At 38.8% G+C, this 72,089-nt stretch overlaps 2 long non-coding RNA genes across 5 annotated transcripts; both read right to left on the reverse strand.

The window, feature by feature from the left end:
* Positions 1-8,413: 8,413 nt before the first annotated feature.
* Positions 8,414-22,897, reverse strand: LOC133490712 (uncharacterized). Of its 3 annotated transcripts, XR_009792269.1 has the most exons (7): positions 19,803-22,897; positions 18,277-18,338; positions 17,617-17,724; positions 12,993-13,066; positions 10,501-10,603; positions 10,110-10,139; positions 8,414-9,279 (listed from the first exon to the last, which is right to left on the reverse strand). It is a non-coding gene; the product is annotated as an uncharacterized LOC133490712 (long non-coding RNA). The 3 variants fall into 3 exon arrangements; XR_009792268.1 differs by lacking the exons at positions 18,277-18,338; positions 19,803-22,897 and having other exon boundaries at positions 17,617-18,267; XR_009792270.1 differs by lacking the exons at positions 12,993-13,066; positions 18,277-18,338; positions 19,803-22,897 and having other exon boundaries at positions 17,617-18,267.
* Positions 22,898-43,521: 20,624 nt separating this feature from the next.
* On the reverse strand, positions 43,522-59,711 carry LOC133490710 (uncharacterized). 2 transcript variants are annotated; one of them, XR_009792266.1, is made up of 4 exons: positions 59,175-59,711; positions 48,360-48,405; positions 48,048-48,242; positions 43,522-47,965 (listed from the first exon to the last, which is right to left on the reverse strand). It is a non-coding gene; the product is annotated as an uncharacterized LOC133490710 (long non-coding RNA). The 2 variants fall into 2 exon arrangements; XR_009792265.1 differs by having other exon boundaries at positions 43,523-48,242.
* Between the last annotated feature and the right edge of the window lie 12,378 nt (positions 59,712-72,089).

The following is a 72,089-nucleotide window of genomic DNA, read 5'->3' on the forward strand; positions in this document are numbered from 1 at the left end:
GGTCGTGAAATGGATGATACAAATAGAGATTAATCAAAATTGAGTCATTCATAGCTCCTCAAGTTCATAAATGAGAAATACACTGTTCAACAGCTTCCTCTCGTGTCAAACGTTATGCTTCTGAAAATCCTTTCTTGACTGTTCTCTCTTGCTATGGTTAGTATTGACCTCAGGCATCTAAATGAAAGAAGCTGGTTTCTGAGGTATTGGCAGAGTAAGGAAAATTGCATAAAAAAGGGAACACTGTGTCCAGAAGCTAGGGGTAAAAAAATAAATAAATACACTGAAGTGAGTGTTTCCAACAAGAGACCCGCTCTATAATGTAGCCTTAGAAATTACATTCAAAGTAAAATTGGTTGGTTTGTGGGTGCTCCAAGAGGGACAGAGATTAACTTGTTTTTCAGATGTAAAATCATCGTTCATTGATGCTCCCATAGTAAGCAGGAAAACTCGTATGCACAGTAAATAAGTCCCCTTGCTTCGACAAAATTGAATCCTTGAGGTAATATTCTGTCACGGCCTGGTCTAGTGAACGAAAGGCGAGGGGTGGAGGACCCAAGTGCCTGGAAGCAGGGACACAAGGGAAGGATAATACAAAAAAAAAAAAAAAAATCAAGAAATGACAACTCAGCAAAGTAACAAGAAATAACTAAAACTAACCAAGAACATTTTAAATAAACCTGAACTTGACAAGACGTGGCACAGATAGATAATGTCATGGGCAAGAACAGACATGACTTAAATAATGTAACATGGCAAAATGCAAGCCCTAAATACATGTAGATTAAAAAGACAACAAGGAACACTTAGACAAGGCACGAGTGGGTGGAAGGAGCTGATTGGTCAACACAACGGAGGAGGGGAAACGTGAACAGGTGGACAACAACTAAGAAAAGGAGCACATGGAACACAGGAAACAAACAAAACTAAGCCAAACCAACCAAAACGGAGAACATGACAATCTGTAATTTCACAAAAATAAAATAAAAAAATTAAAATCATGGTGAACAGGGCTCCTAAGAAAGATGAGACTTTTTTTTTTTTGCCTCACCATGACAACAGTGAATCACTTACAATGGACCTTTCCGACTGGCGATCTTCAGCTCCGCCCCCCTTAGCTACAGTTGCCATGCCTCATAATCTTCAAAAATGACGACTGAATGTGATAGTACTCTTAATATCCTCTATCCCGTATTCCATATAATATTGGGGTATGTTTTTTTTGCCAAATGCGTCGGACTTGTCCAAGAGAGTTCTACAAAGATGTCTCAACTGTTCCACGCAAGGATATGTACACGGAATTAAGATTATGGACGGAACAGGACGCAATGTGAATGTCAGTGACAGCGAAAAGTTGGCGATCGATGCAAAAAAGTTTGACGCCTCACAAACTTTATATTAAAATCCAACAGGATAAAATAGTGGAATCGCACTGCGCATGTAAAGCAGGGTGAGTACTTTTTACTAGGAAAGATCACGAGTATTATCATTGTAGTCTTTATAAGTGAGTGGGTGTATTCATTTGACTTGGCTTGTAATGGAACCCAGTGCTATGTCTTAAAAGTCCGATGTGATACAAATAGGCAAATTGACATTCCTCTTGCATGACATTGCGCATTTACGTATCACGAACCCGACTCGTCGGCATAAAACATGACATACTCTATTCAGCAGGTCAATGATAGAATAACAAAGTGAAAGTTGTTCTCCTGCAATGTATAAAGCACTGATAATAATGAAATCAAACTCAGAGAAGATACTTCTCCCTCACTTACCTTCGAACATACATTCTTGTGTTTGTTGATATTTTTCACACTTGAGTTATATGTGACATCTTCCGCAAACTTTAATCCATCGGAGACACTTCACCAACTGTGTTTTAGGCTTTGGAAAATTAATCAACTGCGCCCCGTGTAGGATATCTTTCGTCAGAATTCCATGTTCCTTGAGCGCATTTTAGGACCATTTTCTTCCCAACATTAACTTTTCAAAACGCACGCTACCGACAGTGTTGTTTGTGGGACTTGACTGCGTGAGGGGCGGGGCAAGCCAGACGTTAAGACAATGCGGCTATCTGATTGGCTGTTATTGTATGAGTGATTGACATATCGGAAAGATCCATTGGTGGGGCAGCCCACTGAGCTTTCAGATGACGTGTGGGGGATGCAATGTGTGGTGGGTGTGCCACTACATCCCGTTTTCATTCCTCAAAATTGTACATTTTACACAAATACAGAGCTGCTATTCAGTTTTGAAATTAAGGTACATGGAGTACATACAGTATACTATATTAAGTGAGAGAAAGAGAGACAGAAACTGAGCACAGAGGAAATTAAACGTACCCTGAAGGAGATTGCGTCGCACCTGTGAATTTTTAAATAAAATAAATAAACAAAAATAACTCTCAACTCCCAACTAATGATTAATGACAATGGTACACAAATATGCCTTGAGCCATGACAACTATGCTTACTGACAGTAGAAACTTATTGGTCTGTTAGTATAGTGGAACTTCGGAGTTTGAACATAATTAGTTCTTGTGTTCAATGTCTGATTCGTTCAATCTCGGAATATTTTTTTCCCATAGGAAATAATGGAAATTAGTTTAATTCATTTCCATAATTCAAATCATAAATTCCTATTTTGTGTCCTATTTATGTAAAAACATGTACACACAACAAAAACTGCTTCAATTTAAACCAAATTAAATATTTATCATTTACCTCTCGCGTTGGGGTGTGTAGGCATCAGTAAATGGATGTGGAAAGAGGGAAGGAGTAAGTGTTACGCCAAAGTCACTACCAATGATTTAACTACATAATTCTCCAGGAGTTTCTCCATTTCTTCTATTGTCTCTGGCCTTTTATTTGTAATCCTAGCTACTCCTTTGGCAACACTAGCGGCCTTTTCCTACACTTTCATTCTTTAGGATAGTCAAAACAGTTGACTTAGCCATACGATACTAGTTAGCAAGAGTTTTAACAAACACACCACATTTTCATACTTAACGATTATTCCCTTCCTTAAAGCCACTGTGGTTCGCACAACTTTCTTTTTCCTTTGCTGCTGGTAACACTGCTGCCTTTCGTTGGCCCATGGCAAAGATAGTACTGGATTATTATTATTTTTTTAAATCTTGAGAAGCACTCGCAAATGTGCGTGCTACACTATGACTGCCTGCTTGAGTTGAAGTGGGCAGTGGCTTGTCTCGGCACCGCCCTGTGTGTGTTCAGCACCACTTGGCTTGACTCAGCTACCCCTTCAACATAGGTTCAGCTAAAACAAGACGAAGAATGCATGAGTTTGAAAAAAACAAATGAAAAAAAACATTAGAACACTTCAAAGCTATTCCTGGGGGATAGGGCCAGAGGAAAAACACGATTAGCAAATTTCCGCGAACATATGACACCCCCAAATGTGATATAAATTTTTGGCAGTGAAAGTTATATTTGCCTGTTTTAATAGTTTAAACCATCAACAGAAACCATCTTTCCAAAACATTTTTATCGACAAACATTGTAGTACCCTTATATACTCTTAAAACTACAGTAAACCGCTTATAGCTACACACCTATTTAATCTCTCTCATCTTATTTGGTGTATTTGTAATGTTTTTATGACAACAACTTTTATTTTTGTTTTTGTTGAAAGTGCTTTGGAGAGCTGAAAAACTCTCAATGAGCTTTCTCCGGACCTTCTGGCATGCTCTGGTAAATGGCCGGCTGGACATGATAATGTCGCACTTAGTATCATCTCATAAGCAGCTCTCACTTCTGAGGCTGTTCAGAATCCTGAAGCCCACCTGGCCAACAAGATGCTGCAAAAATCACCAAGGTAAACGAATAAAGCAGTTAGCCAACTCAATGTAGGTCACCATACAGCTATGTCCTAAACTAAAACGAATAGCTAGGATGTAATTGCTAGCTAATTAACCTGTTGCTAGCCAACGGCTGGTGGGAATTTAGACAACAAGGAGACCTGAGAGCCAGGATAATATCTCTGTGCTAGTTTTCACGCAAACATCAACCAATAAGAATTTGCCAGACTGTGGCAATAAACTACATACTGGCATAATTATTTGCTTTAGATGGCAGCGTATGCGACTACGTCAACAATGACGGTGGAATACTGCTCAGTGGACTTTGAATTGTTGAAGCTAAAGTCCAGATCTAATATCTTTACACCAAGAGCCGCCATAACTGGACTGTAAGCAAATAGAGTCGTATTACTGTACCAGTGCTCCCTTTGCTTCATGACGTCATAAACGTAAACGCTGTGTTGTTCATAACTTATCATTTTAACTCCTGTTACCTTCCAACTGTTCTCCCAAAGCACATACATATTGTACATACTCTATTTACACAGTATTTTGCCACATCAAAGAAATACAAGGTTAGGTATTGTTTTATGCTGTTCAGGGGGCTCGATTATTCCCCCCAAAAATTTAAAATTGGCCAAGTCACAATCGCGGGACTCTCCTTTACTTAATTTTTTTTTAGCGGGAGAGCATTACTCTGTTAAATATAAAATGACCATTAGAAGCAGGAATATCTGTATTCAATATCCCAACTTTGCGAGCATATCATATTGTTGGTTTCTATTCTGTTGATTCCTGCTTACAATTGAGCCTTTTTGATGCTTTAAGTTTCATACATAAAAGGTATATGAAAAGTATGGTGGGAGTCAAGAAGTCAGGCCAATAGTTGATACTTTATCCACTGGGACCACATGGTTAAGCACTTGGGAAAACCTGCACGTCTCTTTGAAGGACACCAATGTAAATCAGTTACCGTTTGTTCTATGCTGCAGCATACACACATCAGTCATCTTTGCTCATACAATACTGTAGTTCGTGTTTCTTTCCCCTTTTATTGCTTTCTTTCCCGAACTTTTTATGTTTCTTTTTATGCCACTTTAAGGTGCTAATGAGTCCTTATCTCACTGAAAACAAATACAGGTGAGGGACATGCAGATAGCTGGAAACCCTTTGACTATATACAGTACAGTAGGCCATGTTGGAGTGTTCCTCTATTTTCAGCATTGCGTCACTTGATACAATACAACCGTGCTAAGCTTCTCCCAATTATAGAAATGCAACGAACGAGTCGGAATGTGAGTAGACAAGTCAAACGCAAGTCGGTTTGTTGCATTTGCTCACCGTCTGTCTATTTGTGAATGATTTACATTATGTTCTTGAAGAGGATTATTATTTTTTTTGTACTGACTTGTGCCATTTCTACTCAAGAGTCACAACTGGAGGTCAGACTGCAACTAGCATTTTAAATGCTCCTTTGGCAGGATATATTGGATTCTACGTGGGTGCTTTACAAAGAACCTGTACTATGTCCTTGTGTAACTTCGGCTGACAACATTGTCATGACTCTTAATTTAGCCAAGTGTGCAAAAAAGTTCCAAATTAAATTACATCATCGCCACACAATTTTAGATCATTTTGATGTTAATTGGTTGACAGAGACTCAGGAATCCATGGCCTTTTTTTGTTTATGAGGACTTGATGAAGTGGCCCCATTATCCCTTGTACTCTTTATGTATATTTTCATGCATCCACCCCCATCTTCCACATTAATCATATATGTTGGCGTGTTGTCTAGCTCAGTAATGGGATGATGGTGTGCAGACCCCCAAGCCCAATAAAGGGAGGGGAGTTTCCTTCTTGACTTAAATAACCAAATAACTATAGTATTTATAAAAACAATGGCTTCCTGGCCCTTCCGTCACCCCCCTTACCTTATCATTTTCGTGTTATGGGCCCTAAACTTGAACCTGACTTCACTTGAGTTTCTGGCGAACTGCCACCTCAGGTTCACCGCATAGCCTGCAGCTTGCCACAAGAGGAACAGACCCCCAAACCCAACTTTACGGTTATGAACTGCTGAGATAAGACCCCAACCCTGCGGACAGACGCATGCTGCTTGCATTTTTGAAGCCACAGCTTATTCCAGTTACCGTGGTTACAGATTTACAAGCTTCCCCTTTTTTCCCCAGCCTATTGCAGGGAGTAGAAGCTCGGTGATGAAAAGATGTTGAAGTGCAGTCAAAAAATTACTTCAGAAAGATGAGATTGCGTTAACAATAGATCCATTCAACCTTAGTTGCAGGAGGTTTCATCTAGTCTAAAATGAATATAGGCATTATATTTATAAAGTATTAAAAATACATTAAATGTAGCTGAGGTAAATAATTTCCCAAAAAAATACAGCTCCCATTTCTTGGGTCCATTCTATTTTTCTTTTATGAATGATGAATAGTGACGGTTTAGCCATTTTGTATTGTGCAGCCAAGATGGAGATATACGTGGACCGCTTTCCTAAACTTAAAATATAAAAGTGTCATTTGGCATTTGACGGTCATTGTCACATTTTTTTCCTTTGTCCCATGACTGGCCTATGATGCAAACTTGTTAGAAAAACTTTTTTTTTTCAATCACGGAAAAAGTACACTTAAACTAAGTAGGCGCTAATAATGCTCTTCTGTAGTTGAGGTTTTGTAAGATTTCATGTTTATGCTATGGTTTAAGACTATTTGACATTTTGTGCTCATTAACCTACATTTTATCATCCTAATTTATTTCTCAATGCATTAAATTTACCCAAAAGAGACAAACTGTAACTATGGCTCAAGCATAAAAACTTGATTTTCGGGCTAATTTTTCCTCTGTATTAGAAAACATTTTTGATATAGTGGCAAGATTTAGCCCACTCTTGGTGAATGTCTTTGATTCATATACGCTGATTTCTAAGTATAAATGCATGCTCATTTTATTTAGGTTTTTGTTATTTACTGGTGTTGTCATTTACATTTTCATTTTAGATCACGATTGACAGTTTAGCATATTCCATTCTATGACTAATCTTTTTAGCAAGATGGAGTTAAAGGAAAATCACTGATAAAAAGATATTACTTATCTAAAGCCATTAAATGCTAAACGGAGGAAGATAAAATTATTGTGCTACAATACAACAGCCTGATGAGGATTCACGAGAATTATAATGCAGAATCTTCATTGAGTTTGACTGATTCATTTTAATGGTCATTTAAGAGGCTGTAATTTGTTGTGCGAACTCTACCAAGAAGTATTTCATCAACCCAGTTTGTTCCAAATTGTGATTGAGTGCAGAAGCAGCTGCAGACCTGAGGCTCCACGCTGATGACACTTAATTTTATCATATTGGAACAGAGAAGAAAGCACATTTGTGCTTAATTTGACTTAAAGACGATATTCAAATCGTTGGTGGTGGATTATGTCACACTACAAGAAATGATGTTGATACCAACCCAGTAGTTCGGGCGGATTGGAGGAAAATGGCCGCAAATGACACAATTTCTTCACATTTGATTTTTTTTTAATTTATTTTTTTCAAGGTTGAGCTTCATTGAGCTGCAATACTAAAGCAGACCTTGGAGTGAACACGAGCATGAGCAGTATGCCACTGGTAGGAGAGGAGATGACGCTACACTGATGTAATATTTGTTTAAAGCCCTTGACCCTTGCAAGCAGAGTTTCATCAACAACTAGGTCTGACTCCAGTTTATGGTGGACTTACAGTTTATCATTGCCCGAATTCAGATTTCATTGTCACATGAAGACAGAATGTTACACATTATCATGTGACAAGATATATTTAGACTTTGACAGTCATAAGAGCTGTTGCTATCAGATGCGTGTTGAAGAATACTGTACAGTATTGTTTCTCCAAGTGCTCTTATATTTATTTATATGATTTAACAGCACTGCACTCTTATTAGTAGAAAACTCACCTCTTTAGTGGTTGAGTTGGGAACCAGTACATTGGGGCTACATTTAAACTCCACTTTAATTCTGGATTAGTACAACAAATCATGAAAAGCAGTTTTTCATTTGGAAAAAAAATTCACGCGTTTGTTTAATTTCCTGACTTATGGGTAAGAGATCCCTCCCAACACCCCAAAAGATAGGACTGGTTTTGAATCAGTTTGAAGTAATATGATTAATGCAACCATGGCTTGATTTAAGATGTCACACAGTGACTTGCCTTAATTAAAAGGCTTCCGCTGTAACGAGCCTCTGGCTGCTGGCTCTAATGTGAAAAGAAAAGTGAAGGGTTTGTAAAAGCTCGATGACGCAAGCGGCACACAATGAAAGAGCCAAGTGTGAGAGTGATGAAGGGCATGAATTCACATGTGCTTCTCTCACTCAGACACCACGCACACACATCATTCAAGGAGATAACAAAGTGATTTGTACATTAGGGACAGTACAGAAAATCTGGCCATTGCACTTACAGGAAGTGAAATGGAAACCTAATATGAAGTTGCACGCACAGCCAATACTTTTTAATAGGGCCGGGTTCAGAGCCTCTGCCCAATGGAGTGCCCAAAGTGAGATTTTATATGGAGCCTCCACCATTGTCCATTTACATATCAGAATCAGTTTTAATGGCCAAGTACACATAGTATGCTAAATAACATGTGACCCAGTTGACATGCGTAACAAATTACAAATATGAACAGAAACTCAGAAATACATAATAAGTAATCTTACCACAGAATAAAAATCCTGTAAAAGGATGAATGAAATTATTATGGTGATGAATTCGAAATACTTGCATGTGGAAATGCTACATTAAGCACATACCTCGGGTTAAATGTTTCCAATATATAAAAACAAATCACAGCTTTTGCAACTTATGAATGGGAACCATGACTTTGTCACAGGTCAAAAACATTTTTAAGTTTGTTAGGTTTAAAAAATATATACATAATCAAGGAACAACTTGCAGCGGAAGACATGGAGCCTAATTGAATCCGAGTGAAGTGGTGCACTTTCAGTGCATACTGTACATGGTTATTCATTATGCCAACGAATTACTTAAAAGAGTACCTGCAAAAAGTTTACATATTTCAAATTAGCTCAGAATCTAACCTAATAGAACGTCAAAAGCTGCCTGGAATGGATTATGTTCAATTTATAAGCGTTTACTTGAATTTCATTTTTTTTTTTAAGTGTATCGGAATGCTCCAGAAAGACAACCAAAAAATACATACAGTAAAACAGCACCATGAAAATGAGACCCAAAACAACTTTAATTTAAAAATTCCATCCCCACTTTGCCTGGTCCACACAAGCAGCAATTTTTGCAGCAGTATTAAGCTGTCACTTGTAAGTGTGGCGTCACAGACTCCAAAAAGTGGGACGGGGGAGCGAAATGGAGCCGACGGGAGACTGTCTGAGCAGACTGTGAGAGTGAGCTTAGTTAAGTAAGATCTCACTCTGCTGAACTGGAAGTGGAAAAGAATGATAATTAATTCAAAATAATTTAATCCTAGCTTTACAGCATGCTGCAAATGACACTTTTTGCACGTGTCCCTGGAATTTATGTAACTGTTGCTTGTCTCTGAAAACCGTCTGTTCTTTGTTCAGCTGGCAGACGAGCCGCTGCCTATCAGCTTACCCCACCCCTCTGCCTCTTACATAAATAAATAAAACATTAATGAGGCCCCCTATTTATCACTCCTCCTTTCTTTCTCCTAGTCTTCTCTCTCTCAGATACCAACTTTCTCTCTTCCGCTTGTTATCGTCTATGGTGTGCAAAAGGAAAGACGTCAATAGAGCCCGTCACAAGGCCATAACCAATGCAGGAGACAGAAAACCAAGCAACAATTTGGGGAGAGAACACACAAACACGCACACACACAAGTAGCAGAACACTTCAGAGCCTTTGCAAAATGAAACATTCAAGTAAAAATCTATATCCTAGTTATAAAATATATATATTACCATACGAAAACACGTTTCATGACTCTCTGAACGATTTACACATTACCGTTGCGGACCTAAATACACTTTTAGCACTTCTACTTCTCAGTAATTAGAGTACGATAAGTGAAATACACGGAGAATGAGCAAATGCATAATGCAATATGTAAATGGACCAAACACGATACAATATTTAGCCTGCACACTGATGTATGAATATGTATTACATATTTCTCTCCACGTACCCAAATCAGTCGTCGACATGGAGAGTCACAAAATACGTCGCACAACATTTCGAGATACTACAGTAATGTGCATAATACTAAGCTCATCAAGTATAAGAAAAACTTACAATGCTTTATCCAGAAAAGGTTATAATTATCTGAAAAAGAAAGAAGCATAAAAAATTAAAATACACATAGAAATAGATCTCTGTTCATCCATTTTGGTTGAAGATGGAACTCACCTACTGTATTTCCATTGTGCTTAAACCTAATTGGTGGGTCTATTATTAAAGAGTCATGTTTGCTAACTTGACAATCAGTGGTTTGGAATTGCAAGGACGTGAGCTCAGTGTTGCACAAATGGCTGTGTATTTTTTCATTTTATTTTTTTTTTAAATAATGTGAGGCTGACATTGTGCATACGCAGATGCAAATCTGGGGTAATGTTTTGCTAAGTGTGTAATCCTTTTAGTTTTAGTGTTTGTCACGTGAAAAAAAAATCAATATGACATTCCAAACCTCAGTAGTGCATGTGATTTCCACAACGGGGTAGCCAAAATATTTCAATAGTTGCAGTGGGTGTACTACTGTCGTCTGGATTGGCTTTAGCTCGCCTGTGACCCTGAAAAGGATAAGATGGGGGAAATGGATGGATGGATAGAGATCAACATCTGTCTGTGCTGCAACAATATCAATGATCTTTAATTCTGGCAATTTTTAATTTTTGAGATGGTTAAGAAAGACTGGCTGCATTGTGGCAGGTAATTTCAGGGAGTGGATGTACACTTACTGATGATATACTACCACCCTCTTGTGGAAATCTCTTATCATGTCAACATGTTATTTAAATGCAGGAAAATAAATATGCTTTGGAAATAAATACTGTATATCTATGAGTCAAAGACGAGACTAAATGAAGGATATACAACTCCTGGGCTCAAGAGAGTGCTGAACCCATGTTGAACGTGATTTGTATAAAGTTTTACATTGCAAAATCATACCTAGTGAACTTAGAGACAGAAAACATCTTATTTGATGACAATTTTTACTTTTGTGTTCTAAACATATAAAGCAAGATAATAAATTGTTTAAAGATTTAACATCTAAGTTTATGAATACTTGCTCTATTGGCAGATTTTTTTTCTTGCTTCCAGAAGGTAATTTTTACAGCATAAAGGAATCTATTACATCAGAACATTACATGGTTAACAGTTATTAAATAAGTATGATTGGTAGAGTTAAGTGCAATAGATTAAAAGTGACTCTTCACATCATCATCCCCTGTGCCCACACCTGTATTGAGTTCCTCAAACCTGCATTATGTTTTTATTTCTTCTGGGTTCTGAAGTGTGTAACTGTCATATTGTATTGTAACTTGAGTACAGCATTAGAGAACAATTTGAAATGTGTATATTTTTTTCCATTAATGAAAAAAAAACATACAGTAAAGTGCCTTTGTTAAAAATATACGGTATTGAAATCAAATATTAAGCACATGATGCATTTTTTAGATTATTGCAAGAAGAAATAACACAACCAAACAACAATGTTACCAAGGGAATATTTACACAATGTAAATTTACATCACTAATAAGTTTCAGCTTTAATTAGCTTCCACAGTCTTGTCCTGGCTCAAATGAATAACATGTATTCATATCGGGAATTACATAATAATTTGTTGATAATGGGATGTCACGTTGATTTTACCATAATGTAATGTAGTCTTACAAATAAATGCTAGTGAAATTGTTGTATATCAACTATTTCATTGATGACAAAGACCTTCGGTGTATGTTATTTTGTAACTAATTAAGAGGAAATACTGCATTATTCTGATGATCAAGGTGTGAAAAATGTTGTTTTGTGGCAAAAGTATAAAAAGCATCAAATTTACTTGGAAACCATGCAATAATGTTAGATTTCAGAGCAAAAGACAGTTTTCTAGTACGATCATGCATTGTTTTCCATGATAGTATTGCATCTGCATATGTGCATGCGTCTCTTTGTGCTTTCTGCATGTGCAGTAGGCAAAAAAAAAAAAAAAATCTTTATTTTATTTCAATGAGACAGTGCAGGGCCATTGAGGTGGTGGATTTTGATGACTGACCCAAGATTTGTGCCTTCAGGTTTTAACTCTGCTGAGCAACCTGCAGTTTATCACTGTTGTGTGAGATGAATAACACAGAAGGATGTTTGTGTCATGGTGATGCATCAAGAAAAAAAAAATCCAGCTCTTTTTATTTTTTGTGAAAGTGGGAAAACAGTATTTCAAAAACTCCAGCTAACATTTTAGGAGAAGATTTTACATTTCATAATGTCACTGGGGAATGTTTACAGGGAAATTGATTGAAATGCGATTTGAATTAATAAAAATCAGCAAAGCTGATCGATTATGCAACCATAACCTAATTCATCTGCAATGAACGAGCACAGAAAAAAGATGCCTTGTGGTCTAATGAAAAACTCGTCTCCATTATCCTTTCAATTAATAGCTTCATCTCCTCTGTCTGGCACAAATGCATGTCCATTCGCATAAAAACAGCACTGTGTGTTGAAGACAGAGAGTCGTGAGGTCAGACGTAGGATAATTGCCAAATTAAATCAGATTTAGGCCTCATTGTCCCTTAGCTTGTTCCTCTCCACAAATAGGATGAAAACGTGAGACACATGTATCACAAGACTGGAATATTTTAGTCCATTTCAATTGAATAGAGGCTAAAACAAACACACACGTGAGGACACACACACACACACACACACGTTTATGTCTGCAATAATAATGACCCTATTTCATTTGAAGTAACTACAGGTGGCACTGTTGTTCTGTCTTTGCTGAAAAAACAGCTGACAGTGAGAAAGTGATCAAATCCCAACAGACAGTAGGTGGGAGTGGAGGTACATTATACAAGCGGTTGGTTATTTATTTATTTAAATTTTAGCAGACTCTCCAAGGGCTGCAAACTCCATCTTTGAGACACATGGGGGAAAAGATGGCAAGAAGAAAATCATACCATAACCTGAGATGGCTCTCTTGCCACACATGTCGCCTCCAAGCGAGCGAACGGAACGAATTGGGGTGTCAGGACTGCAACAGGGATGAGGGTTGGAGGTCAGACAGAAGGGCAGAGTGTGAGAGGAGGATTAAAAGTGCTGGAACACATGAGGCAGGAGGGATCGCAGTCGAGGGCTACTATCAAGCAACTCGGGCTGCAAGCGTCAACAAGGGGTACATGGGGGAGTCTTGTTTGCTCTTATCTCGGCATTAGACCGCTTTGCCGCAGTAGGTGTACACAGTAATCTCATTTAACTGCATTATTAATGTCTTTTGATTGCAATGTGAATGTCACGCAATCATAATCTGACAACCTCTGCTCCCTTCGCTTGATTGTATAGTAAAAATCAAAGCAGTCATTGTGAAAATGCATAATCAAATATTAAACACCATATACTTTCTTGCTCATGCTACTTCCTCACCAATGCTTACACACTTTGACACTTTTCATAATGCGCTTTTATTTTTATGCACACGAAAGACAATTTGTGCAGTGCACAGACGGCAAAATCATAAGAGCTGTTACGATCCATGATAGTTTTTTTTTATCAAGTGTCTCACATAAACAACTGCCCCCCCGTCACCTATGCTTTTATGCCAAGAATCTGGTGTGTGAGCTATGTTTTGCGATTAACCGAATTTACCCTTTATCATGTAATCTTGCTGCTAATATGCATGGCACAAATAGGCTAATGTGATAACTAATATTAGACAATCCCCGAGAGTGAGAATCTAAAAAAGGTGAAAGTAATGAAGTGTATTGAATGTTCTTATTTCACAAGACCCCACATTAAAATCCTTTTAACTGAAACACCCCAAGACTGGAAATCTTACCTTGGATCACCAGTAAGATAAATAACAATGCAACAGGTGATGAGGTCAAAAATTGTAAATCGTAAAGTTGTACATTACTTCTAAATATGATTTCACCCCATTCCTATAGGAGGCAGTCATGCAATTACCTGTATTACTGTGAATCCACTTATATTTGAAAGGAAGTCCATCTTTTTTTAGATTTCTACTGCACTTCGTGACTCCTTGCTTAGTCCTACAAGATCTTTGTTTATCAAATATGGCAGCACAAATATAAGTATTGGATTGGGATCTCTGAAAATATTTGATGTTACTAATGTTACACATGCAGCGACATAGTATTAGTCAGGCTGGGACCATGCAACAATACAGGAAATCTCCCAAAGGCTGAGATGATGCATGCACTGTGCAGACGGTGCATTGTGACAGCTAAGATTTTTGGGAAATATTTCTGGATCTAAATCTGGATTTGGATCCATGCTAAAATATCATGGTTTCTTCCTTAGCACACTTTCCACCAATTCAGCAATCAGCGGTAATTAATGTCTTCCACTTATCTCGGGTCGGGTCCCAGGAGGAGTATCTTGAGCAGGGAAGCCCAGTCTTCCCTCTCCCCACCCATTTCCTCTAGCTGTCCCGAAGGAATCCCAAGCTGTTCTCAGGCCAGCCAGGAGACAGTCTCTCTAGGGTGTCCTGGGTCATCCCTGGGGGCTCATCCCTGTGTGTGACCTCATTAGGGAGGCATCTTGGAGTCGTTCTAAACAGATGCACAAGCCACATAATCTGGCTCCTCTCGATGGTGAGCCACTTCAAACATGTGCCTAAATGGCATAAGAACCTTTTCAACATTGCTGGATTTTACATTTAAGATTATTGGTTAATAGCAAGACCTCTTTGGAAATTTCTGTTTGAATGGATGATCCAATTGGAAAAAAATGTTCCGTTCAACTTTGGACTCTGTATTTGTGAGTATCAGTATGCACCAGGAATCTAAGGACCTTTGTGCTTAGATCTTTATACCCTTGTTAGTTTCACTCTCCATTGTTCAGTCCAGATCTTTGTTGACCTCATGAGCACAGTCACCACAAGAATGATGTCATTCCTTGGTAAGTGAACCTGATTTTGCCGCTTGTACCTCAGTAGGACAAGACACTCTCACAGAAAATAATTTCTTCTTTTTGGAGGTATTCACAAATTGCCTCAGAATTGCAATTGAATCCTCATGATGTATTTTAACGTTGTTTGGATTATTGTTTTTTTTTTTTTTCCAGCGGTGAATGCCATTTTAATAATTGCAATAATGCGCATCGATGAAGGGAGAAGCCTCCGTGTTTGTGTGTGCAGTATCTTTTGAGCGGGCCATTAATTTTCATTAAGTGCTGTCAGTAAGGACCATTAGCCAGGCTAGAGAATAATCACCTCCCCAGAGAGTTTGTGACACAGGTAAGGGTTAATAGAAACAGGCCACCTTAGTGACACAACACTCATCATGCTCGCATGCACGCACATGGACATTTAAACGCGCACACACACGCATACCTGTTTGCATTTGGCAATCGCTCATTTCATATTCCATCATTGACTGTAAACTCGAAAACCCTTAAGTGAAAGGCCAACCGATATGGTTATTTATCACTGTGTCCACATGTGAGGACAAAATTGAAATGACACTTTAGTTTGGGGAAGGCTTTTGCCTACCATACAAATTAAATCAAGAGAACGTCATTGATCAACTCCCACGAGTAATTTAATATTGTGTTTTTGTTGCACAGAGCTTTACAAAAGTGACAGAGGTCTGTTCAGACCACCCATTGAAGTGGAACAACTGAGGTGTGGAACAATTTTACGTTTAGCTTTGTATGACTAAATATTGCAAATGGTATTAGATAATCCTGGTGATAAAATACAAATGCATACAACATAATATTTTTTGAGTTAGCGTTATCTTTCCATGATTTCATCACCACATAAAGAGAAGATTTTGATAAAATAAATGCAACTTCATTTTTGAAAAAGTGTCTACTGTTCCAAAAGAATCAGTACCAGCTAGTTATTAATACAATACAAACAAAAGAAGACGATAAATGGTGTTGTGACTGAGATAATATGAGAATGTTTGCTACTTGTGGCTGTGATCGATTGGCCACTGTCACTCAAAGTGAGCTCCAGCACACCTTTGACCCTGCTGAAGATAAGGAGTATAGAAAATGGATAGATGGATAGATGGATGGATATTTAGATGCTCCTTTCACCACAAAAATGTGTATGTTGTGCAAATTTATCAGGGTGATGGATCTAGTAATTCATTCTGTATTTGCTCTCTGTTTGGTATTTGCCATTTGGCAGTTGTATCGAGCCATTATTATCCATCAATGTGTCAACCACTTTGTAAGGGGAGCAGCTGTCCATAGAAGGCCAGCCAATTGGTTTGATACAGGTGAAGAGAGACGTATGATTGCCTTAACAAACCTATCACTCTCTGGCTGCCAGATGGCTTTGGCCAAGGGACACAGGACCCAGAACAGCCCTTGACTCCTTTCACCCTCTGAGGGTTTCACCAGTTTTCTGGCTCGGTTTGGCCAGCTTTCCTTAAGTTCATGACAGACTTGGCTTTCCTTTTTCCTTTCTGGGAACTCTAATAAATACACTCAGAGGCCCCAGTGCAATGCTGTCCGACGCGAAGTCCAACAACGGGTCAACAGTCCAGCCATCTCTATCGGGACACTCAACTGACTGGAGTTGAGAAAATTACTCTACTATTTAAATGCTGTAGGTGATGATTGCAGCAGTGTCATTTTTCTTCCACCCATTTTTTTTTTATAACACTTGAAAGAAATTTGTCAAGGCTTTCACTGTCACACAAACAATGTGTCACACACAGTGCTGCAACAAATCCTAGGATGCACATTACAATTTAAACATCGCTGTTGCATTTTTAACATCACAATGGGATTTATCACAGGATTTTGTTCACAAATTTGTTACCAAGGAAAAGAAATGTCAGAGTTTCTGCCAGCAGATATCATATACAGGAGTAAAGGTAAAGGCAGAAGGACATCTAACGAAGCAAAACGAGAACTCAGATTGTAAAATGCTTAGTAAGTAGGCTCTGGCTTATGAGCACATATCCCCTAAATTTCTTCATGGTTTCAGGATTTATTAATCATGTAAAATGGACTCCTAGTTTGTGTGTACTGTAACCCTTGTTTAATCACTATGTGTACCAATTTAGTCTGATCTGCAAACAAATCTTTTTTTATCTGCCAATTTCCCCGAGCAAAGCAGCCCGTATGTTTTGCCAATTGAATCATTATGGTCTGGATGCTCAGTTGTCAATTAGCTGAATTGTATTTTGTATCTGGCCTGATTTCCGATCACGTGTTTAGATTGGGAAAACTCTAGTCTTTATCACTCTACAACGTGTTGAGGATAACATTGACTGGTCGTGAATTCTATTTTTAGCTTAAAGACATGGCAGAGTCACACGCAGCAACACAAATGCACTGAAAATTTTAATTAAATTCAGTGCATGCACTATCTGTTATCAATGAATATTGATTATTGCACACCATTCTTGCATCCTGTATTATATGTAGACATATATAGTTTACATTGATTTGACTTTCATTAGATTGGTGTTGACTAATCTGAAGTTGTTCAAGCCATGATTGCCTGATGTATTTTTTATATGGTTTTCTCTTCAAACAGCCCAAACTTGCAGTTAATACACCACAAATAATGAAATAGATTACTGTAATTATTGAACTGACGTGGCGAAGAGAATTGCTCAGATTTTTCCCTGGTCACGTGATACTGTTTGGATGGCCAACATCAATTGAATCGGTATTTTGTTTTCTTGGCAACTTGAGGTTCAGCTTCTCCTCACAGAAAAGACAAGATGGGGAGAACACAAAGACACAATCAGATATTGTAAGACTAACACACAAAGCATATTTCTCCAAAATAGCACTTAAAGTACCATGCGATCTCTACAGCTCAATCTACTGATGCAAAATGGCTACTGGGTGAGAGCCCATAAGAATTTTAATCATTTTAGCCACGCTGCATGAATCTATACCATACTCCCTTATTTTCTCTCCACTCCTGCGGTTTACTGATTTTTATAAAGACCTTGTGTTTGTTCGCCATGAGCTGTATTCAACACATTTTCAGTTACTATGGCTAAAACCCCGACATTTACTATTTTTTAACCAAACTAGGCCAAAAAATGTCTGAGGGCAGATTTCACATAAACTCTGTTTGAAATGTTTATTAAGCTGTCCTCGGAGCAAGTATGATACAATTACAATAAAAGGGAATATGCCACTCTTCTAAGGTAAACTTGTGTAATGTATATTCCAAGTTATATTCTTGGCAATGAAAGAGAGCAGTTCTCATTTAAAATCTAGGTCATTACGAGAGCTACGTACTCGTATGTCTTTAGAAGTTTGAATTCCACACCTGTTTCTCTGTCATTTCATCATTGTGGGTCCTGCAATAGAAAGCAAAGTCAGCGGAAAGTTAGAATTGAAGTTTTATTTTTTGCACATATGTTCCCTGTAGGTGGTGACTGACTGGTTCCGCTTTGGGTATTGGACCAGAACTGTGCAGTTGTTGTTTTTGTAGCAATTTCAGTTTTTTTTTTTTTTTTTTTGTGATTTGACTGCATGGCTTATCCCCCAGGCTACAAAACACAGAGCAGGTTTTTTGGTTACAAATTAAAATGCATTGTCATCATTTTGATGTTTAACGCTGCGTGAGTTTGATTGAATCACAACTCCATGACTACATAGGCATGCTTGTTTTACCCCCCGTGCCTCTGCATAGCTATAAATTCCCAACTTAAGGTTATCTGTCAACATTAAAGCAGGCAGACCATAGAATTGAAAGCCGCCTCTGTTGTTTGCATTGGTTTGTGTTTCAGAAAGATAATGACAATGTCTGTTGGTGTTTGTGGTGCTAGAGAGACTTAATGCATTTTTGATTACTGTATTTTACTTTTTTCCCATTTCTCACATCACCGTTTTCTTTTAAAATTATTTTCCCATTTCTTAGAAAATTGTATGCGTTAAGAAAGGACTTTATTATTTTTACACTTGGACTGCTGCTAAATTTAAATTCCAACAGTAAGCTTTACATTTTTGTACAGATTTTTTACAGACCTAAAGACAAGAATGCAATTGTTTGATAATGTAACTAATTTTGTTTTCTTAAATGTCTGGATGAAAATTACCATCAAAAGTAGGTATCTTTTTGATATTCGTCATTAATCCATAGCTAATGAGTTGCAAGAGAAAGTTTCACAATATTTACCTTTTTCTGTTAGTGTTATTACAATATTATTGAAAACATTTAATGTGTGATAATCAAACTAAATGAGTAAGTACAGTTATTTTAGGATCATTTGATAACAAATGCCAAACTGGTGATGTTAAAAACAGAAATAGGCAGTTCAGTTTGTGGTTTGCAAATACTGTTCACTGTGCGAGGAAGAAAGATCTGGATGGAAACGTCTTTGTTCAACCTTTGAACATCCTTTTCCCCTTTCTTTCATCACTTATGAATGTGTCATCCATGTTGAGAGCTTGATAAGGGCTGTAAACAGAAGTGCTCAAGCAATTATGCTCCTGCTTGTGTCAAGTACAGTATATGTAGCACTATTTTGTAAAGTAATGTTAAGTATTGTTGGATTCTAATTGCCTTCAGAGGTTCTGTTAATGTGCAGTGAACTGTCAAGTTGTCATAGTGGGACCTAATGTGACATTTTGTTCTTTATCTTTGAGAACAACACTAAAATTGAAACCTTCAAGTAGAATATTTCATTTTTAAAGTCCATTTTTTTTCTTTGTTGTGCTTCATCACTGCAAAGAACAATTACCTGTGAGGCCACAGTCTAAAATTAAATTGAAACGTGTTCATCAAAATAAATCCCATCCATCCATTTTCTAGTCCTTACATGGGTTCAGGTCACAGGGGCAGTAGCTTTAGCAGGGACATCCAGACTTCCCTTTTCCCAGCAACTTCATTCAGCACTTCTGGGGGGAAGCAGAGGCATTCCCAGGCCAGCCGAGAGAAATGGTCCTTCCAGCGTGTCCTGGGACGTCTTTCCGGTTGGACGTGCCCAGAATACTTACCAAGGGAGGCATCCGAATCAAAAAAATTCTTTGACATCCATCAATTTTCGGTACTGCTTCTCCTCATTAGGGTTCTACTGAAGCCAAGCGCATATATTTTTGAGTGAGAAATAGGTCGCACCCTGAACTGGTCGTGAGCCAATCGCAGGGCACACACACAAATAATCATTCACACTCCCATTCAAACCTACAGGAAATTGAGTCTTCAGTTTTTGGGATGTGGGAGGAAATCAAATCAGAGTACTTGGAAAAAATCCAGACAGGCATCGGAAGAACATGGAAACTTCACACAGGGGAGGCCAGATTTGACCACATCTTCCAATCTATGAGACAGATGTGAAAACCAATTGTCCACTGTGCCACCACCAGGTGACAACTCATTTTTATTATAACAGTTTGAAAAATGCCCGGTAGAAGAAACCACCTCTGCTGGCAATTTTTATGCAACGTAGTGGTTCTGAACTGTTGTCACCCTAGGACCTGCATTTTCCTATCGTGGCCCATGCCACTTTTTAAGTAAAAAAAAAAAAACAATACTTTTAAAACTAATTATGCCCAAATAACCCCAGCTAAGACAAATACCTAAATAATAAACTCCAACTCACCACATTGAAAGCTGGCAGCCCTAAAGGGGTGTGACAAAAGCTAGCTGGAGGCTGGTACCACCAATATTTGACTCTGTATGAAGCAAAAGACACTAAACACTCCTTTTTTAGTTGCCTTGGGAAAACAACAAATGTCAATCTGAATTCAATCACCCATAGTCCACGTCATAAGCACAAAACAACAAAGCACAAGGCAACGTCTCTGAGCTGTCCAGAGACATGGAAGCATTTTCTGTCTTAATTGTATTAATTCCAATTATTTGTAATTCAGACATGTCTATATTTTTCAGACATGCGTGGATGGTGTAATTGTTAAGGTCATACGTTCATTTCACCATGAGTTTGTTTTTCATCTCAGGATGTATTTATGAGAAAAGATTTTGCAAATGGCTGTTGACAGGGCAGGGGGCATTCATCAAGAAATCAAGCCCGATAAGCAGGGACCAGAGTTAGGGGTTGGAATGAATCCCATTGAAATAAATCAAATCCAAGCTCCGCCAGAAAACCCATTTATAATTCTAACATCACAACAATAATCCAAAGAGAGGAAGCAAACAGGGAAACAAGACAGGGGCAGAAGAGACACGACAGGACAATGGAGTGAATTGTAACTATCTTGAACTTGAGCCCTATGCAAAACCAGAGATTTGGAGTCATGTGAAAAAATAATACCTAGCCACACCACTTCTATGCAGTATATCAAAAATTGTGTCTTTTCGAGGGCCGATATCAGTTTGTCTTCACCTTTCTCACCACTGAAAAGTCAGCAAGAGCAATGGATAGTACTGATTAGACCCTAATCTTGATGTTCAAAATACGGTGGGAGAGGGGCAATGCCACTTTTCAGAGATTTCCATCCAGGGAGACTGAATCCCCCTGTCACCCATTTCAAAAACTGCGACTCGACCAATAGAGTTGTTGTCTTAACTTGTTCCAAACAACAAGTGTTTAGCTAGCTGACCCAAAACAGTAAAAGGGAATTAAAATAAAATGGACTTTAGCTACATTCCATAACAGAGCTTCCGTTTTCTTTGGGGTTCAAGGCAAGTTTCGATGAGGCCGTTTTTGCTTCAACTCTAGGCCTACTGATTGAAAAATTGGCCGTCTTGTAATAATCCACTTTTGAGTCTGCACGCTTACTTCTCAGCTGCTTTCACTTCAGAGCATATGACTACCTCGGGCACCTCCGTCATGACCGAGTCCTTGGCCAAACGTAGAGCCTTCATCACGGAGTGTCCTGTGTAATCCCAGATCAAAGGTCCCAGAGAAAGGGGAATGGATTCTCCGCTTTAACAAGCACACTTTCTCAGATGGAAGAAACTGAACCCCTTTTTCATTTTTTTCTTTATCGGCCTTCTCCAGGCTAGCCAGCTATGTGAACTCAAAAGATAGAGTCTGCAACGATAGTAGGGCCTCGCTCGTAGCAGAACATATAAGAAGATGAGTCTTGACATCTTTGTGGTTGTTAGATGTCAGTTTTCAGACCTTTGATTTCTGTGCCCCAGTGGAACAACTGGCGATAAAAGACTAATCTTTGTCAGTAATCCTAATGAATAAGATATTACACAGCACTCAATTGTAAATACTATATATACACACAAATGTCCATGGAGACACACACACACACACATATTGGGTAGGGTAAGTTATGAAAGTAATTAAGTAAAGTAAATCGAACTGAGGGCGATATAACATCGTTTTGGTCTTGCGGTGAATGAATTGCAGATACTCAGCGTTGTAAGCACAGCATGCAGTAATAGTTTTGTGCTTTGTACAATCGCCGTATTATTATTGACAATTTCAAATACTACAGTTACTACAAGGATTCAAAGGTACTAATAGTAGATTTTATTTTAACTTTTTTGCCAAAGAAGCTCCCTGCTTTGCAAACGCCACATTAAGTATGCCATTATAGACTGAATAATGTTCATTTTTAATTTCAATTTACAGTTTTCATATTATAATTGATTGTCAAATGCACTGTATTTCTAGATGTGTTCATTTACCAAACTCAAGGAGCCTCACTAAGCCATACTACTGCAAGAAGTATAATTGGAGACTGAAAATCTGGCTTTCCTTTGTTTCCTGCCCAGAACCTTTGAAAATGTGATGACTAGCAGCCAGATTTGAAGGAACTAGAGGTCGGATGTGAGTCAAAAACAAGCAAGAGAAAAACATCAGATGTGAGTCAGACGTATCTGAAAGGCATACAGACTCAATGACACATCAAGAATGTTTTTAAATTATTTGGATAACTCCCCAAATCAAATCAAAACCACGTGGATCCCATTATAAACAAACAAACCGGAACATTTTTCTACAGACGTTGTTAACTAATATTAATTTGAGCGCCATCCATTAAAAGACACACGTGTAATGGACTTTTTTTTTAAATTTTATTTCTTCTCTGTCAATTTCTAACAAGAATGAAAGTATTTATTTCAGAATTGGTCAAAAGATTCTGCTCCATTTATTTTTAAGTAGCATTTATGATTAATGTTGTCCTGCAGACTTGGATAAAACAGCTTGCAGGTGCGCTCAGCTTTAAAGCCAATTCGATGAGACGTCAGATTCACATCGCAGCCTTTTGAAGTTTCAAATATCTTACAACTCACCACGTGGGGAGTTAAAAATGACCCCATTCGAGACTGGAAGAGCTTACAGCAGTGAAAGAGTTATGTATATTCCTCAGATTTAACAGTTAAAAAATGGGGGGAGATTTCAGAAGACTTCTGCAGAAACCATATAAAAACACCAGTTCTTTTCCTGGAATCAGAATTGTTGGACATGAAAGCGAGATGAAAGAAGATCAGGCTGTGAATGAGTTTTAGTAAATATTCATCTGCTACGAGGGATTTAAGACTTTGCAACTTGACCTTTGACTCTAGCTACAAAAGTTGAAAGGTGATTGGTTGAACCCTGACTTCAGCTCCCACAGTCATTTTGTGTTAAATCCAAAATGAACCGAGTCCTTATTTGGACACTGGACAGCCATGTCTGGAATTTTGAAGATGATGGGTTGAGAACTGTGATCTGTAAAGTGCTGACAAAAGACCTCTGTGGATGAGACAGACAAAGGTCAAGTGTATTTAGTATCATAGCTTGATAGAGAATACATTAAAAATTTGCAGAGTAAGGCTAATCTCTATTTCCATTCCATCACATTTCCACCTTGTATGACCTAATACCGTAAATAAAGAGGGCACCAATCTTTGACATAAAATCCCCGGCGACATCCCACTAACTTAAATTATCACCTATGAAATTCTGTCTCTGACAGCCGCTGTCATATCTGGAGGACAAACTTCAACAGTCTGTCAAAGCACACTCTTGTAATAGCGCTGACGATTTTTGCCATTTAGTTATCAGTGTTGCAACTACTTGTGCTTGTTTTTATCCACGATTGTTTTCATGTAGCAACTAATCAGCTCCTATCTCGCCAGTGTATTCCTCCACCTGTGCATTTTCTGTTTGATTAACCTGGTTTTGTCATTCTTTGTGTGATTCTTTTCTTCTGACATGGACATTTTAAATGTATTTTCATTCACTGTTGTAGACATGGGTTTTTAAAGTTCCTTCGAGTCTTTTGCCATTCTAGATATGGATCCACCTGCCATTCCTCTCAGACCACCAAATCCTGACACTTCTGGATTATTTGTGTTGTCCTCACCAGGTTAACAAACAAGTAATTTCTTTTGTAATTATGATAAATTAACGTAAACCTAGAGAGTCTACATTTGCTGATAATTGCATTTCCAACATCCACCCCCCCCCAAAAAAAAAGTACACGTTGACTCATTCTGCTTTTGAAGTTCTCCCTTAATGTTTGGGTGTAGAAGTGGCATCAAGAGTGAGAAAAAGTATAAACATTTTCTGCTAAATTGAAAGATAAATCGCACTGTGCAAGCGGCTTTTACAGTGGGGACAAATGGGTGTCAAGGCTCTAGCTGGATGACCTTCAGTGGTTTGAGGCAGACAGCATCTTTTATCATACTCCCATGGCAGATGTAAAATTATAATGAGCTATGGGACAACAAGCACACAGACTGCGTTTCCGAAGATGTTCTGCCCGTATCACCTGTTAATGTTTTTCCATTTCACTGACTTTAGCTCAATGGTTTTCAAAATGGGGGCATGGCCAGGGGGCGCATGGCCACCATGAACTACCATGTTTTAGTCATATCATTTTCTTTTCAAGGGACCACAGTGAAACCCTCCATTTTATTATGCCTCTTTAGTCTGCACCATTAATGTCGGCACTAATGTGAATAGAGTCCTATCAAATGAAGCTTAGTACAGTATTTGCTTATTTATGGTGAATGGGAGATCTATTAGTATAAATTATTCATTGCTACCCTGGGGAATGTTTTTAATGAGTTTAGACAAACAATAACCCAAAAATATAATACAATTAAAGCTGGAGAAATTTCTTGTCTCATTAAATTAATTAAGATATCCTTATTTCAGTCATTAAAAAAATGTTTTACGTAACTTAAGTTGAATTGAATACAGATAAATAAACAGATGAATTTGTAATGGATGGAGTAGCTTCATTTACATGTATTTGTTCTTTACAGTATACAAATCTTTATCACAGTTGTGTTTCAGATTTATATGAAAATTTGAAAGACATTTTTTTTTTTTACCTGCATCGCAATCATTGTAATGATTAGTCAGTTTCGGCAACTCCAAAAACTGTAACGTCTTCGCATTGTGTGATCAGTTTTCTTAGCTGTGAGTAATAGTACTCTATTATTGTATATTGTAGCAAGTTGTGGCTCTGGCATTTTTGTGTCATGTAAACTGGTTTTAGGGATTTTACAATTTTCTAAATGAGAATCAATGAAGTTGTCTGAAAGTCAACGGATGAGCGAGTACCTGAATGTGATTTTTTTGGGGGGGTGGAGCCGTTGCAACTGAGGACGACCGGGAACGTGAGGGAGCAAGCTCGTGTTCTGAGGTGTGCCCAATGAGTAGACAACTGATAAATATATTAATCAAAAAAGTTCTAACACTAAAGTTTTGCAAGGTCAGTAACTTTCTTTGCATACAAGCAAGACACTAAACAATAACTTTTTTTTCATACTTCAATTATACATATAGATTTGAGGTCTAGTTGCATAACTTCCGATGTTCTAATAATTGGTCCATTGTTGTAGTCTGTCTTTGACGTCTGGCAATCTTCTAATGCATTGACTGTTAAAAACCTATAATTCTGATGAAAGATTGACTTGCAAGCAAGTGGGGCTGTTTGGTCCAATAGCCTTTTTGAAATCCAGCCAAGCAAAAACTCAGTCAATTATAAATGAACAAAGATGGAGAGCGGGAGGAAGAAGACTGAGGTTGACAGACATTTTCTTGCCCCTGGAAAAAAAACAATGATCTGTCATGGCTGATGGTTCTTTGGTGATGGGGAAGAAAGGCATGATGACATAGTGATAGAGAGGGGAATGATAGAAAGCACTCTGTGATCATCTGTCAGTAGGAATTTCACAGAATCTTTTTTGCACAGTTCCAACAATGAAAACTTCAACAATTTTCATTTAGCGCTGTAAATGAGATAGAATTATTCAGAGACTGGTAATTCCTTCAGCAGCATCATGTGGTTTACGTTTGGTATGCTGAACGGTGACCACCTGTACCTTGCATGTGACTGGTTGTGCTATAACTTGCCGCATTTGTCCTCCCAGCTACTTGAGGTAATGTGCAACTATAGTTTTACACAATCTGTTTTCGGGAGCAACCAAAGATGATTATATCCAGGCTTAAGGCTTTGTTTGTGTTATGGCCCCGTCACACCATGACGTTTTGGCCGGTGTCCTATAGCGTTTGAGGAAACGTTGATAGTCGCCCGTGGTCGCCGGGATAGCCCCAGAATAGCGTTGTTTCCACGCCAGTGAACATCAATGATCGTTGGGAATCGGCGGAGAACGCCGGTCCAGAAAAAAAAGTTTTGAACATGCACAAAAGTTCTCACCGAGACCAGCGTTCATCAACGTTTAATTTTAAACGCTGCAGTACTTTCAAGAACATCCGTGGAACGTTTTACTCAGGTTCACCGAGCGTTGCACGCGTTTGCCTGTCAGTCGTAACTCTAGCTTTACTTGGTTGTTACTTAATCATTTGCTTTGCAGTGAACGACTCACTGGCAACCTGTCAACGCCCACTGAACAATCCCCTTGCGCACACAGCGTGTAACCAAAGTGAAACGAACGTCGTTTGGTGTCCATTGAGCGTCATTCAAGCGTTTCCCGAACTTCCATGCTTATGGGTATATAAACCGATGCTTTGTAAAAGCAAGGTCCATTTAATATTAAGCTACAGTAGAGAGCACCTACTATGGAAGATCCAGAAAGCAGCAGTTCGTTTTCGCGGAAAAACTCCACCAGACTATCCTCAACAGCCCGGTCCAGGATCCTGCAATCCTTTCTCTGCTTCTTTTGTCTCTTTGTCGGACCTTCCTCACTGGGGTTTGCAAGGTGTTTAGGGTCCCCAGGGGGTGTCACATAGTGCGTGACTTCGCGGACGTGCTCTTCCTCCTGCTGTTGTTTTTCCTCCAAACACATTGCTCGTGATGAAAGAGGCTTAGCTTTCTTACTAGCAGCGCTAGTTGCTGAAGTCCGCGCCCTAACTTTTTTTTCTTCTTAGCGGCATGATGCTCAGTGTTCTAACTCACAACAACTGAAGTGACTATGAACTTTCCAACGTTTTAGTGCCGGTTGCACTGTAAGAATTCCAGGGCAGCAAAACGTTTTTATGTCATTATTCACCCATTGGTCACACGCTCAACACACTCGTCTTACGTTGACAAATTGCTCGTCGCGCCCCAATGACGCGTTTGCACACGCTAATGGTTTTTAGGGGTATCTTATTTGGTCGCAGTTACACGATTTTCGTGCGTTAGACACACTTTAAGTCATGCGTTAAACACACGTTAATCACATGCCACATGTGTCATCTGTGTTTGAGAACGCTGAAAAATAGAACCATTGAAATGTTTAGAGGACGTTGACCAGAACGTCATGGTGTGACGGAGCCTTTAACATATATGTATAAATACATGCTATCCATGGTTATTCTTGCAGGTTTGAGTTCAAACCAGTGAAGTTTTAGACTCGAGTCATACATTTGATGACTTTAGACTGCACAGAATGCTACAAGACTTGGAACTTGACTTGAACCAACCCGATTTTCTTGAAAATTCTTTTACCAAAGTATTAAGAGAGACATACTCTGCAGCTTTCTCTTAATAGCTCAACATGCCAATATTTTCTCAGTTTTCTTAATTACAAGAATTTCACAATGATGAAACAAAGCATCTGAAGTAAGAATAATTATATTGTGTTGTTTTTCCATATTTAAAAGATGTTTCGCAATGGCTTCGTATATGTTTCGCAATAGCTTCGACTGTTTCGCAATAGCTTTGTATAACCAGCAATGTCATAAAAGGATGTTTGGATAACCAGCAATGTCATAAAAAGATGTTTATGTTATATATGATGTTGAGCAAAGCCATTTGTTAAGAACAAAGATAGCGTGGCGTCAGGCGGGCTGAATTGGCCACTCACCCCTCCTTCCGCACACGCTTAGAGTATAAAAGGAGAACTTTGGATACTCTCGGTAGAGTCTGCTGCAGGTTGCGTACGGACGCCTAGCCGGTATTGAAGCTCGCTCTACCTTGGGTGTTGGCTCTCCATCCTATTGGCGCACGGTAAGAGCTGGATATTCTTCTAAGAGCTGGTTGAATATTACTTAGCTTCATACAGCGTGATTTGTGCTTGTGCTTGTGTTACCATTTCTGTGTGGGACCAATAAAGTGCCAATTGTTGGTAGCCAGAAGTGTGTCTTGTCTTCATTTCTGAGTGCCTATCTCCAACGATCCTATTAAAATTTGATACCGAACTCCTGAGCGAGGTATCAGAAATGTTTTAAAACAGCATCCATCCATCCATCTTCACTAGGATTGTGAGGGTGCTGTATCTCCCACAATGGCCATGCACTCCTGAGAGAATAAATCACTGAATTGGATGAGTGTTGTTTGCATACTGAATGTGAATTTTACTCTGTTTTAAAGTTATAATCTATGGGTATAACCTTTTGGTTGCCTGTCATTTCCTAATTGCATAGATAATAGCAGGTTAAAGAGGGGTCTTTTTTTTGGGTCCCTTCCTGCATAGAAATCATCTAGCATGTCCATTTTGCACCGTGACATTTATTGTACTGGGGCTTCATCCTATTCTTAATCACACACTGATTGATCACCACAGATGCTGCCTTAGTAAAAAGTAAGCAATTGCATCAGTGCGACTGCTCATCATTGATACTGATGGCTGGTTGGCTGAGAAATGGCTATTAAATGTCTTGTTGCATGTACAGTATCTCAGTTTATACTTCTTCTGCAAATAGGTGGCCTTTCAATGTTTTTATTTTTTTTTGTTAAATGTCACCTTGATGGTCTAATGAGGATATAAGTCAATTTTAATCTCTCTACAAGTGACATTAAAACAAGAGACTCTAAAGTCCATGATGTAAAATGTTGGCTTGACTTGTCCTCTTCTGACATGTGATCCTTTCCAATCACCAATCAGGACAAAGAAATGAATTTTGAACATAGGGCTCAAAGTCAAACCAGATTAGAATCTTATCTCTTGCTAGAAAAATTGATTATAAAGGAACAAATATCACTCGACTGTCAGTGATGGGAAGCAGAGATACTCTCGATACTATCCACATAAATTCTCACTGTCAATAATCTGAAAGTGAAAATAAAACATAAAAAGCAGGATAAACTGAGCCACTGGAAGGACACAGTTCTTCACAAATACCACCAACAACTTTCTTCTGTCTATGTGAATGTGGTCAGTGTTTTATTTAGCCATTTTCTCTTCCGCTTATGGTCAACTGGGTCACGCTGGACACAGCTATCATCGGGGGTACACAATCAATTGGTCGCCAGCCAATCGCAGGACACTTATAAATAAATAACAATTGGCACACACGTTCACACCTACAGGCAATTTAAAGTCTTCAATTAACTTTCATTAATTGTAGTTGTTATCGTTAACATTCATGTTGGGATGTGGAATGTGGGAGGAAATCGGTGTAACTGGAAAAAACCCACGGAAGCACAGGGAGAACATGCAAACTCCACACAGGCAAGGGTGAATTTCAAAACGGCTCCTCAGAACTGTAAGGCAGATGTCCTAAAGAGTCGTCCACTGTGCCCCTCACCATTTTATCTATAGTTGAAAGATTAAGCTGTCATAGTTTCTTATATAGTATTCTGTATTTCTTTGAATCCTTCCATGTATTACACTATAATCCAGCTCAAGAAATTACTGGTGATTCTGGAGGAGTGATTTATGAGACTTTAGATAGTATTTCGAGTGGACACTCCAGCTCATCTAGCTGCTCAGCGTGCTGATAAATTCAGGCAAAGGGCAAGTCAAGTTCTGCAAGATGATGGATGTTTTGAATTCAGTTGTCCTGTTTGGATTTGAATGTTGATGGACTGCTTTTGAGGAACTGGAATGATCTAAAACCAGGGGAGTTCTCAAAAGATCAGCAGGGAACCCTGAATGCATTAAGCCTTGTAACAAGCACACATGTCAGACCCTTTCAGAGTCTGTAATCATGGGATTTGCACTTGCGGGAGGCTCACATCATATTACTTTTGATTTTGGACTGTTAAAGTGCACGGCTATCTAAGAATCATCAATAGGGCAGGCTTGAACTTTGGAGTTGCAGAAGGACAGAGTTCAAGACCCACAACAGAAAAAAAAAACATTTAAAAATGGCAGCAGGTTGTTGGAGATAGTCTGCTTATTGGCCACTGTCGAGGTTCCTTTTAGCAAAACATCATCTCCACAACCCCAACCCAAGTGGTGCTGCAGTCTTTGTTCTCTTTTTGCATTTCTGCATCTGAACTGTGATCTGTTTGTGTGTGTGGTGTGCAACACAATGTATACATTGGAGTAGGAGTATAATTTCCCCTTGAGGGACATAAATGAATACTCGTATAATAATAGAAAAACTTTGATCAATTTGACACAAAGATTCCATGCAAATTCCTGCTCACGTAGCTCAAGTTGATCGTCCTATTATATGGAAACGCAAAAAAAAGAGAGAAATTTTCAGCTTGAATAGAGTAAATCGTCAAAAGTGACAACAGATAGGCCAATATAAGTGTCTTGTTGTGAATCTGCACAAAAACAAAAAAGTGCCGCTGTTGTATTCCACCACAAAAGATTGGCTGCAAAGCAAACCGTTTGCTACCTCATTATTGCTTTTCACAGCAGACGTTGCACCTCTGTCTCTGCACCATTTTCTCTGGGATAATAAGGCACACATGGCCACCTGAACTCAAAAGCAACTTTCACCTTTGGTGTCTCTTGGAGAGGACAATCATTTATCACCACCAGCATGCACAAGGCTCCACTGCTCATTCACACATTACATTAATTAGGATTTTATGAGAGGTCCTTGCTCTTACTGTCCCGCTTAAAGGTGCGCACCACAGGCATGGAAAGGAGGCAATGCAAATCATATTTATTATGACCACAGACGGGAGCCAAATCTTCAGTGCTTCAAGTGGCGCCATAAGAGTTATTTGGATTGCTACTGTTAAAGCAGAATGTAAATGTACTCCTAGTTGCAGTTAAATGCTAATTTGTAATATTTGTTACTCCATTATCCACAATGTGATTTCCCTACAATATTCACAACTTGACTTTGGCAATGTTTTCAAGTCCAAACTCAGTTTTTTTTTTTTTTAAGGAAATGGGTATACCCATTTTTTTTCTGTTCTGTTCTAATGTACGGGCCTCATCTGGAGCAAAATAAATAAATAAATAAATAAATGTACTGGCTTTTGGAATAAGCTAGGTTGGATCTTATTTGTAGTGATCTGTCTTCACCATGTCCACTGGCAAGTTTGCAAAACTATGCAAGTACTATCTTAGGGATGGCAGAGTGAAAGAAGACACTGGGATATAAGAGTCCTCTGACACATGATGGTTAATTTTGTTCTCATTAGTCATATCCAGAATCTGAGACACAGACGGAACAGAGTCATACACCAAGAGCTAATCAACTTTTCATTCACACTAAATGTCAAATCAAGGCAGTAAATCCAGGATCCTCATCCATTTATTAATCTTTTATAGCCAGATTTGTCTTAAGTTCAAACAAGTGAACCCTCATCATGTCAGACCCATATCATCCCTGTCGTTCAGTAAATGAGCCCCAGTCCGCTTAATTAAAAAAAAAGGAATGACTAATCCAACCTGCAGATATTAGATCTATCTTATTTGGAGTGGTCCAAAAGAATGGAGGAGAGGAAGGAATTTAAGTTAATGTTTTTGTTCAGCTCTTTCCCAAACAATGCAGAACAAACAAGTGCCTCTACAAGAATAGCATCTCTGAACACATCATTAATCAGAAGGCAGGAAAATAGAAGTCGCTGCACTTTTGCTGACATTATTTCAGAGAAATACTAGTGCCAGAAAAACGATGTATGTGGATAAGCTCACTTACTCTGGATGCATGAAATACACTTTGTGTTCTCCCCCAGTATACTGCTTACCCAGTGTTTCCAGAATTTGTTGCATGATAAATCGGACTGGATCATGTCAGTTGGGTTTATGATTAAATGCACAAGAAAAACGAAAGTGCTCAGAATTTAGAACTTAAATAACGACAACATTAGACTGAATGGAAAGATGATAATAGTGGAATATAGTACAAAGCACAAAGTGTAAGCTTTGTTTTTTTTTGTGTGTGTGGCCATCCGTTCGGCTGTTAAAGCAAGCAGAATAGAGACTCTGTATCCCCTTTATGGTGGAACAGTATTACCATATCAATGTGGACTTTCTGTGGTTTCTCTGTGATTTTGTAGTACTTTAAGTGAAGTTTATTGGGAGTAAGAACAGAATTTTCATCGAGATGTATAAATCATTCCATATTTACAACAAAGAAACAGTAAATATGGATGTTGCATTAGACTGTAGTGATACACCCTGTAAAGGAAGGACAGGACAAAAAAGGACAGGACAAGGATGGGAGAAGAAGCATACAAGACATGTATCGTGAACTCGACCATACAACCAAAATATGGTAGGACTGAATTCTAGACGTTCATAGAACAAGATTATAAGTGGGGATAAATAAGCACTTTGCGTTGACATGAGTTATTTATTGTAATAAGTGAGTAGTCCCATACCCAGTGAAAGTGGGTCTACTCTGGGGTGTGTGCCTATGGACATATACAAGCGAATTCATATCATTTTGTATGAAAAAGGACTGACAGAAATGTCCTATAATTCTTGTGACTGCAACAAGGAGACTAAGGACCCCCCCTCACCCCCAATCAATCAAGGACAGAACCGGGCCCAAGGTTCACCCAAGAGCAACTCTGTCGACAGGACACGTTCCACGCCAACCAGTGTGGTCCGCCCCCCAAGGGACCCCAGCAACTGGCCACACGGTGGTGGCTGCAGGGACCCAATGTCATGCCCCCAGGCATCCCCCCTCCACCACTGCCCCAAACGCTCCGCCACCCTCCATCCCCTGGCCCTAGGAGAACAGCGCCCCCCCCCCAACCTACATATAGTGGAATGTTTGTAAGGAAAATAGGAGGAACAGACCAGCTAGGAAATGAGTGTCAGAATTGGGAAAGCAGCAGTAGCATTTAAGATGCTAAAACCACTTTGGAATTCACAGACAGCATCCTTAAAAACAAAAATCTGCATTTTCAATACAAACATTAAATCAGTTCTTATGTATGCCTGCGAGACATGGCACACTACAAAAACATCTACCAAAATACTTCAACCATTCTTTAACTCATGCCTATGACATATCATACGCTTCAAATGGTTTGACAACATTAACAATGTCATAACTTTGGATGAAAAAACAACAAATGGAAGTGGAAATGGAAGCTCACTAAAATGGGGTTATCTTGCTCTAAATATGATCTTATTCGGTGTGTGACCTGCACAACAGTTGGGGCTGGCAATCATGAATGTTAAGCATTTCCAGTATTTATTTCCTATTTCATGGGGTGAACACTAGCAACGTCTGAGCCAGTATTACGTTGAATTGAACAAATGAAAAATGGCGATGGACAATGATGCAAAATAAGATGGTCATGTTGGCGAGTTATGGCAAAATGTATATAAATACATTTATATATAGAAATATAGGATATGGATATGATTTGTAATTTTAAATAGAATTCAGAGAAGCTAACCGATTTGCTGACAGGTCACCGAGCTTTTCTTCTTTTTTTCTGGGAGTCTGAATGCCCTGTGAAACATTGTTGCCTGTCACATTTAGTTGAGGTACTGTTCATCAAGTCATGATTAATCACATATGACTTCTGGCTTGGAGGACCATATTCTGTTTTGTCGGTGACATATAATCAAATGCTATGAAAAACCATACACAGGTTCAGAATTGTCTGATAATTTATGGGCGGCTATTGTTAGCTTCCCCCGAGTTTCAGCCTTATCGTGTGTTGCAAAATGATTAATTTTAGAACTAATTTCAACTTCAATGTTTGACCATAAAAAAATAATTATTTTTTATACCTTTCCTGTAGATGTAATGGGCTGGCGATCCAATGCTTTTGCTCATAAATGGCAATTAAACTGTACTCTCCACTTTTGTACTACCTTTTGTGATGACTCATCACCTATCAAATGTTATTTCAGATGACCGATATCATGATGACATGTTTTTGATTTTGCTGACTTGGCTAAACCGATGAGCTGCAATGTCCTTGTGAGTGGAGACGGGTAGTTGAATCCATTCAACTTATGCTCCATAGGTGCTTGATTGTGTAGTTTTGACATCCCATATGATTTTCCTCAGAGCTTTCCTTAGCATACAGCTGTGTCCTTTTGACTTTCTGGACACAAATGAAGTCCTAGGGAAATACTCAACAAAACATTTTGTTACCTGTTGTCTATGGCCCATGATACTATGACGTAGCCGAGTACGACTGTACTCACGAAGGACTCCGTTCCATTATTCGGAACTGCTGGAGGGACAAGGACTCGAAGAAGACAGGAGGAAGTTATCCCTTTGAAGTTGTCCTGGGTTTAATGCCTCACAATGATTGATTATTTCTGGTATTGCCCTTTAATGCTCATATATGCTCGAGTGGGGAGATGCCCTCCACATAAAAGCGAAGTCTGACCCATTGTGTTAAAGTAATCTGCAGTTTCTTAATAGCTCTGATCAGCAATTGCAAATGTTCTTTGCCACTGCTATCTGGGTTAAACACATGACAATCTCTTAACGTAAGTTGGTTGGAGCTTTCCAAAACCCTGTGACAGGAGTCAGTGTGTGCTAAATCCATATTTATAAGCAACAGCCAAGGCGACATTCTTTGCCCTTAGCCAGCTATGCAGAGCAGTAAATTGAATTCTGCCGCGCAGCTCTCTCTGACAGAATGCTGAATAAGTGAGAGGATTGGTACTTTAGAGAAATGCATGACTGGTGACCCGCATACACATTCGAATAACTATACAATATGGTGGATGGTAAACTCTCATGGCATTTGACATACAGAGCAACTGCACAAAGCCATGCACGTATTTTAAAAGTGTGCATGGCAGACAAACTGCTGACAGTTGTTGACAGCAGAGATTCATATAATTCATATAATTTAGGAAATGCTGATGAATTTATATATCAAACCTATGATTCAACTTATTTTATAACCCAGTCAAAACCTCTGCAATTGGATTTTCTTCAGGCAAGGAGACCAATAATTACTCCTTTGGGCCTATTTTATTTTGTGCCGTTGGCAGTCTTTTTTTTTTTTTTTAATATCTGAATTAAAGTCAGATACTACTACAATGTGAAATATTGTGAATAATTAATAATAGCCACATTATAACCTTTTCAAGTCTCATAATTATTTGGAGCTGAATAAAAATGAATGAGGCCGACTGGTTAGCACAGCTGCCTCACAGTTTAGAGGTTGTTGGTTCAAATCCGGGCTCTAGGATTCCCGTGTGGAGTTTGTGTGTGCTACTAGCGCCTGCATGGGTTTTCTTTGGGTACTGTGATTCCTTCCTACCTCCCTAAAAGTTCCATTGTAGGTTAATTTAGGGCTCTAACTGGTCAGGTGTGTGAGTCAATGATTATTTGTCATGTTGTGCTGGTTGTCAACCAGTTCAGGGTCTACGCCGCCCTCTCATCCAAAGTTAGCTCGGCTACTCACAACCAGAGTGTGATTAAGCGGAACAATGACTGGATGGATGGATAAAAGTGGATGAGGATATAAAACACATTTTGGCATGTGTGGGCATAAAATATCTTGTTTGCTATTGAGGTCAATTTCGCAGTGGCTCCAACATGGCATTGCTCTCATATACAGTATTAAATAAATGTATCTATATTCAGTGTGTGGGCGTTACAAACCCAAGTTTTCAACTGTAGTTCTGTAGCATTACACCACAGAGATTTAACATTGCAACACAAACTGACAGAAATGCCATCCATGGACGACTCTAAGCCAAAGAAAAGCCATCTGTCCCAATAACACTCACAGAACTCCATTGATTTGTCTGTGGCTGACTTATTGATGGATACGGCTTTCAGAAAAAAAGATGCATGCTGAAATGTCCACTGAAAACAAAGTTTTGAAAGACTGGAATTGTTCGGGCTGTCTGTATCATTATGAAGCAAAACACACAGTGTGTATGGTTATAGCAGCTGCGCCCATGACGTAAGCACATCCAAAGGACTGTCAGTGAAGAATATCACACGATTCATGATGGTCTCTCTTTTTTAGATGAGTAGATCATAAGAACATCTGATCTCCAGGCTGAAAACACTTTTTGAGGATATTTTCGTTATTTCCACTCATTTGCAAAGACCAGAGTTTTGAGCACCACAAAGATTAAAGAGCAAGACGTTAAGTCACAAATGTCAGGATGAAGCCACGACATCAAACGCGTATAACATTTACTTGGTCCTGGTTCTTCTGTTCTTGTTACTGCTTCCGGTTTGAGTGAAGCAGATTGTATGAAGTTATTTTAAGAAGTTATTTCAATTGGAACTTCACAATTCCTTTTCATTAATAGATTCTATGCTACTCTGTGAACTGTATTTCAGATTTTGGAGTCTTTTTTGATATCCTCTGAAAGGAAGCTGAAGGTATAGAACCTGGAAAAGAGGAGAGATTCCTATCAAATTATTACTCTTCCAAATTGTATTGTATATTTTTTGTATGGGCATGTCATTGTTTATGTCCAATAAAACCAAGTGGAGCAAAAAGCTTTTTGAGATCAGTGAGTCAATAACTGGTTGGTTGTTGATCAGCAGCCCTTAATATATAGTTTTGTTGTTGATGTGAAACTCTGAATTACTTCATTAATTCAGAAGGAAATCAGATAGGACAGCTCAAGTATCATTAAGTTGTATGTACAGTATGTGTATAGAAACTGAGGAAAATATCCAGATTATTTTTACTGGTACATTTACTGTTATGACTGTAAACCAGAATTTTTCCCCATTGCTAGTGTAAACAAAGACAAGTAAAAAAAGAGAAGTGCAAAGCTCTGTTTAAAGCAGAGCAGTTCTATACTCTTAACTACAACAACGCTCACTGATTTTTCTATACCGCTTATCATCGTTAGGGTCGCAGGCAGGCTATTACAGCCTATCCCATCTGACTTTGAGCAAAGGCTAGCGTACAATCTGTAGTAGTCGCCACCCAATCGCAGAGCTCCCATTGACAAACACCCATTCACGGAACAATGCATACATGTTTTTTGAACTTGGAATGAAGTTTGAGTTTGAGAGCACTCATTTAAAGGTCAAGTGTCGTCAAACGGATGATTTTTGGTATATTATTATTGAAAAACCCACAGCCAACATATCCCATGTGTTTTTTCACCACAAAACATGATTTTGACGTATACAGCTTTTTGTAACTCCCGCCATGAAAATCCTCTCAGGAATTTGTTGTTGAGAAGAAGCAGGAAGTGACGTGGCGCCCCGTCATGGACTCGTTTGTTTCCATTAGTTTTACCTCTGCGAAGGTAGCTCGTTGTTCCTTCGTGTTAGCCAAAATGCTGGCTCATTGCATTGCTGGACATTGCTTGAACACTTGGCAGAATGGAATTACCCTTCATAAGTTTGAAAGAGACCCTGTTCGTTGTGAAAAATGGATTGCACGGGTGCAACGGATGAGAGCTTTGTGGGTTCCAAATAACAGTATATAGAGCTACTAAAAAAAAAAAAAAAAAAATTGTTTGGGGCAGACCACGTAATCGGTCACTTTCATAACGTAGCAAAAGATCCGCGTATGAAATGTGTTAATGTGCGCATCGCCCAGCCAATAATGTCTCACTCAGCCTGGATTATAGCTCGGCTCCACCCCCTCCTTATATAGCATGGAGGGCCGAAACTCAGCCACACCGGCTGAGGCACCGCATTCGGCGGTCACATCTTCCGCGAAGGCTGCACGTCGGGCTTTGTGACGGGGGCGGCTCTGAAGAAGCCATCCGAGAATGCATTACTCAGTCGCGTGTGCTCATAAAGTGCTCCGGCTCGAATGTGACTAAAGCAGCACTGCTTGGCTCTGTCATAATCCACACCGGCCGGCCGCGATGAGCCGCGATGGCTCATCTCCGCCGCGGGAGTGGATCGGACGGGAGGCAGCATGGCCGTGATCGGATATCATCTGAATATGGCTCGAAACAATAGTGTAATAGTTCCCTGAGGGCTCGAAACAGTGTAATATTGCCCCGGTAACTTCACTCGGTTGTGTGGTGTTGTCCTTTTCGAAAAGAGCTTCGGTGTCAGAAGGGGCGTCAGAAAAATGCGAATATCTCTGTTGTTCAGCTTCCATAGTAGAAGGCACTGCGCGTTTTAAACGGCGGAAGTGATGATGACGTCAAGGACAGATGACGCGACTAATATGGCGACCACTTGGATGTCGAGGGACACTCAATTGCGCAACTTTGCGCATGGATGACGCGCTCTCCGCTCACTTTTTTTTTTCCCGTATAGACATTGAAGTTAATACTGTTATATGTATTTTTCATTACAATATCTACTTTAGAATATTTATAGGGATGTCACCCGCACTTTAAGCATGTGAAGAACTGGAAAACCTCTACACAGGGAAGCTGGTACCCAGATTTAAATGCTCACCCATAGTGGAATTATTACCGCTTTGGCAAGGTCAGTAAATACTGAATATTTTTGTCCGTGTAAAGACAGACCATTTCATGCAGCTCTTACATTGACCACTCTGTGACCGTGCACGTGTACCTAATGAAGTGTCTTGAGACCGAATAAAATATTTCATGTTGACACACTCAAAACGGAAAACGTTTATATAAGCTGCTTGCACTGTCAGTAATTATATGTTAAAATAAAAGCACTATTCTAGTTCACTGTGGTTTACAAGCAGGATGGATATAATGAAGCAATAAGCCAGAAGCATCTGTGCAAATTGGGAGAAGTTACAGTTTACACTGTTGCCTGAGTCATAACTGGCTCCAAGGGATGAGGGGCTAAATGAGCTACCTTGCCTGTGACTGTGGTAAATTTGAAACTATTTCTGTTGTGCTCGGAGGCCTTGAACTTTATGAGGCATGTTTTAATGCAGAAGCATCCAAATGGCTGCTCCATTAGCACACAGCCTCTCCTTAACTTTCTTCATTTTTTTTAAAAGGAATGAAAAATGTTAACTTGGGCTGCGTTGTCGTTTCACTTTGCAGATGGGAGCATAATCTCAGTAGACTAAAAACAGGGATGTTGGATGTTTAATTTCCTCACAGGAGCAGTTCATATTTATCTGTTCTTTTCATTCTTGTTTCAGTAATGTAGTTCAGTTCAAGGCTGAAATAATTGTTCCTGTTCCTGTTTCCGTTGGTTACATATAATAGGCAGCCCTGCTTGAACAATACAGCCAAAGTGAGACTCTGAAAATGTTCACTTCTTTACTCCACAATGACATTTAGAAGGTGATACCCATTAGTCCCTAGTCACATTGCGAGGACTGAAACAGATGATTTAGAGATTTTCTTTTTTCCTTGGTGGCAAATGCTATCACTAGATACGCAGCCAACATCTTTGCTTTTGTGTTCAAACATTTATGCTCTCGGTAAATTCAGTGTACGAGTTGTCCAGTGTCTGTGAAAATTATCGCAAACTTTCCCTTCTGTGATTTGCTTCAGTTAAAACCTGAAGCCATCCATTTTCTTTTGCTCTTGTCCTAGTTATTTTTTTAGGTGAGCTGGAGCCTATCTCAGATGACTTAATGCGAGAAGAACCCTCCACCCACTTTGCTGGAGTTATAAACAAGAAACCATTGAAACTCGATTCTAGCTTTGGCAATTTAAAGTCTTCTGTTAATCTAACATCCATGTTTTGGGAATGTTGGATAAAAGGAGCCATTTATTTGATGTACAGTGTCTAGTTTAAGTGGCCAAAGCATTCAATCAATTGATGGACAGCATCTATCATAGAAATGGACAGTAATTGGGAAATTAAATAGTAAATCCGCAGCATGCTTAGTTTATTGAAAATTCATGATTTGTTTGGTAGTTTTTACACTGTACACCAATCCTGCATGACGCAACTCACCTATGATATATTTTTATTTTTAATGTGAATTTGGGATGAGCATTTGATGGGTGTAGAGGGGCTGACTGGAAAACAAACCTGCAGCATCTTTACAAAAGGCAACCAGCAAGTATCTCTTAACACCAGTTGTTTCATTTTATAAAGCATAACGTAAGCTACAAACTTAATTTATTCTGATTGCGAATTATGAAACAAGGAGCATTACGTTTGCTGAACCCTTGCAGGCCACATTACCACGATAAAAGGGTTCCTTCGCAGACACATCTTTTAACAGGACAAACTTCTACTTATAAATACTGATGCACAAAGCCACACATTGGTTATGAGGTGTGAAAAAGTTTCCAGGACTGGTGTCAGTTATATTAAAACCCAAACTACAAGCCTTCAAATCCCGCTTCATGTTCTTGGTTCAATGCAGAAAATGAAGCAAAGGTTTTGGCAGGCTGGTTCACCATGAAAGCATGGCTGCTCACAATTTTCTGAGCATCTGACAGTTCCTGACTGAGAAACATTGTAGCTCCCTACTCACCCGTGCTGCCCAAATGGGATTACCCCCTCTTCCACCCCTCGACGTTTTCCAAGCTCAAGGGAGTCATCAAGGGGGCACATTTTGAAGAGATGAACAACATCAAGTGTGAATGAGCCAGAGAGGATCCTGGCAGAAGTGTATGAAGGCGTGGCAGAAAAGCCCAGGAACGTGTTAGTGACTCTATGGGGATTACTTAAAAGTGAAAATCCTGTAGTTTGTATTTGAAACATTTCTTTTGTGACACAAGCCCTGAAACTTTTCTGACACACCTCGTATGCAGAAACGATGAGAGACATGTCTTTTACAGCTTGGGAATGCAACTCTACTGTATATAATTGTGACTCCTATTCCTGGCAGTACAGCACAATCAATTAAAAGTAGGATTTACTAAGATACCGTATACAACTAGAGCAGGAAATATTGTGGGACCGTATAACAGGCTTGTAATAAAACCAGATTAAATGTTGATAACCGGCAGGCTGGGTCAGGTTCAGCACTTTGAAGTTCTTGGAGTGTATATTCAATAAATAATGTAACATTGTGTTTACGCAGCGTACTTCACTGTTTATAAAAAGTGTTCTACTCTCTTTGCTTTAATACGTGCATTTAAGTCTTCACCCACCGTTTTTTCATTATTTTTACAGGTTGCTGATGTTTTTTTCCCTCTCTCTCTCTTGTTAAACTGGCAGTCATTACATTCTGCAGTGGGGTTGTGAAACGTAAATCTCCCTCATCACTTCCTCACTTCATTCTTGGATTTGATCCGCAAAGCCTGAAAAGAATTCTCTTGGGCTAAGATAAACTTCTGACAGAAACATGCCATTTGGATTGACCTTTTGGTAAAAGATAGCCAGTGCATCAAGTAAAGAAAAGTCAGTGGTAGAAATGGTTGTTTGAAAATAGCACAGATTGAGTCCAGTATGAGTTCTTCCTTGTATACTGTAATTATCTTTAACACATGCAATATTCATGATATATTTGATAATATTTTCCTGCTAAGGTAATGGTTAGTGTTACTGCAACACAATATTTCACATGCTAGCTTCAAACTCTAGTACCGTAATTCCCGGCCTACAGTGCGGACCTGGTTACAAGCCTCACCGAGTATATTTGTAAAGGAAATACCATTTGGTACATACATACGCCGCAGCTGTGTAAAAGCTGCACGTGCCCACATTGAAACCCAGATTGAAACAGGAGATATTTACAAAGAAAGACTGTACACAGAATGTGTTTGACGCTAGTCCAGCGCTAGCACTAGCTAATGCTAACAGGACAAAATAAAAACGAACTAAAACTTACCAGTAAATATCACTGAGACACGCCAGTAACACCGCAGCAACATGCTAGCACAGCACTAATGCTAGCACAGTGCTAACAGGGCTGGTAAAACTCACTGCCTTGGCACATAAATTCCACCTCATTCTTACCTTTTCCACTCAAGTGCCCCCTTGCGGCCATTAGAAAAAAATGCACAAATTAGTTGCATCACCCCATAAACCGCAGGGTTGAAAGTGTGTCAAAAAAGTCACGGCTTGTAGTACGGAAATTGCGGTGTATGAAATTGAAAGAAAATGTGAACCCTGTGGAACTATCTGTATTTCTACATACATTAAATCATTAAAATGTCATAATACAGTCTGATCTTCAGCTGTAAATAACATAATTATAAGCTTTTTTCTTAAAATAAAACCACACAAACATTGTTTTTACCGAACACAACATCCATCCATGTAAATGAAAAAGGTCTGTGAACATGTCAGTTTTTTGTCTTTGTCTTATTGGTTTGGAGCCAAATTTTGGAAGCAGAGAGGAAAGGCAGGTGTGCAGGAATGTATTTACAAAAGCAGAAATCAAAGCACATGGAAAAATCAAAATACAAACTCAACAGAGACCCAAATGTCACTAATCAAAGTAACAATGAAACAGAGTAAAGTCAACACAACAAGAACCAAGACATGATTAGAGATGTGACTTGCTGCAATAACAAACGGCAAAAAAACAGAAAGGACTAAAAGAAATCACAGAAACTAAATGAAAGCCAACTGACGTGGCAATGAGGAACACCTGAACAAGACACAAGTGGCTGCAGGGAACTGATTGGTTGACACAAGGTAGAAGGGTGACAAGAACAGGTGCAAACGAACACCGAACACAAACAAGACATTAACGTGGGTCAAAGGTAAACGAATTACAACATGAAATTCAACTACACGTAGTGTAATTTAACCCTCAATAACACCGATTATAATGATATGTTGAGCCAACCTTTGGCACCAATAACCACAAGCAAATGTTTCCAACAATTGCAAGTCAGATTTGTGCAAAAGTCAATATATAGACAAATTTTCCACCGTTCTTCTTGACAAGACCATTTCAGTGAAGCAATATTCTTGGGGTGCTTGATGCATTTTACACACTCATGTTTCCTGACCAGTTTAGGCAGAAATCCAACACACTCCAAAGTGTTCACATAAATTTTCATTACAGTAAATTGCAAATATGAACGTGTTTTTTTTTAGCATAGACTTCTACATTGCATACGCCAGCCCAGAAGGGCAATCCATAAGATGGTTGGAGTGCGAGGAGGCAGCAGCATAGCAGGAGACAAACAGATGGGAGAGGAATTTAAAAGGGTTTATTTCAGGCGAGTTCAGTGGTTAGGGCTCATATATTGACTTAATTATGAGACATGGGGAAGATTGAAGCCCTTGGAAGAATCCATTTCAAATGGCTGGGATATTTTCATTTGGACAACAAAAATTCATGTGTTCTGAAAAAAAACTGACAGTGTGATTTGTGTACACACACACATATATATATATATATATATATATATATATAAAAAAAGGGAAATGGACAAAGCACCTGAAAATAAATATTCTTGCGAGATTCCCGCAGGCTGTTTTTACTCGTCGATATCCTTTTACAGTCTCTCATACTACACTACAGACTGGTCTTCAGTCATTCTCAGAGCTCAATTTTTATTGTTATTATTATTTTTAGTTGTAGTAGTATTTATCCATCCAATTTTCTGTCATGGTCATTGTCACCAGGGTCGTGCGTGAGCTGGAGCCTATCCCAGCTGACTTTAAGCATGAGAGGGATTGGTCGCCAGTCAATCGCCAAGCACAAACAAGCATTCAGTCATATTCATGCATATAAATGATGATAATATGTGGACACCCTCTTATCACAAATTTTTTTCCCCCCTGCCTCATTTGAGTTGTACAGCTTACGTTTAGCTAATGATGAACAAAGTTCGTCTGAAATTAATTTATCTTGGTGTTAGTTTTTTTTCCCCCACAAAAACCTGGCATTTGAACTTGAATGTATACGGTATGAGTTTTGTAGTTGTCGGACATTTTAAGATTTTGGGGTGGCCCACGGCTCTGTCTCCCACTAGAATAAATGCACCCCTGCATTGAACAGGGCTTAGCATTTTGGAACAAAAGGAGAGCATCTGTCAGTAATTTTCAAAGCAGTTTCTTGAAAGTCATTGTTTACAAATCAGACTTTGACACCAAGCAGAAAGTGGAAGAAATCTGTCATGGTCTGAGTTTTAGTTGGGTTGGGTTAGTTTTGTTTGTTTCCTGTGTTCCATGTTTCGTGTGCTCATTTTGTTAACTGTGTCCACTTGTTCACGTTTCCCCTCCTCCCTTGTGTTGACCAATTAGCTCCCTCCAGCCACTCATGTCTTGTCCAGGTATTCCTCGTTGTCTCGTTAATCAGTTTGGTGTTTTTCATTTCCTGTCAAGTTTCGGTTCGTGTCATATGTACTTTGTTACTTTGATTGTTTGGTTGTTAGACAGCTTAGTTTGCCGTTCTTTCTAATTAAATATTTTTTGAGCTCAGTTTGTTGACAACCACAGTTTTCACACTGCCCTCCACACTTTTCTTTTTAAATAGTGTTGCAGATCGTGTCAAATATCATTCATAGTAAATGCCTCGGGTCGTATTCAAAATAGAAGAGAGCCCTGAACGGCCTCTAGGCTGTACTTTGCATAAACCCTTAACCAGAATGGGGAGAACATGCAAACTCGACAAACGAAACAGACGTGTACCAATAAGCAACTCTATTGCCCATAATTATTTTTAGTACTGTACCGTATTTTCCGGACATCAGGCTGCTACTTTTTTCAGGGGCTCTGAGCCATGTGGCATATTTAACAATTTGTTTTTTTTTTTTTTTTTTTGGTTGCTAGCGGCTATTAGTTTATAAGTACAACAAAATTGTGTTCAAACCAAACTGTTAAAACCTCAATTTCATAAAATGCACACGGATTTCGGCATGTGCAAATGCCTCCAATATGTAGAAGATTTTACTTACTCAACCTGAATTGCCTGTAGAAGACGCAGAAGCAACCACTAGTGTGTGTAGAAGAATGACGCTAGTTATTGGTGCCCTCAAAGCAGGACAGCAGGCAATGCAGACACGCAAAATATATATTTTTATCCGTCCATCTATTTTCCACACCACTTATCCTCACAAGCAGCGGGAGTGCCGGAGCCTATCCCTGCTAACTTTAATTTAATTCATTTAAAATCTTTCATAAAAATTGGCCGCATGCAATTGTCTCCCGGTGGATTTTTAACACGGTGCAGCAGCATGTCAATCAATCACTGTGTTTGTAAATTTTTGGAATCAAAATAAAGTAATTGTTGCTGCGTGTTCTAAAAACAGTTGCAATGATTTTTACTTATTATAAGGAAAATTGCTTCCACACCACATTTATATGTTAGGAAATAAGAGATTCAGGCACACCAGCAGTAGTAATATCCAGCTAGTATTTATAATCCACACTCTCAGTGTATCACTTCTCTAATAGTGTGATAAAATTTAATATTCACTATGGGACCCATGTCCTTAATTTACCCGAGCCACCATAATGGTCTGTCGGATATCGAACACTACATAGGGATGAAAGTCCTTACATGCTCACTCATTAAAGCAGCTTTCACTGAAAAGTCGACAGTGCACCTTTTTAGTTTGCCAGTCAGCACACAACCCAAAGTACTTGTAATATACACAGAATAATAAATGTGGAAAAAAAATCGACAACTCGCTCTACATGTGGTGAAACGTAGTTCTCGCCGGGTTCTAGTTTTTATACCATGCAATACACATAAAAAGAAAATCAATGTGGTGTATTTTCATCTCTAAGGAACAACCAGTCTACTCTGTGTAATAGGAAACTGGTGTTTCTTTCAGTGTTGGATAATGACTGTTTCCTATCTCGTGCTGCAAATGGCCCTTAATAGCATTTTCATGAGTTAAAGTTGATCTCAAAATGTCAACAGAACATCAGGTGCTGGTCATTGCAAAAGAAAAGTGCTGTTGCTCTTGTTAAATTCCTAGACTACAGTAGTTCATTGGTCATGAACTACCAAATTGGTCAATGGTATTGTTTGTGCTTAGTTTCTTGCAAACTTTAATTGTAACTTAGTATGTTTCCTTATAACTGTGGAGAATGGTAAAAAAAACAGTGGTCAGGATAACATCAATCGTATCTACTGTTGAACAAAACTTGGCAAAGTGCACAATTTATAATTCAATAGTAACAATATTAATGGTCTCATAGTTTATTATTTGGACTCTGTATCTGATTATTATACAATTAGGGCAACCCAGACTTCCCTCTTCTCAGCCTCTTCATTCAGCTCTTCTGGATTGGTCCTTTGGTGTTCCCTGGTCAGCCAAGAGAAAGAGATTCTCCATTGCATTTTGGCCATCCCTGGGACCTCTTAACTTGATCAAAAACACAACACGTAATCAAATTCTCAAGCCGCCTCCTCTGACTCATCTCGATGCGGAGGTGCAGCAGATAATATTCCCTCTTCCCTCACCTGTTCATAGGACCCCAATTTGCTTGAGCACTTCGGATTAGCATATAATCTCATTTCCGACACAGAAAAGGCACCCCACCTTTTTCTGTCCGAGGACTGTGGTCACAGAATTAGAGGTGCTGATTATTATTCTATCTGCTTTGCACTTTGCAGCAAACCCCTCCAAGAGTTCAGGTTCACCAATAGATTAAACCAAGAGAACCACATCATCTTCAAAAATCTTTCTAGAAAGATGACTAATGGTCTGTACAAGATGCAATCAATGGTTTGTCAGAGTTGAGAGTTGAAACTGCATCTGACAAAAGACTCCATCAGATATTCTCAGCAGACCCTCACAGTACGTTTGGGTCTGCTAGGCCTTACCGCTGTCCTCCCCAGTCAACGAAGCACCAGGTGGTGAACAGTTGACTAGAAATGCATCTAATAGTAGGACAACAAGGCCATAAATTTAGTCATTGAGTTGCGGCAGTGGTAATCCTTAGAGGTTCCAATTCCTTTCTTTTTGTTGAAAGTCATGAAGAGAGTTTTTGTTTTTAAAAAATGCTCTACAATAACAAGAAAGACAAAGTTACACTTTTTTTTTTAGTTGGGGGTAACACGTGTCAAACAGGCTAAGAATTATTTTGGTTGAAAAATGTAGCGACACGAAGGATTTATTGGCTTTTTAATTCCTTTTTATTGTTTTAATGAGTATTGCCTATGAAGAACCCAACAATTTGACACAACATTGACTGAGGTTGATCAAAAAGTTCAATAAAAAATTCAATATCGAGGTGTTTAATGTTATTTACCCACCCAAACTAATTTATTATTACCAACCCAGCTAGTTTAGCTTTTGAGGTATACTCCAATAGTCGACGCAATTGTGTGAATGAAAAAGACAGGAACCGGATAACAGATCAACTTTTACATGCCCTGGGGGTTGGAGACTCCCTTTATCTGTCAACATACATTACATCCTAAGCTCAATAACATAAATGATGACTTGTCACTGTTTTTTTGTTTCAATTATGAAATTGGCTCTTGATACAACTATTAAGCCAGTTTGAAATTCCAGAAGGTTAAAACAAAAACAAAAAATAATATTTGAAGTTGTTAATCGCTAAGATTTCTTAGATGAGGACATTTGTCCTTGACCTTTCTTTATTGAATTTTGCAGATGCTACAATAATCACTTCAATTATTTTCAATTTTCCTTCATACCTTATCTCATTGGCAATTTAGAGAGAACCATGACTGACCAAGATCACACTGATTGTCCCTATGAATTTCAAGTGTCACTCCCTCTTTTTGAAAGTGATGAGCAGCAGGTCACCTTTTCTAATGTTCAAAATTTCTAAGGTCTTTCGTTCAGCTCTGGGGAAACCGTCATCAGCCACTGAGGTATCTAAAAGATTTGTTATACAATGTCAATTACATGAGTCATGAGTTATGCCACAGTGAACATTAGATCCCATTTGAGTGATGACCTGGGTATTCTTTATGACCTTCTACTGGTGAATTTCTCCCACTCTCTTACGGTGAGCCAGAGAGAAGGCCAGGACTGGGGGGAAAAAAGGTTTCCGTGTCTGGGTGGTACAGCGCCAGATCCTTTTGGATCTTCAGGGACTGAAAGCAGAGGGGACAGCTGCCGATGTCTGAATGCTCCAGCACACAGGAAATGACTAAGAGACACACACACACGCAGAGTTGTCTGCTGGCATTAGCATGAGTGACAGTCTCGCCACCTTCAGAGTCACAGGAACATGCATCTTCATGTCAAGAAAGGAAATGATACTTACCTGCAGGTATTTGGAACAGGCACATTGGGAAACTCTGGCCTTAAGGCTTGCATGTGCAAAATGAAGACAATATTAATATATTAAATATAGAATTACATTTTGCCTTTGGAGTTGCTACATTTAACAAGTCTTAAAAAATTCTGCATCTAAAGGCTGAGTGCATATCGGAAATTGGAGTGTGAACTTAAACATAATGAATAATTGAATTCATCTTAAAATATTTCCCAAAATATTGTGCTTCATTTTTGATTGTTTAAAATGAATTGTACAGCTTCTCTTGAAGTTGCATATCAATTAGCTGTACTGACATCACTGGTGACGGGTGAAGTTTTCTCTCTGCCAAGAAGATTTATTGTGGTATAGTCCCTGAATGATTTGTTCAAACTGGGGAAGGAAATAATCATGGAAAACTAACTGAAAGGCTTCATGAAGCAATCTGTTCATCTTTGTGCTCTGATGCAAGCTTGTCCAGCCGAAACGGAACTGCTGCAGCAATTCTGTCATTAATTTGTGAATCTTTGCTAAGTGACCAATGAGAACCCAACATTCAGGTTGGGAAGGGACTGTATGGAATGTGCTGCCCTGTGATGTAACAAGAAAGCAGAAAAAAACAAAAACAAAAAGCAAAACTATCGTGTTCTGATTCTGAGAGAATGTACTAAAGTACTGAACATACTGTACACAATGAATTTGTGCCGTTAGTGATTCGTGATTCATGAGCTGCAGAGGGAGTTCTACACAGCAGTAATTGAATCAAGGCCACTTTATGGTTGCGCGGTCGATGACCCCCACATTGCATCATGTGACCTCTTCGTAGCTCACTGTGCAAACGGCAAAAAAAGTTTCTTTTTTTTTGTTTGTTTTCCTGTCACAAAAGTACTCACTGTGTCTGTTTCGTACTAGATTAGCTCCAACTAACAGACATAAACTCTTTCTGTTTTTTTGACAATTTTAACAAAGAAAGATGAAACTGATTGAGCTAGCTACGAGCTACCATGAATAATTTGAACCGTTTCGCCCACACAGGATAGCTTTCACTGGGATCCGTTTCTTCAAACTAAAAAATGTTTGTTAAAACGAGCATATAGATTAATAACGCACCCCCCCCCTAAAAAAAAAGGATTTTATACACATATCCCATCTCATTCTTTTCAAAACACTCAAAGACACTCCACAAATTAGATGATAATAGGTGTGCTGCATTGGATTAGAAATTTTACTGGCTGTTCTGTGGCTGTGTCTTAAGGTTATATCTTTTATTGAAGGATGTGTATGAAATTAAGAGTCAAGATTGCATTCAAATACTGAGCTCCAAATTTTCTGGAGGTCTCATTTCATATCCATCACATTTTGTGTATTTGTTGCAAGTCAACCACACATTGACAGTATACAGCATATTTGGGTCATGTATTTCCTTTCATTCTTTGTATTAGACATTTGATTTGCCTGCAACTGCCTGCTATTTATCAAGGCCGTCTGTCTTATCTCCTATGTACAGTTGAAAGCTGACATACTCTAGTGAAGTTTTCACATGCTGCCAGATGGTCTTACTGTGCCTGTTTCAAAGTGTAAGATGTGACTGAAGACCTGAGCTTCTTGAAGCTGGCCCAGTCAACTGCTCAGACCCTTTTCAAAAGTATTTTTGTAATATGCAAAGTCTTTAGTACATATTCAATTCTCACTTTTGCAGCCGTTTGCATTTCTTGCATCAGCACCAGAACATCTCTTAAACACACAGGTACAACAGTATCAACCAGTCAATACTAAGGACTCTTGTCCTGATCTTTTCCACGAACTCTTCCATGTAGTGTTTTCTCCTCCAATTAGGTCATAGATCTGGTTATTGGAGAGTTGCAGAGACACCCCATTCGTAAAACTATAAAAATACTGAACGAAATTAAGAAGAAGAACAAGAATTACCTATGCCTCACTTCTTTGTCCAGGTCTTTCAATTATTCATCTAGTCTGTCCTTGTAAGTTAAAACATAAAATTCCGCAGCATTAATGATCCACACCAGTGGGCAGGATGTCACTGGAGACCACAGCACACTGTCACACTAATGTTCCATCCCGACAATTGGTCTTGAGTAGGCGGTAACCTTCGAATAACTAGCAACTTCATAAACCACATCATGCGAAAATGTATAAAACAGCTCAGCAAAAGCCAATTAAGGTACTGTATTGTTTTACTCAGCACGAGTGCACAGAGCTCACTATGTATACTGTATACTCAAAGAATATAAAAGAATTCACATGGGGGAAGCTCCATAAATGATCAGAAAATAAAGATGGTATACAACAGTGCAACAATGTGTGAAAAGCCCAAGGCTGAGGCTCTGTCCTGACACCCCCTGCTTCCCATCACCTCAGTATCACCTCAGAGGGAAGGTGTGTCACACTTCACAGATCATCAGACACACTCACCTCCACTGCCACTGCTGCAACACATCACCAGCTAGCACACCCACAGGAATTAGACCCTCTTGAAAGCTCTACAATCCATTGCCATCACATCCTTGGTGTCACCTAATTTCAATGCCAATTGATATGTTCTTTTTCTGCAGGTCTCATTGGCTTCCTCATAATTTGGTTACTGCTGAGTTTAGGAAATTCAAGAAAGGAAGGTTAAAAACAGAAAGCATTTAACAGCAAATTGATGAGTACATTTTGTACATGCTACTCCCCAGAGTTTTCAAACAAAACTCTCCTATTGCATATTTATGCAGCAGAACAGTGAGCTGAAGAGTGCAACATCACACACAAGCTTGTTTTCCAAAGCTAGACATTTACAACCTCTGTCTTGACACTTTTTATGACCTCCCTCATTACTATTGTCCTTAAAGAATGTGTAAGTTTTTTTGCTGCCTAATAATCTCATTTGCATTCTTAACCTTTCTTGTTTATACTTCAACCTTTGAAGAAAATACAATAGATGTAATTGTGGCACTTTATTAATGCAATATAATTTTATGAAAATGTCTGGACTGGAAGACAATCTAGGATGTACCATTTTGTAAGTCTTATCTTGTTCAAGGTCATGGGATGCTGGAGCCTGTCCCAGCTGGTGACCGAGATACTCTACATCAGGATATTTATTTACTTCTGCAGTTCTTTTGTGACAGTTGGCACTCAGATTTTCAGGTATAGTACAAAGGCCATGTTTGTTCAAGTGTTTAAGTAAAAAAGCCATGCAGCTACAGACTTTTCTGGCTGTGCAGGTTCTTCCATCCACTCAATTACATACCTTCCCGCAAAATGCACACACTCGATGGAGAGACCCTAAAATGTGAGTGCTCCCTGTCAAATCTGGTCATCCGTGTATTCTCCCTTCGACTTATGCACATTTCCTTTTGCACACCCCAGAGGCTTTAATAAGCCCAGTGTCCTGGGAAGGTGAAACACTATATTGCACTTGAAGTTTTACAATAAATGCTGCCACACATTTTAAGACACTTCCAGGAAGCTATCACGTATGTGAGGTGACTGAGCAAAAAAAAACTGCAACTGAGCTAATCAAAGAGGTTTTAATTGATGACTTTAATATCTATGCCAACTCTTTTGACTTTGTGACACTAGTCTTACAGGGTCCAAACACCCCGTATTAGGTGTTCTGCTATCTCTAACTCCCGGAGCACTCTCCACAGGAATCTCCCAGGGACACGTTGAACGTATTCTCCAAGCACATAAAGCATGTGTGGAGTGGTTGAGAGAACGCCTATGGACCCTTCAGAACCATGCTGAGGGTGTAGAGGTGGTCCATTGTTTCAGGCCCCTCAACCTCCCAATGCATTCTCCTCCACAGTACCCCCGAGTAGTATTTTCCAAGGAAATGAAGGAGTATGATCCCCATGTAGTTGGAACACACCCTTCAAACTTCCTTTAAAAACGAAACTCCCCTCAAAACAATAGGGTAGGAGAATTGAGTGTCAAATGTAAAACTCATGCTGTTTTATATTTTACTATTTAAAATGTAATTTTCCTGGTTTCCTGGTTTCACACAGCTGATCAAAGGTATTTCCCACTATTTGTTATTCCTCCAGTACCTGAAGTACCAAAATATAATATGGAGTTAAAGTCAACTTGCAAATTTTCTCCTTTCTGACATTGTGTCCTCTATGGAACGTCAACCGTGAGTAAAGGGATAGTGGGAAGCTGCGACCAGGGTGTGAAATTTAACAGTCGAGGTTCCCCTTTGTGTTGAAAACATTTTTTGCTATCCCAGACACTGATATTATCACACATGCAGTCATATTTGATCTGAATGTGAGAAGCCACATGAATTGTCTTAACATCAGAGGCAAATAAATGTTGGGTCTAGTGAAACTCTCTGCCTCTGAGGTTCCTATTTTTTTGGTTGACAGTGTGAAAGGGATTATTGCTTCAGTCTAGAATCCTTAACTTGCTTTCCAAAAGAAAGGTATGGTAGTATTAGTACAATACTACATGAGCAAATGTTCACAAAGTCCACATTTATATCAAGTGCAAAGTTGGACTCGTCTGTGATATTTAAAAATGTGCACATCAAAATATTATAAAGTACATGCAATATTTACATTGCTTTTATCTTTCTAGCTGTCCCTCAGTTAATGAAACAGGTGAGATGTTATGACAGGGGTACTTTACTTTATTTGCAGCTTGGTACCAAGCGTGCAGTCCACTATTCAAACACAGTGGAAACTCCATGGAAATGAACATTATCAGAAAAAAAAAAATCACAGTAGTCAACATAATATGCAACATATATATAAGAATATGGTTCAGTTTTCTGTACCACATTAAAGGCAATAATGCTGAGTTCAGATCATTCTCCAAAAATTACATTTCTGGATTATAATTGCATGCTGGAACGTTAATGCCAAGCGTAGCCTGTGGACATATGCAGCGGTGTTACTTAGAGTTGCCTAATGTTAGTATTAAAATATGCATCGTATTATATCCACCGAGGAGCCACTCTGTTTAGAATTGCCTTTCTGTCCGTCATCTTAGCTATTAAAACAACCAGACCTGTTTTCATGAAACATAGATGAGAGGTGGAACAATAGATTAGTATTATTTATTTATGACAGTTTATTAGAATCATTATTTTAAATGCTTTTTTCCAAAATTAAATAATCATCCAAGCTTCTACATCTTGATCTCTTAGCAGTGTTTGTGAGTGAAAAGTTGTCATTTAAAAAAAATCTCTAATAGAAATACAATTTTTAAAAGTATTATAAATGTAGCTGTTTTTGATAAATGTCTATGACCAACAATTACATGTAGTCCTCTTCTCTGAATATGTGTACAAATAATTATATTACAGTGCTCTTCATCCGACATCTTTTGTTACGACAAACTGCAGCTTTTATGTTCAACTCCACAACCACATTCATCAGTGCATGAGTGGAGGATGATGTGGGCGTGACTGAATAAAACAAAGGGTGACTTGACCAAGTGTGGGATGGAATTGATTTTCATTAGTATTGATGTGTGAGTCACAGAACGATACCTCTAATTGTTACCATTACAAAACCAAAAACTCTTTTGAGCCTTCGGAAACTACCCGAAGCAGGCACTGAGCTTTAGAAAAAGGAGACATATAAGTCTGCGGTTAGGAGATTTATGTGAGAGTCCCTCTGTTATAATGTGCAGTGTGTCTTCCATTTAAACACTATCACTAGCTCATTTGCAAGAGGTGAGGCAGTAAATAACTAGCTACAAGTTTGTGTCGTTAGAATTCAGTGCCTTCTTATTTTTAAATCTTAGACAAGGTGATCCACCACTGTTATGCTCATGTGAGAACTGGGACGACAGTGTCCATGTCACAGGAGATATTTGTATGTGCTATATAGACCGAATCACAAGGGAAACACTTTAAAATGTAATCACCCTGCAACCTGATTTGAAAAATCTTATTGGGACACCTAAAATGTTTGTTCTGTGTAGACAAAATGTACAATTGATTTAAAAAAACAATAATAAATGTGGAGGTGGCATGCTGGCGCAGCCGTAGAGTGTTGGTCTCACAGTTCTGAGAACTGGAGTTCGTTCCCAGCCCTGCCTGTGTGGAGTTAGCCTGTTCTCCCCATGCCTGTCTGGGTTTTCTCCTGACACTCCAGTTTCCTTCCACATCCCAAAAACGTGGATTCATTGGAGACTCTAAATTGCTCCTAGGTGTGATTGTGAGTGTGGCCGTTTGTCTCTATGTACCTTGCGATTGGCTGGCAACAAGTTCAGGGTGTACCCTGCTCCTGCCCGTCGACAGCTCGGATAGGCTCCAGCACTCCTGCGACCCTCGTGAGGATAAGTGACTCTGAAAATGGATGAATGTATGGATGGATGGATGGATGGATACTAAATGTGGATTCACTTTCAGTCTTTTCTGTGGGGATGCAGTTTTAGCTCCACTGAACAAAGTGTAATCTTATAAATACGAGAAGATTAATTCGAAAACATATTTAACAACTTTTTTTTTCTTTAAGTGAGTCACGTCATGTCTCCAAAGATGAACAAGAAAACAAAAAAACATAGTACTAGAGATTCTAGTCTTTACTGCCCATTGTCAACAAACAGTAGCTCAATATTGGCAGTCTTTCATATGGAACATTTATCTTAATATTTATCTTAAATTCTTCTGGGTTTAAAAAAAATGGTCACTCACAAGAAGGCTATTTGTGTATATCTTAAGCCTGTTATATTTTTTATGCAGAGCTGTTTTGCACTGACCCAAACACCAGATAGTAAGAAATTCTGAGACGACAAGATCTATACAGATAAAATAATTTAACTGTTTATAGAACACTGGTCCAAAAAGTCTTATGATGACTCGTTCTCCAACTTTTACAAACCGTTTTGTAAGCAATACAAATGGTTATTGGATCATCCTATTGAAAAGTCACACATTGACCCCTTCAACATCATGTGTTTCCCATGGTGCCTTCTGCCCGGTGGACAGTGATAGAAATGCTGAGTCAGGTGAATGCTGTTAGTGAGAAGCCTTTCTCCATTGAATCTGTACACAAGATTTACAAGCCCAGTTAACCGTGGGAGGTCTGCCAAAAGAGACTGGATGTGAGTGAATCAGTACGTGTGGGCAGATGAAAGATGCTTTGGGAGTAAACATGTATACATAAGTTTGACACTTCCACACCTCAAATTGACTATACCAGGATTTAAATAATGTTCAATGAGATGGCATGAACCAAAGGAAAAAGAAAAAACAGAAGAGCATGAGCAGGATAGAAAATTGGATGGATAATGTACAGTAAACTGTATGGGACAACACAATACTCCGGGTCAAAAAATCCTCCAAAAATTCATAGATATATTGATGACTTAATTTTTGTGTAAAAATCCTATATTGTGGAACTATTTTTGCCATGATAATTTTGTGACACAGCAAAAATTGCTCCAATTAATATGTTGTTGTATCTCATTCTGGTTTGAGATACTGTACAACACTGTCAAGTTCATACATAAGGACCCAGAAGTATAAATACATATATTGTGCAAATTTAGACACCTGAATTAATCCATTCATGACACAAATTGGCTCACAACCTGGAGGAGTCCAACCCTTTTCACGTTAATGACCAATTTGGAATAACTCTTTCTCATCCCAGAATCCCCCAATTCAAAATAATGAAACAATATCAACATTAGTGTAGCGATAATTGAGGACAGAGCATCTGTGTGGGCTTGTAAGTTAGCACACACACATCGACTCACCTGAGAATGGCTTAAAAGTGCTGGAGGCATTATTACAAGGAGGGACTGCGAGAGAAATTCTGTAAATTATGGATGCATGTTGTTACAAATTGAGTATGAGGTGCAGTCAGGGTTAATGTAGCTTACAGACATGCATACACACTTGTGTAAACTGCTGCCTGTGAAATTTTTAATTATGTATTAAAAAAAACACATCAAGACCTTTAATGCCAAGATGACTCATGTATCCTTGTGACCATTTTACACGTCATTTTTTGCTTTTAACATTTACATTTCTCACAAAATCCTCTCCCATTTTTTCCAACACAGCTATTTATTTTTATGTCTTTGTCTTTGCCTTTTATGTGGTTCAATACTTGTTTAGGGCATATCAAGATAGGTGGTCAATGCAGCTAAATGAAAGTTCATATTTTCCCGTAGCAAACTCATATGAAACACAACCACTCAAGGGACTAAAAGTCAATTTATATGATCAGTCTTGGATCATTCAGAACCAGTCATTTAAGATGCACTTTGAACTTAAATCATACCAGTAATGGGATTTAATGGCAGCTTGATAAACCTCAATGAGACCCTCAGGGGTCTGGGCTTTTTAGCTCAATGGTCAACACACACACGATGGGTTTGAACCCGGGTGTGGTCAAAGGGACATGACTGCCACTATGGTAGTTTACCCCAGAACAGAACACGGAGGCAAAAACCAGATTGGTAATGCAAAACAAATGAAAAAATCCTGGTTTCACAAAAACTATAGAAATGTATGATCTCTGCAACTATTTTTGACATTACAGTAGTATACTGTAGTAGTAGTACTTTGACAGTAGGTTATGATGATCACATTTTCAGGACCTTAACTCAATCAACAGTAGCTCAAAAACATTATACCCTTAATACCACTGAGCTCTGCATTCCGCTGTGGGAAACCCATGCTTTGTCTCAATGGTTTGACACTAGTTAACCTCTTGGACTGGTTCCTTCAAATATCTGTGAATGGATGCTCAAAGATCAAATTCAGTTTGTTATACCCTCAAATCTTACTTTACAGAGACAAATCCCGTGGGTAAACACAGCCTTGGATTTTTCTTTTCTTGAATTTGCTATGCCATCAAAGCCCCTTTCATGAACCTTCTTCATTCCATTAAGTCTCTCAGAGGATTGTCAAACAAAATACTGATTGAAAAACAGAGCAAAAGGTACTTTTTCACAAAATGGCTATATAATTTAACAGAACAGGTGTTGTAACCATTTTCTAATCCTCGTGAGGCATTCTTCCATAAAGGTAAGATAAGATAAGATAAGATAATGTAAGGCAATCAGCCTAAAAATCAAACCCCTTGATTTTTCCTAATATCAGTTTGCAATAGGCTGCCATTGTTAGCAGGCAGTTTTCTGAATTGCTTTTTATCTGAAATATGGGATGTCAATAGGGCAAAGAAATGTCCTGGCTTATTGTGCTACATTTTACAATTTATTCTGATGGAAGGCCTATATTTGGCAATACTGTGTTACAATAACAAAAATATGATCTCAGGTGTTTTCTCATTACGGTAAAAATTTAATTACAGTTAATTTGTTCATTGTATCAAAGATGAAATCAGAATTGTAAAAATGTTATCAGTTCCCATCCCTACTGGAGACCAGTGCATGTTGTAATCTGCCTATTACCCGAGGTCAGGTGGGGTAGTCTCCACCACCCGATTGGCCTAGGGTATGTGGTCTTGAAAATGGAGCATGTAATATTATACTTCTCCCATTAAACCAAAAGTGAAATCTAGAAAAAAAATACTCTTCAAGAAGAAATACCCCCCTAAAAATGTTGATGCCTATTTTTGCAGATTCTCAAAATGCATTATTTCCAACCAATTTGCGGCCAGCGTCAAACCCTGGAACAAACTAATATTTTGTACATTGTACAGCACAGTCTTGTGTTTTACATAATGCAGCGTCTGCAAAACTGACAGTATGAATGAATGCACAATCATGCAAAATAAATAGGCAACAACGCGTGACACTAACTGTACATAACATGAGTGTGCCTAATGGGTCCAAAATGCAGTTTCACACATGCCTGCAAAGAGCCACAGAGGAACACACTGTGCTCCTGATGTCACTTCCATAAATCACATTTCTCCAGGTCTGGATTTAAGAGTTGAGCAGTTTCTAAAATCCATTTTGATTTCCACAATGTCATGAGGTAATAAATCATTAAGCAGACTCCCGTATGCATCCTCTTAAAGAGCAGTGAACATTGGCTAATAAATCTCCTGTGACTTTGCCATCCCCTTTGCTAAAAGTCTTGTGGAGAAAACAAAGCTGATCTCATTCACAGTGTAGCATTATTCCACCTCAACCTTTTTTAGAACTTTATGTCCAGAAACTAGACAATGATAAACCATTGAAACACCAATTAATGACATTATCAGCGTACACCGTTAAAGCCACTTACCTTGATCAAACATAAAGAGGATGGACATTTATAATTTGAGATTTAAATGGAGGTGCATTTTGGTTATACGACCTGGCTATAATGCGAGCATTGGCTGTGTAAAACCTTGTTAAAAATGTGACTCACTTCCATCTCTATTTATCCCAAGTTGCCCTCTTTCCCTAGCCATAAAAAATGACCATGTTCCAAATCCTACTCTTATTTTATTTTTAACACACACACATACACACGCATGCACACACACCCACACACACACAGACACACACAGCTCCAGTAAGTGTGAAATTAAACAGCCACGTCAATCTTTTGTATCTTTTACCTTCTTTTACCTTACCTACTTTTACTTAATCTTTTACCTATTTGTGAAAATGTGTACAGTAGTTTGGACAAGCTAGAAAGTCTTCCAAGATCTCCTGTAAGAGCCCTCTCATTTAAGAGTGTAAATAATCCAGCCTAGAGGTCACTCATTAAGTCAAAAGTAAAACAGCACAAACAACCATTTTAATTGCACAATTCAGCACAAAATACAAAGCACATAATATGTGTTGATGATTTCCAAATATCTAGCTTTCATAAGAGCATAGCAATACTAGCAATACGAAATCAATGACTGAATGATAGTTGAATTGTAGAAAGAGCTCACAACAAAATACTATACTTACAGAAAATGAAGGGGAGCGTTGCCTGGCAAACCTGAACCTTTTGTCTTGTCTTCCTTTAGCACACTGTACTTGATCGTGTGATCGCTCTCTCGTTGTTTGTATACGCCCACAACTTCTGCCGATGACCCTTGACTTTTATGTTGAGATTCATTAAATTCTCTTTATTCTTCTCCACTTCATCTTTTGTTGAATAAAGCAGCTGCTTTTTTCGGTCCAGGTTTCGCCCGCGCACAAAGAGATCCCTCTTTTGTTGTTTACATACGTCTACAACTTTGCCCCACGTCACTTGACTTTTGTTATGTTGACATTCAATAAAATTCTCGCATCCTGCTCCACATTATCATTTGTTGAATAAAGCAATTGTTTTTTCGGTCAAGGTTTCGCCCGGACACGATGCATTGTGTCGGCAAGCGATCCGCTGAGTTTTATCATTCCCTGCTATATCGAGCTTGTTTATCCTTAAAACGGGTGGAACTCTCCGGTTGTCAACGTCTGCATTTCCCAAGTAGTGATACCAAGATTGGTTCGTCCATCTCTTCGAAATTTCCCATCACTTTGGAGCAAAGAAGCGCAAAACGGGCAAGAAAGCAACAAAGGGTTGCATATTGTAAATAAAGAGTTGCTTTCATGTTCGGCACGACTTTTGTTGACACATAACCCAGTATGCTTTTGGTGTAGTGCAAGTTATGCCATTTGGGGAAATACTAGAATGGCGGTTAGCCGACTCTGACGAAAAATCCAGTTTTTAAGATCGTAATACCTGGGCTATAGGGGGGTTTGCGGCAGTTAGATTTGACCATCTTGTAAATGTTAATGAGGAAAGACACTATGTGCTGCTGTCTCAATTTGTTTGAAAATTGTGTTTTGGAGTCTTTGCACCTTAACTATTGATATCGGAATCTTCTAAACAAAGGTTGCGTTTTGGGGTCTGTTTAGAGTAATTGTTAGTTCGGGATGTGGGAGGAACACAGAGCCAACAATTGTAAATGTCAAACCTTAATATTTTACGAAAGCCAATTATGATGTCTCTGCTCAATACTGATTGCCAAAACACAGATTCAAAGCTTGTTACGTAAAACAGAAAAAACCTAATTACCACAAGGTGACAGTCTTGTTGGACTTCACAAACACCATAAAAGTGGTGTTAGTATAAGTTTATTCTCGTGTTATTCAACACAAATGAAAAAAGAGAAGACTTTTCCACATTAGAGGAATTAATGTTTGTCCGGATTTTTCTGGTGCAATTACAGTTACTTAGCTAGCTACACCTGTATGTTAAAAATGCAATCTTACCTTTCTACCGACAGTATATTACGCATTACCTTCTTACCGTAGCCTGCTGGCATATCAGGTTTAAAGTGTTTTGTTGTTAACTTTGAGTGTGTGCATGTCAGATAAGAAAGACAAAACAGGGAGGGGAAAAAGTCTGACAAGAAAGGTAGCAGCTTCAGGCTGGCAGGAATGTTTTAGAGTGCCTCATTATTGCAAGAGGGTGTGCGGAGCCTGATGAAAAAGTAAGAAGAGGAGGTTTTTTTTTTTTTTTTTGTATGTTTGACTGGACAGCCAGTGTGTGGATCAGGTTTTTCTGGTTATTGTAGCGCTTGTCATCAGCTTAGAGTCTGAACATATAAGGAAAGAGAATGCAGAAGAGCAAGTCGAAGAAAAAATGTCACGTTTTATGCACATGTAAAGCCTCATTTTATGCAGAAATGTTCAAATTTTTAAGGGTTTTCAACATTGTCCTCTTTGGTGTGTCAAATTCAGAACACAATTTTCACTTTACAGAGACTTTAAATGAAACGTTTTAAATTTTTCCACCTTGTGTTGTGATGGTAACATGCTCTGATCAGTAGAAATATGGGAACACATGATGTTTGTGTGATATTATCGTATTAATCTTAATTATTCAGTTTCATACTGTTGGATCTCAGTTTGCTTATCTGTTGAGGAGATAATTTGCCACCTGACAAAGCAAGATTCTTTTAGAATAAGACTTAAGACTTGATTCTTTTATGAGATTTCACTGAAAAGTCAGAAGGATTCCAAGTATTAGACAGAGATTGCACATTAACACATTTTTATCTCGTCTTATTCATGATTATTGGTAATAAAGGTGGCGGCACGGTGGTGTGGCTGTAGAGCATTCCTCTCACAGTTCTGAGGACTGGGGTTCAAATCCCGGCCCTTGCTGTGTGGAGTTTGCATGTTCTTCCAATACCTGCATGGGTTTTCTCCGGGCACTCCTGTTTCCTCCCCATACCAAAAACATGCAACATTAATTGGACCCTTTAAATTGAGGATAAGTGGCTCAGAAAATTGACAGATGAATGGATGGATTAATAAAGGAGCAGATTACCAGCAAACTGCATCTATTAACTCCTAAGAAGCCATTTTATGATAGACAGAGGGAGAGAGAGACAGAGAGAGAGACAGACAGACAGACAGAGACTAATTGCTGGGTGATGCTTGAGTGCAATCTAATACCTTCCTATTTGAGTTTTCCTTTAAGGAAATAGCGTGAAAACCATAACCTTCTGTGACAAGTTTGCTTTTTTTATTTTCCAATTATGGGAGCCATTCTACATGGAAACATGACATTTACTTCACCCTTATGAAGTTACCGCATTCCATTCACCTAATATGTTGTTAGCCCCATGGCACTCCTGATAGAACAAAAAAACTGAGAAACATGAAAAACAATAAATGGAGGAGGGAAACCTCATTTTGATGCTAAAATGACCAGTGTCAGATATTCTGTTTCAAATGGAACCAATTTATATATTGCATTCTATGTACATGTTGGTGACAGTCTGGATTCAATCTATCATTCAGGTAAATGAGGTCAAAGTTCTAATCTTGACAAGACCTAGACAAGCAAGTTCAACTGCAGTGTTGCGTGATTTTCTCTTTCTCTTTTTTTCTTTTTTGAAATCCATTTTAATAATTTTATGATCAGTGTATCTGTGGACTATGTTGGCATATGCGTTGAATACTTTTGAGTTCTCCATCATCAAGTGTCAGAAGACTTATCTATTCCCGAGAAAGTTTGATGGTGCACAGGACACTCAAGCAGCTGACTGTTTGAATTTTCTACTTGCTAACACAATTATTGCTCTAATCTACTCCTTATTTGCACTGTCAGATTATTTCCAAATGATCTTCCTCAAATTTTCAGGGATTTTGCACTTACAAAAATAATTCTTTTGCGGTCAAATTTTTGTACTTTTACTCTCTCTAGATGTTCAATAATTCTCTTTTTCTGGGCTGTTAGCCTCATAGTTAAATCAAATAGGAGATTGGTATAGCCGAGATAAAGGTTGATATTGGTGCACATTTTGTTTCAGGAGTCTATGTGCAGCTTTTTTAAATTAATTATCTTCACACCATTCTATACCATTTACTATTGCGGTGCATTTAATTTTGCGGCACATATGACTGCTGATTTCGGGTCAGCTGGTATAGGCTCCATTTGGTCTGTGACCCTAGTGAGGATAAGCAGTAAGAAAAATCGATGACTACAACTGCTTCTACTACTACTACTACTACTACTAATAATAATAATAGTGTAATGATAATACAGAGAATCGTGTGGGTAAACGTTCCAAGTAAAGGTGTGACTGACTGCAAACTGCTCACTGTACCTGGAGAAAAAGATAAGCAATGACAATAAAAAAAAAAAGAAACACACACACACAGTCCATGCTGGTGCTTAATACACACATACCGACAAAGTTAATTTGAGTATTTTCCCTTCCTCATATTCTAACCAAAAAATGAGATGTAATGGAAAAATTATACTGAGTGATTTGACCCAAGTTTTAAATAGAAACCTGCGCAGGATGGGCCAATACTGTACCTATATATCCTTTTGCATGCATTTTGGACAGGTTCAATCAAGCAGAACATGACTTTTATGCGATTTCCTCCAAATTATGATATGTTCTGTACCTCAGTAATAGGTACAGTTTGTTTCCCGCTTCCACTAACACCGATCGCAGGTAGCTTATCATTTTGTAGGGCACCTGTTGCAGTGCATTATGATATTTATTTATAGCCCGGGTGTCAATGATGCTGCACATCATGCTGATAAAAAAAATATTGTGTTGGTTGTTTTAGGAAATCAGAGGAGGAGGCCTTTTGCAACATGCTTAACTTCAGGAACAAAACACACCATTTATCACTTTTTTTTTGTACGGACATTGTGTAATAATTAAAGTGTTGTTTGTAGTGTTGTTGTTTGCAGTCTTGTAGTAGTATAATTACACTGACATAATTTTGAGGCGGTAAATGTGATACTCTGAGTTAAAATGTTAGTGAAATTATAGAGATTCTGGTGGTGGAATTGTAAGCAAATCACGTGTGTTCATGTTGAATTAAGTGAGGTGTTGCTTGGCTTTTTCAGTCAAGCTCACTGTGTGGGCTCGTTCCATGCTGTTCATCAAATGATTCTGCGGATGGAATGTAATTGCATACTGGGATGAATGCGGCTTGCAGACCAGGATTTTGACACATACGATCTAGCTGATGGTTTCTTGTTCACACCATTGCCCTTCGGTCAAGTTTTTCTATGGTATTGCAGCATGTTGCAAAAGAATTGTCCTCAGGATCTCGAGGTAAAGACTTGAATCCCTATACACTACTCTATGTATGGCTTTTTCATCATGAGTATTAGATACATTGCAAATGTTTAATGGTGACCCATAAAAACTTTACACACTAGCATTTTAGCATTCCAATTACAGAGATGTCGCCAAACCACTGTCCTCTCAGTGACAAAACTCATATATGGTACAATATGTGTTCTACCACAGGGTCTGTACTGAGCTCATTAAACCTCCACAAATCACTCTTCTCCGTGTCAGCTGTCATGGTAACGCCACTCATCCAACATAGTGTTGATGCGATATCCTGGGCTAACCTTAATGTTATCCCAGAGACTCGATCAACCTTCAGTAAAAATGTGCTGGAAAACCATAAATAGCACAACTACTGTTTTTCTTCCTACTGTAGATGTAGATAAAACCTCAGTCCGTTTTATTTCAATTGGCGTTTTGGCTTTTTTTCACACCGACTACTTTTCATTTACTCCCAGAATTGTGTTAAATGTGTTTTGTCTTTCAATTTGAAGCCGAAACACCCAATTTACAGATCTATAGTCTAAGTCTGTCTTATCTTGAGACACAGTCCTCCACAGGCCTGGATAGATTTAAACTCATAAGTTTTTGAATTCCAACATTTTATCTGGGCACTTTGGCAAGAACACCAGCTCGTGTGAAATGCAGTGGAAGTAATGGCACCTCTTGGGCTTGCTTGATTTCTTCTGGGACAGGCTCCCTAATTTTCTGTGATATTAACGTATGATAGCAGCATCAAAATTTAGTCAGTCTTTAGAAGTAGTTTGTCTGCCAATTTTGTCTGCCAATTTTAAAAACTGATTGAGGGATCATTCGTCATGTTGAAGCTCAAGATAATGACCCAAACACACTGCCAACACACACACGCACGCGCACACACAAACTCCATCTGGTGCAAGCAATGAAAGTTTTTGTTGTGGCCAAGTAAATCTACAAGCTTAACCCCAAAAAGTATGCAGTTTACATGGTAACAAGGAGATTACAAGGAGTAACCTCCCAAAACAGGCAGCAACTAAAAGAAGCTGTGGTTAAAACCTGCAGAAAGTGTCACAATGGAAGAATGCAAAGCTTTGGATATGTCAGTGCCTGATGGGCTTGCGGCAGTCAAGCTTTCTTCTTAACGTTAATCTTTAAATGAAGTTGCACTGAATTTAAACTAAACTATTATCAACTCCTATACTATGGTCACCGAATCATTTTATGCCCCATTCCAAATAAGGTCAATAATATACATCATGTCCAAATGGAAATACTTCAAAATGAAAGATTCACTATTGATCTAACGACTTGTAATAATCTTTTGAAACTTTTGAAAGTTTTCAGTCTGCAGCAAGTATAAATGAGCAGGCCTCACTCTGCCAATTATTTTGAAAGAGTGTTAGAGGAAAACTGCATCTATACCCTCTACACTGGCCAGACTCACAATTTGAAAACTCCTTCATCAAATATTTTTTCCACGAAACTGTGTTAGCACTGATTACATGAGTTTTTCAGTTTCATTCTTTTGTGAGGTTTGTGATATTTGCACATGAGGTTACAAAAAAGTAGCTGGTTTAAACTGGGAATAAAGATGGATGAAGCTATCATGTTGCCAGTGCAGTTTGAGTTCAGCAATGTTCACATCACACTGACTGCTTGGACCTCTGGAGAGTGGCTGAGGAAAAATTGAAGCGCACATGCCAATATAAGGCACCAAACTAGAGAAAACTGTGACATGAGTCCTCCTCAGCTGAACACTCCACTCCATCCACTGACAGGTGTATGATGCATAAAAACTGGAGGACCTGCACAGCAGAGAAGCGAGGCGACCACAACAGACACAAGCACAGATCTGCTAGGACCAGAACCGACGTCTGCCTCATCATGCATCGTGCCAGTCCCCCACGAGACCCTGAACGAGGTGTGAATGTGCACCTCTCACACCACATTGGACAGATGAAGTATGTGCTGGATGAGAGTTTCGATCCCTTCTCAGGCCAATGATCTCTTCTACAACTAACTGAAACATGAAAATTACAATTTGTGATCCAACGTTTCGGCATGACAAGATCACCAGCAATGCGCAAAATTGTCTTTTATAATAGGCAAATAATGAAGGACACAGGGAACACCGTTTTATTACAATCCCCAGGCTACTCCAGCAAACATTTATTGCAAGAGCATAAAATGGTTTTGAGAGAAATACAACACTATCGCGCTTGTCAAAGAGGGAGAGATTGCCGGAGTTGACGGGTCAATCAAACACTGGGGAATAGTTAATTTTATCTTTGTTCACTGTCCTCTGATGGCAGTATCATGAGCAGACACCTGCAAAATTTCAAGCAGAGTGAGAGGGTATGCGGCTTCCAACAGGGATTTGTGGCACAGATTCCAATCTGCACTGGCATTATCCAAGCTCGCAGGGGTCCCCGTGCGGAACCGTTCTGTTGATCTTCGGACTTGACTTCATGCACCTGAAACCACATGCTTCTTTGAGACAAAGAATTGCTGACAAAATAAATAAACGATTACGTATTACGCTCCATCAATGACTTTGCTTGTTATGAGCAAGGATGGAATGCTAGATATTTAATTGATATAATAAAACACAAGAGTAGTACATCATTTGCAGTGTCTGCTATGCAGTGATGTTAACATGAACGCAAACTAATCTAATTTGACTGCTCACCTGTGGAAGGGTAGCGATATCCTCTCTTTTTTGCAGTTTTCCCCCAAATTGGATTACTCAACCCTTAAAAGCTAAACACATTGTTAATAGGGATGGGTCAATGAATGTCAATGTGTATTTATTTCTTTTAGTAGTTTTTCAACTCAAGCAAATATCTTTTCGATTGTGCAAGTCAATGGTGAATTAAGTTTAGGCAAAATAGAATTATTGCAGTATAAAACTGAATGACTGCAATAACCAGTTCGTACCTTCAATTTATGTTTTTTCTTCCATGGAGAAACACTAAAATTAACAAATGAGCTAGAATGTCAAGAAACTTAAATGAAAGTATAGACATATTGTATGTAGTTTATCTATTGTTTGAAATAATCATTGTATTATCTTGGAGTATTTCATATTTAATGGATGTCATAAAAATCTCACCTATATTTTTCTACCCTCTAAAAAAAAAAAATCACATTAACTAACCACTTTTTGCCCATATTTTATCTTTTGAATATTATTTAGTTCAGGAGCTGAACTTTCATGTCTATTAAACATAATGCCCAAATGTTTAAAAGTTATTCACGTGTCACAGAAATACTTAATCACATTAGAGGTTTGGTTGTTATATAATTGCATCTGTGATGTGAGGAATTTTCTGATCATGTTTCCTGACTGCTGTACAATCTTGCTCAAGGGCACATTAATGTAGTCAGGCAGCAGAAAAGCATCTGTCCAGAGGTCAATCACAGGGCACATACAGAGAGAGACACCCATTCAGACTATTATTAATGGAGTGCACCAAATTCAGTTTTAAAAAAAACAGACAAAAAAATCAAATCAAAAAAATTTACAAATCACTCAATTTCATTTTCAAACTCCATACATCCATTTTCTGAGCCGCTTATCTTCGCAAGTGTCTTAGGAGGGCAATAGCCTGTTCCAGCTACGTTTGGGGTAGACCCTGAACTGGTTGCCAGCCAATCGCAGGACGCGTAGAAACAAACAACAATTTGTACACACAATCACACCTACGGGCAATTCAACTGACACTACATGATAAAGTTACCCAGATAAGGTAAAACCAGAAGAGGTTTCTTGTTTTGTTTGTCAAGTGTTTTACACGGACTACCCAACTGCGATGTGTTGCAATTTCGAGGGTGAATCAGTTATAATTAGGTGGATGTTTAAATGTAGAAGGTATATCCATTTTTTTAAAAAGAAAAAGTAAAATAAAATAAAATTCTGTGCCCCAAGATCTCCAAGTGCATCTTTCAGGACACCACCTTCGGTGCACTGACACGGTCCAGCTTGGTCCAGACCAGAATGTCAGATACCCAAACATGCAGAGAGAACCTTGCACTGGCACAAATATCAAGGAATATCAGGAAAAACAAACTAAGCTTGAAAATCAGACTAAGCTCCAAAAATAAAGGATAAACTACATTGAAAATCAATTTATAATCACAAAGAGGCCAATTAAATATATTTTCGCAGCTTGGCCATCAGAGATGCCAACCACCCTGATTACCCATGAAGACTCCCCAGAAAACGAGTTCAACTCATTATCCCAATTTACAGTCATAGATCTTACAGGTTTATTTATAATAATGCAGACTTTCTTGTTTACGTGCAATTCCTTGTATTTTCTTGGCACCTGAGACACAATGTATAATTCTGCTACTGTAATTGCTGAAGTAGTGTGCCCACTCGATGGTTCACACAACACTTTGAGGGTCTGTACTGTCTTCAGCACATGTAAGGTATTATTTACCTATATGATGCCGTGTGTTTTGGGCTCCTTCAGAAAATGCTGCGCCGTGGACATTGACTTCCACAAGATAAGCTTATTTTGCAACAACCAAATTATAAGGCCTCAAATAGAAAATATCAATTTCAAACCCGAGAATCGTCATTAGTGACCATGCAATCTAACATCAATAGGTGTACTGCATGGACCATATTTGTTTTGTTGATTTCACCATGGAGAACAAGGATGATGTGTAAAAAGAATTTTCCCATTTTCATGAAGTTACATGCTTTTTATTACCAAATCATTTTGAAAATACAGAGCATAGTGCTGGTTAAAAAATGCTTGCCATGGAGATCAGTTCAAGACCTTTGACCATCCATTGTGTTTTATTTTTAGTTTGCGTTGTTTAGCGATACAATGAGCATAACAAAATGTCATATTGCCAAGTCTCCGTGGCTTTTGTGCCATTATTGTCATACATATCTTTTGTTTCCAGGAAAAGTTGTATCATCTGCACTAAGCCTACAGGAAACACACAAAACCCCATTCTTGTTGAATGTGTAAATTCCGATGATCTTATCGCTGCACTTTAATGAACTGGATACACACCAACATGCGTGCACACACAGACACACACGCAGTAGCATTTTGGAGGCCATTTTCAGTCTATTAACGGGGAAGCAGCTCAGTGCAGAGTAGCAAATGACCCGCTGCCATTCTGAAACTGAAACAAATAAACAAGCCCATTATTTAACTCCTTGGTCCACCTGATGTAAAGGTTAGGGTACTTTTTGCAGGGAGAGAACAGAGTAAAGACAATGGTGCACAGGAAATTACACTCAATAGTTGTACTTCACACATAATTGCTAAAAATGGAATGTATTGTGCAGTTTGCATCTTTTTGATTTTACATGGTAGGTGACTAATGCCTTCAAAAACTGTTTTCAAGTTTCTGTCAAATGGATGTGTCCATAGACTGTAAGATTTTTGTTGTATGCTTTTCAAAGATTTGGAGTAGAACATTGGTGGAATTGCTGAGGTCGCAGTATACGTATATATTAACTCTTTAGCTTCTTTTTACATTTTATCGCTTTTAATTTTATGAATGACTGTTTTATCTCAACTCAAGATAAGAGATGAATATTCCCAGATTTTCTGGGAATTACCAATTGTCTGGCCTTCAGGGGATTGCCTTTTTTTTCCCACCACATGAAGTAATTTCAGGGCACATGTGGCGTTTATGTCTCAACCTTTGCTCCTTATGCGCTTGTCCTTAAAGTGCCATTTGGCAAACCCCAGGCAAGCTGTCATATGCCATTTATTCAGCAAGAGCTTTTGTCGAGCCGCTGCACCTTAAGGATCAGGCAGCTCGAGAGCTGCAGAGATGATCACTCTCTCCCTCATCTATAGGGACAAAATTATTCTGGGTCTGGTCTTCACCACTTGCAATAATATTTCCCTCCCCCCAAAGGACACTCCCTGGGCATTTTACGATACATGAGTTGAAGAATGCAAAAGCAGGTGTCTTGAATGTCTTGACATCAGGACAGGTTTTAAGCCAACATCGTCAAATATTGGTTTGTTTGACATTGGAGACTATTTTATTACATTCTGCCACATGATGAAACTAGACTGATATAATTTTCTCTCATTAAACACTAGAATGTTAGGAGCCTAATTAATTGTGTGAATGTATGTGTGTGTGTCTGCACATTTTGTGTGTATGAGCCATTGTAGTGTATAGTAACTCTGGTGGCAAATGCTGCATCTGCTGATCCTTAAAGGTTGCCCTTTCCAAAGCCAAGCATCAGTGCATCTGTTGCGCTTTGCAACGGCTCTCCATATGGTGCTAAAATGTGAAACTTTCACAGCACTTAATCGAAAACTGAAATGCTCAGTAAAAGATTGCAGTCAGTTGAAAAGGCCTGAAAACTTGATAAATTGTCTTGGGATATCCATCCATCTATTTTCTAAGTCGCTTATCCTGAAGAGGGTCGTGGGAGTCCAGGAGCCTATCCCAGGTGTCCTGGGGCAGGAGGCGAGGGAAACCCTAAACTAGTTGCCAGCCAATCGCATTCACACTTAGGGGGAATTTAGAGTCCCCACTGAATGCATGTTTTTGGGATGTGGGAGGAAACTGGAGTGCCCAGAGAAAACCAATGGAGGCACGGGGAGAACATGCCAACTCCACACAGGCAGGCTGGGATTTGGACTCCGGCCCTTAGAACTGTGAGGCCAACACTCTACAGCTGTTCCACCGTAGCGCTGTGTATTGGCATAAATATCATACTATTTGTTTACATTCAGCCATATAAGGTGCAGTGTTCAATTATTATGTGTTTCTGCTCTACTATTGCTTGCACAATAAATTACAGTGATTTGTCACATACATCTTTCTTCATCAATTATCTATTATTACTACATGTAATACGTAATGTCAGAGACAATGCCACACTTTTTTATGTTATGGGAGTCAAACTACAGACAAAATGGGGTGAAAAACATTTTGTACTGCTACAACAACAAGCATATGCATCTTTAGTAGACTTTTGACGTATGAATGTTGCAGTTCTCCCTGGCCTTAGTTTGACATTGACAATTCAAGTTCAGAAGGACAGGGGAACACAACTTTTTAAATCTCATTCTACTGTTTGGATGTGACCAGAAGATAAATGTGCAGCGAAATGTTGTTTGGCTTGTAAACAGTTGGTGCCCCCAAATAGTAAGGTGTGGATGCTGCATTATACAGCATAATGGCTCTCAAACATCTGCTGGGCTTCGAACCTGCATCGGCATTGTTACCACCCTCACTGGGTGAGAATAATGCACTAACAGCACTGAGAAAAGAAACAGCTGGCAATGGCCTCGGTTACACACAGAAGGTGCCTTTTAGAGGATTCAGGCCTCGTGTGTTCGACAAGGAAGTTAATCACATTATTATTAATTGATATTACATCCCAAAACACATCAAACCAGTAACATTTAGTGCATTGCCACACTTTATTATGAAAATATCATTCTAACAATGTTGTAGCAGTGGCTAACATTTGCTTTTTTACTGTCCATGTTTATACAGTGACAGAAGAGGAGACAGGGGAGTGAAATGAGGCTTCATTTAAATTTTGCAAGCAGTTTGAAAACTGTGAACCTCCACTTTAAATTTCCAATCATTCTTCCAAGAGTATTTTGTTAACCAAAGTGAAGAAGACTGCAAAATAGCATATGTGTTTTAAACAATCCCGTTAACCACACAATCAAACCTAGTGCAGTTGTTTAAAGGGGAAATTCAGTCCTTTGCATGAACAGTGTATCCAATAGGTCATGTAATATATACCCTATTTTGACAATGTGATGTTAAATACTCTCTCATTTAAAAGTGTTTTGAGAAGATTTTTATTGACAATTCTGAATATTCAGTGGCGCTGCCATTTTCGTGAATCACATGACCTACGTATGCGGATGTGACGTGTACCGTGGCGCAACAAAGGCTGGATTACATGGGACACCATTTATGCCCAGCGCCGATTTCTCGTATTTATCCTCATCTGATGAAAAAATAGCAGTATCGGTTGATTGGGAAGACGGAGGAATACTTCCATACAGATTTGAACCTGTGGCTGTAATTAATGTTGAATATTCGGATGGTGCTTCAAGCGGAATCACACGGAGTCTGACTACTCGGAGGCCTAGGCATGACATAAGTGCATAAACAAAGGCCCCTGAGAGGTCCGGCCCGGCAGCCGCGGTTGTTCTTCGGACAGTAATGACGCGGGGTCTGACGAGCGAGCTCCGGTGGCCATGAGCCGAGCTTTCGGGCAGCTTAGCGTGTTAGCCTATTTGAATATTCAACATTAATTACACCCACAGTTTCAAATCTG

The sequence above is a fragment of the Syngnathoides biaculeatus genome, chromosome 17, assembly GCF_019802595.1.
Source record: "Syngnathoides biaculeatus isolate LvHL_M chromosome 17, ASM1980259v1, whole genome shotgun sequence".
In the NCBI taxonomy this organism is placed as follows: Eukaryota; Metazoa; Chordata; class Actinopteri; order Syngnathiformes; family Syngnathidae; genus Syngnathoides; species Syngnathoides biaculeatus.